General features: G+C 36.9%; 2 protein-coding genes across 4 annotated transcripts; one reads left to right on the top strand and one right to left on the bottom strand.

Moving 5' to 3' along the window:
• Window positions 1-117: 117 nt before the first annotated feature.
• Window positions 118-14029, bottom strand: LOC127806822 (phosphoglycolate phosphatase 1A, chloroplastic-like). Of its 2 annotated transcripts, XR_008024507.1 has the most exons (12): window positions 13602-14029; window positions 13240-13307; window positions 12937-13029; window positions 12790-12861; window positions 11952-12023; window positions 8371-8430; window positions 7419-7471; window positions 3715-3812; window positions 1583-1682; window positions 1241-1380; window positions 483-586; window positions 350-394 (listed from the first exon to the last, which is right to left on the bottom strand). XR_008024507.1 is itself a non-coding variant. In XM_052344350.1 (11 exons), the coding sequence occupies exons 1-11, from the start codon at window positions 13924-13926 to the stop codon at window positions 288-290; spliced, it is 1152 nt and encodes a 383-aa protein (XP_052200310.1). In that variant the 5' UTR covers window positions 13927-14026; the 3' UTR covers window positions 118-287. The 2 variants fall into 2 exon arrangements, 1 of the variants encoding a protein (XP_052200310.1); XM_052344350.1 differs by lacking the exon at window positions 1241-1380 and having other exon boundaries at window positions 118-394; window positions 13602-14026.
• Window positions 14030-25485: 11456 nt separating this feature from the next.
• On the top strand, window positions 25486-65342 carry LOC127806372 (CMP-sialic acid transporter 3-like). Of its 2 annotated transcripts, none has more exons than XM_052343607.1 (17): window positions 25486-25704; window positions 25912-25997; window positions 26109-26330; window positions 26583-26699; window positions 28793-28849; window positions 31845-31922; window positions 32180-32224; window positions 38476-38535; window positions 38695-38817; window positions 42953-43030; window positions 57396-57465; window positions 59023-59130; window positions 61089-61222; window positions 61336-61412; window positions 64381-64429; window positions 64515-64596; window positions 65096-65342. In XM_052343607.1, exons 3-16 carry the CDS (start codon window positions 26133-26135, stop codon window positions 64563-64565), a joined length of 1245 nt encoding a protein of 414 aa, XP_052199567.1. In that variant the 5' UTR covers window positions 25486-25704; window positions 25912-25997; window positions 26109-26132; the 3' UTR covers window positions 64566-64596; window positions 65096-65342. The 2 variants fall into 2 exon arrangements, with proteins under 2 accessions (XP_052199567.1, XP_052199566.1); XM_052343606.1 differs by having other exon boundaries at window positions 25909-25997.
• The last annotated feature ends 6747 nt before the right edge of the window (window positions 65343-72089 follow it).

Genomic DNA, 72089 nt, shown 5'->3' with positions numbered 1-72089 from the left:
CTGCTGCTATTTAGCTGTTTGGTAGTTCAATAAATTAAATAAATTCAGTGTAACAATTTGGTAGTTTTAATATGGTTGGCTAATTTTTATTGAAGATCACTATTACAATGAGAAACATTTCCTTGCTGGAAAACATTTAAAGGCCATGATCAATTACAAGAAAAACTAACATCATAATTGCACAATGCAGCAACCTTTTACTTATCATTGCAGCTTGGACCATGTATTAGATCCCATTACAAAGAGGCACCAATCCTATCACCATAATTTCTTATAATCTTTTCCAATCAAACAGTAGCAGCTTTAAGGGAAAGAAAATCCGAAATCTTGTTGGTGTAGAAGTCTGGCTGTACGGGATTGCTAGGATTCTGAAGCATTGGCAAAGTAGTCACACCTAAATACAGGAAAAATAGTTTCAGTTAGAATGGACATTCACAAGAAATTCAAAGGAAGAGGAGATCTGGGGATGTTCAGGCACTGACCCGAGAGAACAAGAAGGGTTTTGCAACCACCATTTTGCCCAAAAAGAATATCTGTATCCAATCTATCACCAACCATGCATATCTGAGACTTGGGAATCCCGAACCTGTCGTTATAATATAAAGATTACTAAGATTAGAGCTCAAGGTAACAGCAACCCATCAATCGATCCTTTTGACATTTCCAGGTGATAAAAAATAAACATGCAAGTTCAATCAACATGGTAGAGAGCTAGCTATATATTTTTGGAATTATATATATAATTCCAATAGCTTATTGCCTAGAAACTATTTTAGGCAATTATGCTTTCTCGAGATGGAAGATTATGTAACACTAAGGAGGTTGTTCAGATATTTTTGAATCTTGGGCTCACTTTCAAAAGGTCAGCTGCTAAATAGTGTTCTAAGAAACATAGTCTCAATCATCTTAGGTTTTCAAGCTTCTTCAGCACAAGTTATTATAGTACCTAGAGATGGCTAATTACCCAAACATATATGGCCAGTTAATTGGAAGTGTTGATGAATTTTTATCACTTCATACTTACTTTAAGATTAAATCCTAAAACTCAAGATACACACTCCCCCCCCCCCCCCCCCCCCCCTTCCTCCCTTCCTTCCACAATGATAACCCATATATTTGGCTTGATTTGAATAAGAATATTATCACTGAACAGAGCTCAGACCATCTTTTCACCAATCAAGTTGCTCTTCTCATTCCAAAATTCTAAAGGTATAACCATAAGATCAGTAAGAAGACATACAGTTCTTTTTTGATTAAACATTTAGCCATTGACATTAGAAACGTTAAATCCTTAGTTGATGGATTCAGGTGCAACTGTAGGAATTTTGGGCTCTCAAAATCAAGGTCAACTCCCCATACTCCTGCTGTAGGATTTGTAACCTTTAAGAAGCACAAAGTTCCACAATTATGTACCCTTTTCCACAATAAAAAAAAGTACTAAAGATCTACGGCAAATAGTAGACTCAAAAAAAACAAGTGCTTTTGCTTTTGACATAGTACTATGTGCTATTTCATAAAGTCATGTCATTGCTAATCATAAGCGTAAGGAGATATGAATGAGACAGATGCAAGGTCATCATACTTGGTTGCCAAGTAGTCCATCATAAAAGTTGAAGGCTTTCCTACAACCAGTGGTTCTCGCTGAGTAGATCCACTAATGGCACCGACCATAGAACCACCACCTGAAGCAAAAAAGCATCTCACTAATCACAACACAGTTTTTGTGGTAGCGAATCAGCAATATCAATCAACATAACTGTAAATGTGAACTGAGTTTCCAGAGCATGAACTTGACAAAAAATTATCAAAACCAATCTACTTCATGAATAAGGTTTCTGCCACAATATTGACAAATCAAGCTCAATTATACCTCATAATCTTCACATTCATATTCAACCATATTACTTATCACAGATTCAAAGAGAGTTGTAAAAGATAGTAGGGGGCATCCCTAGTGCACGATGTTCCTTGCTTTTTGAGGGTTTGAGTGAGGATCATAAATAAAACACCTACCATAATCATGTTAAAGAACAAGCTCAACAATTCTCACAACTTGAATATTGCTTATTGTCAATTCCAAGGAGCCTTTTTAGCATTATGGCTCTAAAGCACATCTTAACAAATGACTGTTTACTTCATAAAGATGTAGTTGGTCATAACTCCAATTATCATCCAACATGAAGAAGAAAAAAGAATGCATGAAAAGGCTATAAGTGAAACACAACACAAAAAAATGCTGTTATGTTCCTTGGTCCATAGTAAATAATTGAGAAGGAAATGTTTCAAACTCCAAAAGGCATACCAATTAAAGGAGTTGGCCTTCATTCTTTTGGTTTACCATTTAGAAGAAAGATAAAAATATGCAAACAATCTTGATTGGAAGGCAGGATGCTGATTTGCATGATAAATTACAAACATATTTATCCACCATGCTGATATGCTATAGAGCATATTGTGATTTTTTAGTCATGGGCCATAATGTAATGTATCAAAGTTCCAGGAATATATATTGATTAAGCTCTTTTGCTACGGTGAACTTCTTTTGCAAAGTAGTCACTCATAACAATGTACCATCTTGAAATATGGTTAGTGATTCTCTAGGTATACACAAGTGGTTATTATCTTTAATTTCTCAATTATCAGACCTTGAACTATCACACAGGCCTGGCAACATGTCCAGTTTTCATGTATCATGCGTTGAACTGTGGCACAGGCTCCATGCTACCACGTGTGAGCTGCATGAAGGTGACATATGGGATACTTAATGTCTCTACCTAGAACAAATGTAAGCTTGAGGCATGTCTTGAATATAGCTTCTCAGCACTCACCTTCCAAACCATATCTCCACTAAAAGGAACATGACCAAGTGTCCAAAACTCATTCTCCAAAGGTCCAGGAGGCCTTGATTGAGGACAGATAGGATTACAGATCTGAGGATAGAGTGAATGAGAACATTGAGGCATGGTGTCACCATTCCCTCAGCCCTCTAAGAGAGAAAAATTAACAAGGCTTCCAACACTGCATTTAGTGCTCACTGAGATGAGCTACCAAAACACAATTGCATGTCCGGACTCTACAAACATGTCCAAGTCCCTCAATAACCCAATAACAGGGTGTCACGTCCGTGAAAGGGGTAGGAATTTTTGGAGTCAAAATCCATTGAGCCTAGAAATAGGGGAAGCATCCTCCAGTAATGCATCATCATCTAGTTAATTCACAAATTGGGAATACCTGCAACGACTTTGTCTTTCTCTTTTGACTGTAACTATCCCCTTGATACACTTATGCACCTTTGGGATTCATGTGCCTAACTTGGGAGCAAAATCATGTGAAATTGCCTTTCATTAGGTCATTACCCAAGCCCGCCCACTGGGTAACCTCCACTCAAAATATGCTCCTACAACTAGTTCGTCCATTTTAAAAATGTTTTAAAATTGAATCTAAGCCACATCTTAGAGAACCTTCAACCACTGATCAATTGAACTTCCATTCAGTTTCTATGGCATAGTTCCTTAGTGGGATAACATGTCACATATACCTCACAAACATAAAATAATGTGTTTGATTTTTGATCAATTAGGTCAATGTGAAGAAAGGAGGTGAGATCGACATATCTGAACCATATGACATAATTAGAGAGATACCAATCACTTTTAGAACTTAAAATTTGAGAAATGATGAAAATCATAGCATGTTAGAGGATGAGAATTGAACCTGCCCATTCCTGAGCATCTGTAAGATGAGTGACAGCATCACGATTTGTAGCTATGAATAGACACCCTGGATTTTCCCGTACGCATAGTGTTCCATACCTTCCATTATGAGTCACAAAAGATAATTTCAGTGATCAATAGAAGCCAAAAATTACACACAAGGTACAAAATAGACTTCATGCTTTATAGATAAACATGAAACATGGTTATGCATTCAAGTGTCAAAGCATTCCCATGATAGCATTAATTTGCATTGCTAATAGTCATAACAATTCAAGGGAAAACATCTAAGGGAAAACAATTCCACAATCCTTACAACTACCATGATGACCAAACAATTCAAAAGGGTTGTTAGATTGAGAATCTGTCATTGTTCACGGGTCTGGAGTTGTATAAGATATCAAGACATGTCATCTTTGTCTATGATTATAGCTCTAATAAATTTCTAAATTAAGATACATTGACCCCTTTAAAATTTTTGGGACAAACTGGCTTTTGTAACGACCCGTTATCGGGGTCCGGATTTTTGTGGCATTTAAGTAGGTTTGGTGTATGTTTGTAGGGTGTAAGAGGGGGGAGGTGGTTACAGGCAATAGCTGTCAACAAATTGCCTCGGAACTATCGACTGATTGAGGAAGTTGTCGACAGATTGCATGGAATCTACGAACTGATTGAAGGAACTATCGACAGATTGCTTGAGACTGTCGATCGATTGTTACTGGGTTCAGCTTCCCAAACCACTTTCAGGTCAATTAGGCGGTGTTGGACCTCAGTGGGTGCCTTCTAGAAGTCTTTGGTTCATGCCAGGACCTTCCTACTTCATCCAAGGGGCTATATAAATAGAGAAGAGAGAAGAGAGGAGAAGCTATCGACCGAGAGAAACCGAGAGAAAGAAAGGAAGGAAAGAAGAAGAAAAGGAAGAGAGGAAGGAGGCAGCAACTTAAGGTAATTCCTCCTCTATTTAAGGCAAGTTCTTTACCTCTTTTGTAAGCTACTAACCTGAACTTGGCCTTGGTATATCTTCTTCTAGCTTTTAAATCCATAAGCTGTTCAAATGAGCCTTGTTTTGGGAAATTCTTGAGTCTCTTGATGTGTTTTGTTCTATTTGGCCAAGAAAGGCTTGTATCACCCCTCAATTCTTGCGGAATGATGCCTTACCTTGATGGGGTAGGTTCTAGATGGGTGGATAGTCGGTTGGATGGTGAATTTTAGTGTCTTCGTATGCTGTTCAGGTTGTTGGTTGCAGAGGCTGTCAACCGATTCGGCAAGGCTGTGGACCGTTTGGTGTTGTGGGAGAAAACTGTCGACCGGCTCAAGAAAGTTATTGACCGTTTTGCCCCTAAGACACAATCTGTCGACCGATGCTTAGGAATCTGTCGATCAATCTTGCCTTGCTTGTGTTTTACAGCCTTTAATTATGTTGATGTGATGTTGGAGCTCGAGTTTGCATTACTGGGGGACCATGTCCTATGGATGCTTGGGCACGGGCATGTTAGAATGACTAGGGTTGTGCACGAGCATTACATTGCATGTATATTACTATGTGGGGGAAGCATGGCCTGATGCTTGGTTTTATGGGGGCCTTGTATCACGTTTATGCTTACATTGTCATGCATTTCTTATGTGTTGCTTTGTACGGTTGTTGATGCGCGCGGCGGGTTTATCCACGGGATGTACATCCACAGGCTCGGGTGACAGGATGATCGTCCCTAGGGAGCTTCAACTCAGTTTGTTGGTGTGGGAGCTTTGGCTTGGTTTGTTGTTATGAGAGTTCGGCTCAGTTTATTGGTATGAGGGCTGGTGCACTTGGAGCGGATTTTGGAGCAGCGACTCATGTTGATTTGTTTGTCAGTTCGTGGTAGCAGGTAGGTTTGGTTTTAGGGACTTGGGCACCGACTTGTCTTATGTGGACCCCAAGGACCGATATGTGCATGTTTATTTATGCGTTTATTGCATGGCTTGTGGTTTATGGTATGGATGTGTATATGATTGTGCACATGATGTGCGGGTGGTTTGGGATATTTCCTCAGCTTTATTATCCTTTTGTTCCTTGTGCTTGCTGAGTCTTGTGACTCACCCTTGCTTTACATCATTCCAGGTAAGGACAAAGTGATCATTGAGGGTGGGTCCAGCTGAGTCTAATCCTTCGTGGGTAGATGGCGTATATAGAGATCCCCTAACCGGAAGATGCCTGAATGGTTTGTGTCTAGTGTCCTTAGAGGGCATTGTCATATCTTGTTAAATCATATTGTTTTTTTTGTATCTATGGGCGGATGGGCCTGAATGTTATGTAAAAGAATTGGGGATATATTACGTCATGTTTCTGTTGTATAAAAGATAAATTAAAGAGAATTTCCGGTCGTTATAGCTTTAGATCTCACTGACCAATGGAACTAAAGCTGAAAGGAAAATGCTTCTGGTAGAATGCCTAAAATAAATGCCTTTGACCTGGCAGTATTCAAGCTGTATTTTCCATTAAATACTTCACCATCCTAAGCATTTTCAGTCCCAATCCACATTCTTATGCGTTCTCCCTTTTCAAGAGCACTGATTGATACTCAAACTTAACAAACCCATCAGTTTCCTTGGATAAGGTCAAACCAGCCCAATGGCATTCCTCATCTCATGCCAACATTTCCATTATTAATGTCTTGAAATCTTTTTATCTTTCCTCTTTGCAGCTCATCAGGCCTTTAGGTTAAGAGCACTTGTGTTCCTAATGTCTCACAGATTGCTGCCCCAGTTGGCCTAATAACCATCTTGGATATCCTCCTCCTACTTTAACAGATATTCTATTACAATGCAATCCTTGGCAGGCACTTCTCCGCTTCATTTAACTATCTTTGGTATTTTGGAAAATGAATGCCATTGAGCATTATTAGATTTTTCAATTATGAAAATAACATTGAGATGGTCAATCTTGTATATAACAGCAGTACTAGCAAGGAACCAAATAGAGATTAGAAGAGAGCATGCTTCATTTGTGGAGCTATAAAAATCTTTAGAAGGTGGAATGAAGAAGAAATGTGACAATAAAAAAAATAATCCCCAGGGTAAATTAAAAAGCAAATCAAAGGTAGAACAAAGGAACTGTTCTCATAGGATATTTAAATTGTCTCCAACTAATAATATAATCTTATTTACTTTGTATTGTTTTTGGAACTCAACTATTTGGTCCACATTTCATCATCTAAAGAAAGTTCCAGGGCATGCAGGCACTATTTGCAGTTAAATTTAAAACATATGATCTACAACTCGAGAAGGAGACTAAGAGACGCTCCTGTGAGGAGAGTTGATGAAATGGAACAATTAGTCACAAAAAGAGGTAGAGGTAGACCCAAGAAGACTTTGGGAGAGACATTAAAATTTGATATGAAATATATGGATCTAAATGAGGATATGACAAAAGACAGAAATACATGGAAGTCTAGAATTCATGTAACCGACCCCACATGATGGGATAAAGGCTGGATATGTTGTTGTTGTTGTTGTTGATCTACAACTCAATCCAATTGCATATCTAAAACAATGCTGAGTAAAATGTAGAATAGTTTCTAAAGATCATAAGACATGGCTCCTTTGTTAAGATACATAGTCCAAATAAGTTTCAATCTGAGCATAGTTAAAGCAGTAACAAATAATTGACACATGCATTGAGAATCCCACGTTAATGATAAAGTCAGTGCAAGGAGAACAGAGACATACTGAATTTTATAGTAGTTGAAGTAACGATCAAATCCAACCACAACAGCTCCAACCTAGAGGCCAATGAAGAAATCTTTGTGAGTATGGTTCCAGAGTTGGACCTATAATGAATACAGTAATGATGCATGTGTATCATAACCCATGCATTGAACAAGTATGTAACTATTTCTATCAACTTCCTTTCTCAAGGAGTTGAAATTGCACCATTCAACAATCCTCCATTTCACACATTTTACGTTCCAATCTAATATATATAAAGTAGTATTTGTCCTCAATTTTTTTCTCTTTCATGTGGCATTACCTATGAAGCATTCTCTGACCTCTTACATATTAAAATGCCACATTTGAGTTACATGAATATTTCTATTTGTTTGATTTTATGTTTATAATAGTTGCATTTATTTCTAAAATATGAAGAGAGAGATCATAAGAAGATTTTCTAAAACTAAAATTGGATCTATGTGTCTATATATAGATCTTGTTTATGGATTAATGAAAATGTGCAAAAGCTCTATTTGTCTCTTCCATTCTACAAGTCTCTTCCTTTATGTGTATGGCCTCACCACTCCCTTTGGCAGCATCCACTAATTCAGAACTTAATTTGAAAGCCATATTTTGACCAAGACATTTTTGGAATGCCACTAATAACCAACGAATGGCAAGTGCTTTTCCTTGTGTGGATCCTATTTCAATGGGAACTTGATGAGTCGATCCACCTACATGTCTTGCTGTTACCACTATGTAAAGTAGAAAATTTTGTTAAGTATAAATTGTGATGAGATAGTTAATGGATTTGATTGGTCTGGCACCTTGTCCAGTGCTATCAATTTTTATTACGTAGAAAAGAATATAAGGTTTAGCAAAAAAGGAAAGAATATTGACAGAAGTATTGTTTTCTGTGATTTGCAGATATGATGTGAAGAATTTATCAAAAGCAAGAAATGGAATGTACATTTGGATCATGCTCCATCAAAAACCCAGGCTTTAGCTCTATCTTCTTCCCACCATCTTCCTGTAAAAAGAAAAAATACATAAATTTTCCCGTGGTGATGAAGTCACCATAAACAGAAAAAAAATAATACGAACTAGAAGAATTTCCCATTCAGGTATTAAATCAACAGAACAGAAGATTATAATGGAACTAATAAAGAACAATTATCATGTAGGACATTGCTCATCTCTTATGACATTTTCATCAGCTAAACTTTTTCTCTACAAATATTTATTTTATTTTTTGAAGGGAGCATTTTTCACTAAATATTGTGAAAAAGCAGATAAGGCATGTCATGACACCAACCAAAACTGACTCTCCTGGTGTTTCCACCTATTTATTCTCCATCATCAAGAAAGAGAACAAACATCAGACATATTCGTTGCTCCACTTAATCAACTTGGAGAAATCAAACTTCAGATCATGATATAAGGATCAACAAAATGCAAAAAACCACCTTTCCTGACCGAACAGAAATTCTGGAGAATAATCAATGAGCATCAAAAGGTACAGACTACTCCACAAAATCAAAATGACCCTATATGTTCCTTTGTTCTCTTCTAAGTTTAGGACTGCAGAACCTTCAAAGCCAGGCTCTTCATTGTATATGAGACTGCAACTTAAATATCACAACTTTTACTAAAGCTAGAGTCATGAGGACACCTTTTGTTTTCCTTCCTCAAGTTCACTGGTTAATACACAGAATTCTCTTGCCAAACATGTTCCTTCACTGCCACTTTTTCCTTCATTCCTGACCCAAAGCTCACTCTCAATAAATAAATATATGTTGCATATTTTTTTATGATAGAGGATAAAGTACCTTGGAGAGTCCAAACTGTGATGCTAGTAGCAAGGGAAGCAAGGCAAAAGTCCTTGCCTACCCTTAGTATTGGTCTTATTTGCACATGCATGGCAACCCAGAAAAGATTACAAAAGACAAACTCAACCTTAAACCTAGCCAAAAAAATAAAAATAAAAATAAAAAACATGAAAACATAACTGATAGTTCAACTCTCTCTCTCTCTCTCTCTCTCTCTCTCTCTCTCTCTCTCTCTCTCTCTCTCTCTCGTATAAAGGAAACGAGGCAAAAATATATGTACTTGATTTCTAATAGTATTAGCATCCAGTTTAAATTTCCATTGAAATGAAGTTTCAAGCTTTTAGGAAATTGTAATTTCAGATGACTATGCTAAGCAAATTCAAGAAGTTACAACGGTCAATAACATGTTCAGGGTCACCTAAGAAAAGGAAAGGAAAGAATTGAGGCAAACATGAGAGACAGCAAGCAGAATATCCAGTCACCAAGTCTCCGCAGAGAGATAACAAACAGGCGTGCTAGGCCAACACAAGGACAAGATCCGAAATCAAGTAAGAAAGGTCAGAGACTGATCTGGTCCACTTATATCTTCCCAAAAATGGTAAGGCCCCTCTTTTAGGCCTGTAAAAGCTTGTTCAGCACATCATGCAACGATCAGGTGTTATTACTAGGGGCAAGTGGCACCTTTCCCTTCTCTATCAAATAAGACAAACCGAAAGGGAAGAGGCTTGTGCAGCCTTTGGTAGATTTGTTTCCCATAAAGCCATAACTACCAGTAGGCAGCATAGATGTAGTTCCCAGAGATCACCTTTTGGGTTGGCCAGTGGATTATATTGACTTTTAGTGCCTCTCTCACAATAGTTGACCAAGGAATGGGTTCACCAAATGCCTCACTAAAACCCTGAGGCCAGACTCCAAAGCATAAGTTCCACAGATCTCAATTGGAGTATGACAACTACTTTGTGGCACCATATGGATCCTATTTTACTTCTCTGATTTGGTAGCAACATGATACAATGTTTGTCTTTATTATACCACCTTGATTAATTTTGGCCTCCTAGTCCCCCAGTAGTACTCCTAATATGGACGCTCACTATACTTAGTTGGGCCTTGTAGGTTTTCATTATACATGTCCAAACATTTTACTCAGCATTCTCTTGCATTACATGCATTTTACTACATCATGTCATAAGATTCTGCATTTTTAGCCTGTTTCCTCAGTTTTACGATACATTAACATCATCACCTCATCTCATCTTCAAAACAAGATTACATATTCTTTAAACCTAAAATATGTACTCAAATCTCATCTTCACGTAAATTTCTAGTGTTCCAAAACCACTATGGCATTGAGTTGCCACTATCCACTGAATAGAACCAATTTGAACCTCAGACTTTGGTTGCGCCAGCTGTCAATCCTTATGCTCAACACAAACATGAACTCAAGTATGACACTCCACTCAACAATCTTCAAAAATGACAAGTACAATATGAACAATGTAGCAATCAATTAACCATTAGTTAGCCCCAAAAAATGATGACAAGCTTAGTAAAAAGGGATTACCTTAGAATCAAGGTACTACGACATGAGTTCCATGATGACACAAATGTTGAATTGTTAGAAGCAAATTGAGGCCTAGGTGCGAGAAAAGTCAAGTGAACAGTTGACTTTAGGGATTGAATAGGCATGTGGGGAGTTAATAGCAGAGCAACAGTCAACTGTTGGATCAACTATAGATGGCAGAATGCTGGAATGATCCACTGTCAGGTAGTTAGTTGACTATAGGAATCAGCTGACCCAGGAGGAAGTGAACAGCATCAATTGTGAGATCAACTATTTAGACCTGTTTGACAGATTTTCAGAGATTGACCTCAGGATGATTTCAGAGTTAATTTGAAGGACCTATTGAATGAGTTTGTACCAATTTTTAGTATGTTATAAACAGATATATGAGTTTTTCTATCCATGTTGTAGATTGATGCAGTTTGATTTTCTAACTTTATATGATTTATAATGTTAGCAGCCTCCTCTGCAGCAGGATGAAAATGAATCGATATTCTATTCAATCAGAAGTTAGCTTTCTAACTTTGTATTATTAACATTGTTATATTTGTCTGGAGAAGGATCAATATATAACCAGAATTCTTTTGGAAGCCATAATCCTCTCAAGTCCTTGCTTTGATTATTGGTCCTTTGAAATTGACCAGAAATGTAGGAACCTTTGCACTGATTCACTGAGAAAATCATCACTGTCGTATCCAGCTATATTTTTATTCACATAGGTCAGACATAAGGCTCATCACCAAGTTTCCTACATTCATAAGCCAATGTGTCATTTCATTGAAACGAATTACATATATCAAGACTCCATAAATTCTTTCATAAGTAAAGGCAAACGATGTTGTAAGAAAGCATCCTGCCCATGTCAAGAAAATTGTTGGAGATGGGAACTCATTAGATATCTGTTCACATGTGCCCTAATATTTTTTTTAAGTATTTCTGGAACCTACAAAAAGCTTTACAAACAAAAAGGGTTTGTAATATATTTTAGTCAGCAGCTTGAGAACATAAGCAATTATAGCATGACACATTTTTGTTATGGAGACTACTACTAATGTGTTGTTTTTGCCACTGCTGTTCTGCATTAGCCAAAAGAGTGCATCATGTAGATTCCAGTGTACAGTTGGTCAGTGCTAGGGAACCTATATTAAAATAGATACATACCGGTCCACCAAGGTATTCAAATCCAGCAAGCTCGAGCTCCTTCAAGATGCCATCCTCACCAATCACGTAGACCTGAAAGACACCCAGCAAATGTTTTAGCACCTGCATTTGTGACTTAACTCTGAAGCAAATTGCATGGGCAATGCTTAACCCACTAATTGTATATTGTCAAAATGATTGACTATCTTAATTAATGAAGGATATAGAGTTGAAATGGATGTCAAGGCTAAGAAAACCAAGAATCAATAAGTAGCAGTGCTACGCACTGAGAAAACAGGTCTAAAGCCAAAAGACCATGGTCCACAGAACTTCAAAACAAAAACAATAAAAAAATAAGCAAAAGTTATCAAGCAGGAAGAATAGAAGATAATAATTTGGTGATTGTATTACAATGAAGGAACCATAGTTCTGGCAATGGTCCCCTACTTTCAGTGAAACTACAAAACTGAAACTCCTTTCAGTGACTTTAAAAGTACTAAACAGAAGGCACTGGAAAAACCTTTGAAATCCTGGAGCCTCACAACAAGGTGGACTCAAGCATTATTAAATTAAGGCATTGAATGCCTTTACATAATAGATAAACAAGTACAAGTACAAATACATAAGTGAACATACAATGATATAACTGCACTTTCCTTATATATTTTGAAAGTTCAGAGGGTTAAGTAGATCTAGAAATGACTTGGCATAATCTCATCAAAAGAAATTAGTGTGATCACAAAGGATAACTGTGCTAGAAATACACAATGATATTTAATGATAGCAGAATTTCTAGTCATTATAAGTTGCTTGTCTACTCATTTCTAAAGTAAGAAGGATAGGTTTCTATTCTCCATACCTTTTTATCTTTCGGGAAGTCAATAGACTTCAAATACGCTGCAGCAGCAAAGGATGATGCAAAAATTTCTTCCTGAACATTGATTCTTATCAGAATATATTGATGCAGGCTGGATCAGAATTTAGAAAGCATAAGCCATGAACTAACCTCACCGACGTTAAGACCAAGTGTTTCAAACTTTTTCCCATACTGTTTCCTGGATTTTGTAGAGTTGTTGGTAACAAAGACCAATCTCTTCCCCTAAAGAATGGCGAAATAACAAATTGGTTCATCAACATGAAGCAATGCATTTAAACTAAAATTTGATCAGCCAATAGAATACAAAATGAGAAAAATAAACCTCCACTACTCTTGTTATCATCAAAAACGGAATTTTTCAGAAAAACAAATGAAAAACACAGTTTATTGGGTTGGAAATGTAAAAGTGCATCAAAGACAAAGAGAAGATACCTTTGAACGAAGCATGTCAAGAGTTTCAGGAACCCCGTCTATCAGCTTATCCCCTTTCCATATAACACCTGCCAAACATCAACTAACAACTAGATAATCTCTCCAGACGAGACATGCATAAAGGGGTACACCTACCTTACCAAGCAATTCCACATGAACGAAGCAAGAAAAGGGGGAAAACGGTATAAATATAAAAGGAGAAAGAAATAAACAAGAGACAAAATCATTAACTACAACCACCCATGATCTAATCATCATGATTTTTAAGATATGTTCACATTAACTATTGCCTTTGCCATATAAAAGTTGAACAAGGAGAGCGCCAAAATTGCTAAGCAGATAAATAACAAACCACACATTACCATCGCAATCAAAGATGAATGTCTCGACAGAATCAATGAGTTGGTCCGGATCCTTAAGGGGCTGTGCCTTAGCCTGAGCCGAGGAAGCATTTACCGTGAAACCAGAAGAAGCCTCCATTCTACTATTCTTCTTCTTTTTGCTCTGGTTCAGGAAGGCATTGCCACAAAACTCTACTGGGCTCGAGTAAATAAATGGGGATTTAGTCCTAGTACTGTTGCAGTCGAGGAGACACAGAAATCGAGGGGAATTTGCTGGGTTAGAAAAGAGAGTTGCAGTAGCAGCAGCAGATGAAGAAAGGGCTAGTGTTCCTCCGCTGCAAAGCATCTCTCTGGTTGGCTGTGGCAGGGCCTTCCTTTACCGCTTTTCAACCGTTGATTCATTGAAGGCCGTTAGCTTTTTAGGTGGTGGCTGGAGCGGTTGTGAATTTGAGTGGAAGCTACTGCTTCGCTTCTCTATCCATTCCTTTGTTCTTATGGGGCCCTTCGCTCTCTGGACTGAAATTCTTAGGCCTCTTGCCTCGTATTTCCAATTTTTTATTTTTATTTTTGGCTTGATAGCTTGTTTGATTTGAAAATTTCTGAAACCAAAAATTGAATCCATTATTTGATTCAAAAATTTATTTTAGAATAAATTAAGAAACAAAAATATTGAGCGCCTATTTAGTTGTAGAAAATTAAATAATTGAATATTTCTTTAGAAAATATAATACCCTATTTTTTAATTTGTCAACTTTATACTATAAACTAGAAAACATTTTTTGGTATTTTTTAAAAATAAAATACTATGATTTTTTGAAATATAAAATGTTAAAACATCCTTATTTATAAAATTGGAGTTAAAAGTTATAAAATATTTTTTAAAAAATAAATAAGGTCTAAACTTTTATGATTGTTATAATTTTGGAATGAATTTTTAATTTTAGCCTATGTTTTAGAGTTTCAAAGAGGGAGAGAAGAAAAGATTTATAAAAGGAAAAGAAAATTAAAGAAATGGGAGAAACTGAGGGAAGGTACATTTCTTTTGAGGAAAAGGAAAAAAGTCCTTTTATTTGGGAGTTAAAAGAGAAATCATGTTGTGGGATACCCTAAAAAAATCAAATCAAAAAATCCAAGTATCAAAGAAGGCTGAACACTTAGAAGACCCCGAAGAGGCTTTCAAGAAAAAGTCTCTCGATGAGTTTTTGGGTAGCCATGTCCTTCCTTAAACCCCTAAGCCCAAGACTTATCTCAAAGAGTTATTCGAGTAGAAGTATCCCAATGACTCGGATAAGTCTTCGAGGAAAAACCCCATTAAATGCCTTAAACCCTTAAATCCCGATGACTCGTCCCAAAGAGTCTTTCGGGCCAGCCCTTTTACCCCAAAGACCCGAAGAGTGTTTGAGGTCTTCAGGGAAGTCTTATCTGAAGCCTCATATAGCATACACTTAATACTTTACTCTATATCATGGCATTACCTTACTTTAACATCGAAGGACCCGCATGGGAGAGTTCCCTGCATGTCTTTTAATTGTGTTTGTGCTACATGCTCATTCAGAGACATCAAGACCTAGCACCTTTCAGAGAATCTCCCAACTCTCTCAGATCCTAGTCACTTTCTCAGCAACCTAGTTATCTGAAGACCCCTCGGCCCAGTAGCCATCTGGAGACTTGGGGCATTTTCTTTCCTCTCCCGGACAACGGATCAAGCCTAGCCCTGGGAATTCTTCTCTCTCATATAGCATATCTAGCCATCTTCCAATTAGGCACTTGCTAACATCTTTTATCGTCACAGACCTTACCCCTTACTTCCTCATTGGGCCCTGTCGAGCTGTTTTCTAAGACATATAAATTTAATTGTTATATTCCAACAACAACAATTTGGTGTCGTCTGTGGAAAATGACAAAAAGTCAAACTTTATGGCGAGGAGAACAAGGTCTACTCATGCAAGGGTATCCCAGCCTGAGGCCACACATTCCAATCTCCCTGAATAACAAAAGGCTGCCAATGGGGAGCATCGTTTAGTTATTTCCCCAGGCTCATGGGCATGGCCTTGCAGCATCACAAAGAATATAGGGGAGCCAAGTGGTCAGTGAGCAGTATTCATCGGAGCAAGATTGGTTCATTAAACAATCATCCCCTGCACACCCAATCTTTGCATGCCATAGGCGACCCTCCGAATAATGAGGACGTCCTTTCAAACAAGTTCCTAAGCCTGACAAACCTAGTGATTAGGTCCAGGCCAAAGCACCAAGAACCTTTAGGGCTAGGAGGTCATCTACCATATCTCTTGAAGAATTTTATAAGTTAGAGCAGAGATACGAAGACTTGAGGAGAAGCAATGAAGAGAAATCCAAGGCCTTGAAGCATTTATCTGAATTGTTTCACGCACTCTTGCCAACTCCTAGAGAGGCTCACATCCTTATACCTCCTGCCTCGGTGGGAATTCAAATTGGCGCCTCACCTAGGCAAACTCTACTACTTCCACAATAACATTCATTGCAGCCACTAGTGGCCTTGCCAAGGTCACAACTACACGTTCCTACGCCTGAGGAGTTGTATGTAGAAAGGTGCAGGAACATGGGAAAAGAAATTGTGTAGGAAGAGATAGTTGGGATCGCCACCTCCACTAAAGACGTGCAAAGGCTGCCACAAGACTCTAATCTTGGAGCCTTTCTGGCTTTTTGAAGTTCAAAAATTAAGAAGTTGTTTGAGGAAGTTTTTGAATGGAAATGGCAAGGATAATGCCTAGTGATAAGCAGTGATGGAGAGTCCCATTTTCAAAGGACATATTGAGCCATTCTTTTCTTCCTAAATTCAAACTCTTGTAGTTTCTCGAGTTCGACAGAAGAGGGGGTCCTATTCTCCACACACAATAGTTTAAATCCTTGGCATATATGCATAAGTGGAGTGATGACACCATGTGCCTGCTCTTCCCTCAATCTTTGATCGAATATGCTTATGCCTGGTTTAATGAGCTTCAATTTGGCTACGTCACATCATATGAGCAATTGCGTACGGAGTTTATTGCATCATTCACAACTAATGCTCTTAGGAAGAAGGACCCCACTTTCCTTCTTAGCATCTGCTAAGAGCCCAAGGAAACGTTGAGACAGTACATCAACCGCTTTCGGAATGCCATCATGAAGGTTTAGGACTTGCTAGTTGGTGTGGCGATATTGAATTTTCTACATGGGACCATGTAATACCTGAAAACTTTTATGGGCTTAAGTGTAAATTTTATTGGGGCAAAAGTGTAATTTTTTAAAGTATTGGCGTGAAAGTATAATTTTTTTTAAAATCATGAGGACTAAGTATAATTTTTCAGAAACTAAGGACTTGAGGGCAAGGGGCCAAAGTGTTAGAAAGTGAAAGAGGAAGAACCAAAATGCAAAATTACAATGTGAACACTACAAAAACAATAACCATAGTGCAGGCGCCGGCCATAGGCATTAAATCGCCAGTCAGAGAAGGGGGGCAAGCCATCATAGCCTAAGGGATAAGTTTAGGGGCATGGGGGAACCTGATTGGCTGGAGAAACAGTTAAAAATGGCTATAAATAGCCGAGGTTGAGGCCGAGGGTTTTATCAAGTTTTAGTGGCAAAATCCAAGAGTTTTGGGAGAAATTGTGAGGCTTTGATAGAAGGCTTTTGTTCTTGAGGTGTTAGGGATCATTTTTGGAGAATTTTGGAAGCTTTCGTGTTGATTTGATGTGGTTACAAAGCTTGGCTAGAAAGTCAGGTATCGCTAGAATTGAGCATTAAATAGTCAAGTTGAGGGTGTTTTGGCTGGAATCTTTGTGCAATAGCTGTGCCATCGTGTTCGGAAGAGGGAATAGGCCAAGAAAGAAGAAAAAAATCAAAGAAATGAGCCAAAAACCAATCGCTGGTAGCAAGGAAGCAACCAGAGAAGATGACTAGCAAATCAAACATGTGAGGTGCATGCGCTAAGTATGTTGTGTATACTGATACCTCAAAAATAGGATTGGGTTGTGTGTTAAGGCAACATGGTTGAGTGATTTCTTATGGGTCATGTCAATTAAAAAGCCAAGAAATGAATTACTCGACACATGACTTGGAGCTGGCAACTGTGGTATATGCTCTAAAGATGTGGAGGTACTACCTGTACAGTGAAACGTTTGAGGTGCTCACAGACCATAAGAGCCTAAAGTATGTATTTTCGCACAAGGAGCAGAACCTTAGGCAGTGATGGTGGATGGAATTTCTTAAGGACTACAACTGCACCATTCTGTATCACTCAGGGCATGCTAATGTGGTGGCTGACGCTTTGAGTAGGAGTATGCCTATAATTATGGCTGGGTTGATGGCTCGTGAGTGGGATATGTTATAGACTTTTAGCCAACTGGTGGTGAGTGTAGTGCCAAGGAGATCGTCCATCCTTATTGCTAGCATAACAGTTCAGCTATATTTGGTGAACAAGATACGGGAGGCATATGTGGTTGACAAGTGCATATGTCTATGGGTAGATAAGCATAGCCAACCCAAGAATCCCGACTTTGAGATGCAGGATGGAATTCTCAGGTTTCGAGGGAGGATATATGTGCCTAATCTTGGAAAATTAAGACAAAGGATTCTAGATGAGGCCTACAAATCTCTGTGTACAGTACACCAAGGAGCCACAAAGATGTATAGAGGAGCCACAAAGATGTATAGAGATTTTCGAGAGATCTATTGGTGGCTAGGAATGAAGACTAGTGTGGTAAGAAAAGTAGCCCAATGTGATACATGTCAAAGAGTCAAGATCGAGCATAAAAAATCAAAGGGTTAATGAAACCCTAGATATCCTTGAATGGAAATGGGAACACATTACAATAGATTTTGTGACAGGATTCCCAAAAAGTTGGAAAGGCAACGATGCAATCTGGGTCATTATGGATAGATTAACAAAGTCAACGCATTTATGGCCTACACAAATGGATAGGCTTGTACGAAAATTTATAGAGCAGTACATTAGAGAAATAATTAGGCTTTATGGCGCACCAATAAGTATTGTCTCTAATCGAGATCCGAGATTCACTTCAAAATTTTGGGAGAGCTTACAAAAGTGCATGGGAACACGATTGAAGCTTAGTATGGCCTATCACCCGCTGATTGACAGGTAGTCTGAAAGGACCATTTAGACACTTGAGAATATGTTAAGATATTGTGCTTTAGATTTTAAGGGAAACTGGGAAGAAGACCTGTCGCTAGTAGAATTTGCATATAATAATAGTTACCACGACGGTATTGGGATGGCACCTTATGAGGCTCTATATGGAAGAAAATGCCAATCACCTATCTGTTGGATTGAGGTGGGAAAGAAATAGATATTGGGATCCGAGCTCGTACAACAAATCCCAAAAAAGATTCAGTTAATCCAATAAAGGATCCAAGCCACCCAAAGCCACAAAAGTCATATGTAGATAAGAGAATATGGGATTTGGAATTTAAAGTTGGGGATCATGTGTACCTTAAGGTATCACCTCAACACTTGGCAACACGTGGAGAGAAAAAAGGAATATTAAAGCTACGGTACATAGAACCTTATCTGATCATAGAACGAGTTGGGGCTTACCATTTAGAGCTTCCATCCAGTTTGTCCAAAATTTACAATGTCTTCCATGTGTCCCAATTGCAAAAATAAATACCCGATCCGACCCATGAAATTCGGGTGAAAGCGATTGAGCTGAAAGATAATTTGACCTATCCGAAGTTACTCGAACGAATCTTGGATCGTCTTAACCAAGTTTTAAGGAATAAAGTAATTCCTTTGGTAAAAATTCAGTGGAGAAATCACACAGATGAGAAAGCATGTGGGAGCTCAAGGATACAACTATGAAGAAATATCCCTAGTTGTTCGAAGAAATGGAGGTAGAATAGAGAATTTTTACAATTTTTTGAAAATGTATGCAAAATTGCAGAGTGAACACTGTAAAAACCAGCAGCCACAATGCGGTCACTGGCCATGGGTGTCAAATCACTGGTCAGAGAGGAGGGGGAGGCCATCATAGCCTAAGGGATAAGTTCAAGGCTGTGGGGTGACCTGATTGGCAGGAGAAATAACTGAAAATGGCTATAAATAATCGAGGATGAGACCGAGGGTTTTATCAAGTTTTAGTGGCAAAATTCAAGAGTTTTGGGAGAAATTGAGAGGCTTTGATAGAGGGCTTTTTTTCTTGAGGTGTTAGGGATCATTTCTGGAGAATTTTGGGAGTTTTCATGTTGATTTGAGGTGGTTATGAAGCTTGGCCAAAAAGTCAGGTATCGTTGGAGCCGAGCATTAAACAACCAAGTTGAGGGTGTTTTGGTTGGAATCTTCATGCAATAGGTGTGGGATCGTGTTCAAAAAAGGGAATAGGCCAAAAAAGAAGAAGAAAATCAAAGAAACATGCCAAAAACTAGTCACTGGTGGCAAGGAAGCAACTAGAGAAAATGACTAGCAAATTGGGCGTGTCAGGTGCACGCGCTGGGCAAAGCAAAACGTGGAGGTAAGAAAAAATAAGAAAAATAGAAAAAATAGAGGAAAAATGGGGAAAAAATATAGAAAATTAGGAAATTAAGTTTTATTAATTTTCTAAAAAATTTAGCCAAGAAATTATCTGAGCACATGTTTCAAGGGTAGAGCATGCATATCGAGGATGCTTGAGAAGCTAAATCAAGGTGAGTGGTTTATCCCAAAAATTTATATGTGATATGTTTGCCTAAATGAGTATGGAATTTATGAGAGATTTGCCAAATTTATGTGATTTATGTGCATCTTGTTATACTATACATATTCATTTTATATTGCCTCAGTAATGGTGATATTGCATTGAGCATGATAATATTGTCATATTGATAATTGTGTCATCTATGTTGACCATAGTGGGATGGGATGTTGTCTTAGTAGCGTAATTGCATTTTCCCAAGTGAGTTTTATCGGAAAGTCGCAGAAGTCTCCCGCGTTAGGGACGGATTTTCCCTAGAGTGAGAATTGTTGGGATGAATGCTTAGGCTTTTACGTCGGGGCTAGAATGCTTGTAAAAGCTATGCTAGGGTGTCAGTTTATTTTTGTCCTTGCACCATTCATTCATGAAATTTATTTTAACCCTTACCTAGAAGATTTATTTTCTAATTTGGATTTTGCCCTTGGAATATTCCATGTTCCAGGTGAATCAAGCAATAGGAAGGGAAAAGGAGTGGTTGAAGCGTAATTTAGTTTCAATTCATGTTATTCCCTATGTTTAAAGCACAGTGTTATATGTTATTTGCCTTATCGGATATTGTAACTTATTAGCTGTTAAGAATAGTAGTGTACATTTGTGTTTGTATGGAATTACGATATCCTTCAAGTTTCGATTCTAGCTTTTGCAAATGTTTAAGTTACAATTCATTAGTTTATCATACGGAATGATGTATGTGTTTATATATGGAGATTTTATATTGAGGAATTTGTGAAAAAAAAAAGAAAAGAAATCTCAAGAATAACGACGCGTTAGGGAAGGGTGGGTCGTTACAGACCATTCTTCTGCCATTAAAGGAGTACCTAACTCTTAGCTAGCCAACCACATTGGCTGATTTATTTGCCCGAGCCAACAAATACAAAAGGGGATCAACTAGTGAGGGGTCTAAGCGACATGATGTAAAGACCCCTAAGTCTGATGAACCTAGGCTCCAGACATGTACATCACCCTTAGTCGGGTTCAAGACTTACTACCCTCTATTTAATTCCCGTGTAGCCATCATCTCGTTTGTGGCACATACTAGCCTCATCAGCTTCCCTCCACTTTCTGACAAACCAATAGGTAGGGATCTATAGTCTTTTTTCCAGTTTTATCAGTGTTTGTGCCACATAATAGAAAATTGTCACTCTTTTCATGATTAGATTGAGTGGTTGGCTAGAGAAGGTAAACTAGATCGAGTGATTGCAAGGGGGCCATATTATGGAAATTTGCGGCAACTAGATATATAGGTCCCTTAGAGTAGACTGCAACCCATGGAAAGAAGGGCCCCAGGATGGTGGAAATCAGTAGTAAAGGGCTCAACAATAACAACAGAAAAGGCCCAAGGGGGGGGAACTTCTGCACCCCTTACAAACAATGAGCCAAAGCAGGAGCACATCCAAGTTATTTTTGGAAGGAAAACCTTGGATGGTAAAAATCATATGCACTCCAGGCCCTACATGTGGACTCAGTGGCTCAAGTGGAATTTGATGAAGAGCTTATCATTTTCACTCCTGTGGACTAGGGGAATGTGTTTATGCCCCATGATAGTCTTCTGGTTATCTTTGTTGTGATTGCAAAGCACCTGATTGATCGAATTCTCGTGGACAATGGAAATTCTATTAATTTGATTTATTGGAATTGTTTTGAGCAAATGTATATTGCTCATGACTACCTCAAACCCTTTTCTTTGCCTCTGTACAGCTTTACTAGTGAAGCAGCACTTGTGGTGGGTTCTGTATAGTGACCAATAACATTGGGCACACATCCCTAGAGTGTCACCCGTTAGGTAAATTTCATGGTAATAAAGACACTATCCACAACATATAACATTATTATGGGGAGACCACTCATTAATAACATGAGGACAACCATCCATCACAATTATCTTTTGATGAAGTTCCTAACTACCAATGGAGTGGGGTAGGTTCGAGGTGATCAGAAGAAAGCTCGGATATGTTATGTCTTGTCCACAAAGAGTGCAAAGGGCAAGGAGGTTCTTGATGCTCCAGTTGAGACCATGTCTATTTCTAACCAAGCAACATTAAATCCCCAGCCGATGGAAGCCTTGGAGCCTATATTATATAGAGATAATAAGGAGAAATTGGTTTATGTTGGGAGCCAACTACCATTGTAAGAGAAGTAAGAGGTTGTACGGTGCCTACCTACAGACATGCTGGGAATTGACCCTCATGTGATCTCTCATCAATTAAACATACGGTCAGGAGCTAGAATTGTTAAACAGAAGAAGCGAAATATTACACCTGATAGGCTGCTAGCCCTTGAAGAGGAAGTTGACAAGCTTTTGAATGCTAGATTTATCCATAAGGTTCGCTACCTTAACTGGCTTGCTAATGTAGTTATGGTGAAAAACTTAATGGAAAATAGCGAGTATGTGTGGACTTCACTGATTTGAATAAAGCTTACCTAAAGGATTCTTATCCCTGCCACGTATTGATTGCCTAGTAGATGACACTTTGAGTGATCACATGTTGAGCTTCTTGGATGCTTTTTTCAAGTACCATCAGATTAGTATGTTTTTGTTTAACGCTAAAAAGACTTCATTCATCACTGAAACAGGACATATTGCTACAATGTTATGCTTTTTGGGCTAAAAAATGCAGGGCAACTTATTAATGAATGATCAACGAAGTATTCAAAGACTTGCTAAGAACCATCATGGAGGCCAATGTCGATGATTCGGAGATCAAGAGGCACAACGAGGAGCCACATGTGGAGAAACTCGCACTTGTGTAGAGACTGGAATCTCCTCTGAGGTAGCAACGGTTACACACCAACAACTCTCGAACAACAACTCCAAACAGTCTAGCTGTTCCAATCAAAACTCCAGACAACCAATCCGGCCCTCAAAAATACGAGCGACCTAGTTAGTCTACACTTTGGGTAAGGAATGAATCCTACAACTTATCTTATGTGCTAGCCAAGCTAAATGCAGGAGATGAAAGCTTTTGGGTTCAAAACAAATGGATTCCAAAAAGTAATAGACTCTCTATTGGGTTGGATCTGCTACACTAGCAATAATGGAATCAAGAGCAAAATGGTACCAAGAGCTAAGGGAATTGCAACTAGAATGAGAAAGAAAAGAGCTTATGACCGAGAGAAAATGTTGCAACCAAATGCAATAGCCAAAGGCTTCTCTTCCCCCTTTCTTTCTCTACCTCTCTCATTTATATAGGAGGATATGGCTATTTTCTTTCAATATAATATATCATATATATATATATTATATATAATTAAAGTGCTATTTTATTTTCAATATAATATATCACACATATTATATATAATGGAAATGCTCTTTTCTTATCCTTTTCTTCCTCGCAGGCTTTTTCTATTCTCATATCATTTTGGTCCAATTTTTGGGTTTTATGAATGACCCAAAATGATGGAAAAATGGGATGCTAGCATTATAAATGATCATTATTTGCATATGAGGTGTGTGGCTCATGTACCTAGTATTATTAATAGCTACAAAGAACTTATCATATTGTCTCACCATTGAAGCTGTATAGAGAAGAAAAAACAGGCTGGAGGCAATCATGAGCAAGAGGCATTTGCTCAAAACAATTCTAATAAATTAAATTGACAAAACTACCATAGTCCACGAGAATCCGATCAATTAGATGCTTCGCAATCACAACATAAATAATAAGGGGATCATTATGGGGTATAATCACATTCCCCTTATTTGTGGGAGTGAATGTTATAGGCTCTTCATCAAATTTTGCCTAAGCCATTGAATCCACATGAAGGGCTTGGCGCACATATGCCTTCCTCGCTGATGAAGAATCGTTAGCCAAGGTTTCCTCACTAGAGATAACATGGATGTGCTCCCGCATTGGCTTATTGTCTGTAGGGGGTAAAGTTTCTCCCCCTTGAGGCCTCCTCTACTGTTACTGCTGAGCCCTCTGTTGCTGATTGGCACCATCTCGGAGTCCTCATTTCCATGGGTCGTGGTCCGCTCTAGGAGGCCTGTCTTGCTGTTGCAAATTGCTAAAGTGTGACCCCCTTGTTACTTTTAGGCCTGCATAAACTGATATAGGAGGAACTGATCCAATTCACCATCTCTAGCCAATCTCTCAATTTGATCACAAAGAGAGCGGTATTCTTTTGTTGCATAGCCTAAGTAGGATAATATTCATAAGTTTAAGAAGGTCTTGAAGGATGGGGTAGATCCATCCACCTAGTTGTGAATATGGCAATATCTCCGCCTGTTAATAACTAAATGGATGGCCATTGCACGTCTTAGCATGGCGTAAAGGTGATAATGTCAAGTGAGGTATTATCCCTCTAAGCACTCACCTTTCTTATTGCATATCTAAGCCTAGCCTGAGTTGGCCCATATACTCTTTGAACCCCTATTTTCTCTCACTTTAAGACTCACCCGAAAGCCCTTCTCCTTACACTACCTCTTTATAGCTCTTAAGGGCATCAAAAGACCATATAAGATATACATCATATATGCATCTTCATATTTTTACATGATCATCACAAACTATATAGTTTGACTAAGGCATCGAAGGGCCCACGTGGAGGAGTTCCTCGCGCATCTTTCGATTGTCTTTTTGGTTGCAAATCCATTGGGAGCCAAAATCACGAATAGTGACCCTTCGGGATTCCACCAACCTGGGCCCTCTAAAGACCTTGGAGACTCCTTCCAGGTCCCTCGAGATCTCATATCTCCTGGATTGCAATTTCAGCTCGACCCCCCATGGCACCTTGGACCTCATTATTCTTGCTTGAACTCTGTTTTGATTGTTTTTAAGACAAATAAATGTAATTGTTATAGCTTGACAACAATACACTTAATTTTTTATATAAAAATAATTTAAACATTAAAATTGGCATAATGATTTAAGTTGAGCGATTTAATGATTTAATTTGTTATATTTTGATTCAAATTTGGGTTAAGTGATTCCCAAGTTGTTTAATGCACGAATGAAATATGAATTCCCAAATCTGTTCATAGAACCTATTCTAGGAGAATTTGTAATGCAATAAGGTACTACTTTTAATTTGTGCAATGCAGCAAACTGTAGCTGGAAAGTGCCCAACCAGAACTGGCAAAATGTTTGTGTCCGTGGGGCTCAAATTTTCTGCTATAAAAAGAAAACAAAGTGGAATACAAGTAGATAAATAATAATAATAATTTTATTAACGAATTGATAGACCGATTTGGATACCGAGTGAGACAGGCTGCAGGTATTATTTCATTGTTTTGGTTCCGTCTCTCTCTCTCTCTCTAAGGAGAGAAATTCAGCACAAAACGCAACAGCGCAAGCGCAACGCAACGATCAAAGAAAAGTTTATGAGGCTCTCTCCACCTGACCGGTAAATGATATAGTTGCCGTGTTTGCTTCGGCTAAAGCAGGAGTCCAAGTTAAAGAAAGCGTCAGAGTCGCAGCCAAGTAACAACCGCAATTCTCTCTCTCTCTGTATGTGTGTGCATTTATTTCGCAGATATTGTGGGTTCCAATTAAAACCCAACCGGCACCCGAGTTCTCGGCATCCTGCCTGTGCTTTTGTTGTAGAATTCTACTTGGATGATTTCACCATTCTTTATCCGTTCCTGATTTCCTTATTTGGAGAGTTAATATAAATATATGTTGTAGAAGCCACATGAGGTATGGAGGATCTCCGATCCCCTGTTCTTCCAGTTTTGTTTTTCTGGGTTGTGGCAAAACCTAGTCAAATCCCTAAGGTACGTTTGGGGTTCTGCTTCCGCCAGAATTATGGTTAATTGTAGTATATTCTCTGCTCCTGCTGACCTAGTCAACTTTTTTTCTTTTCCTTTTTCTTTTGCGGTTTGAAGCTGCGTTGAGTTTACTGTTGGATTATGGAGCAAGAAGTGGTCGGTGAGGCGAAGGTGAAAGGCGGGGCATTAGAATGCAGTGTCTGTCACTCTACATTGGTGTCTCCGACCACAAGAGCGATTTCCAAGGCGTATGATCGGCATAGAACTAATGTATCATCAAAAACCCGTGCCCTCAATGTGCTTTTGGTTGTTGGTGACTGCATCTTGGTTGGTTTGCAGGTGATTTATTCTCAAACTTTGTTTTTTCCGCTTCTGACTCCAATTTAATGGGCATACACAAAATAGATGTGCACAAAACTGATTGAAGTTTTAGTTTGATTGAATATATTCTTCAATTTCAAATTATTAGAGTAGGTCATTGGACTTGACTTGGAGCTCAAGTTTGTGGGCTCATCTGCAATATGAAATAGCACATTATGTGAAACATTCAAGTTTACTATCCCGTATCATCTGTGTTCCTTATCTTTGCAGCCTATTTTGGTTTACAGCACTAAAGTGGACGGTGGTTTCAAGTTCAGTCCTCTTAGTGTTAACTTTTTGACTGAGATTGTGAAAGTCCTATTTGCTATTATTATGCTACTGTTGCAGGTATGTCTTATTTCTTCTTTAGCATCTATAATTGCATATATTTTTATCCCTGAATTGTATCATTGAAGTTAATCAGCCTCTTTTGCTAATCATTTTCTGTTGTATCGTGATTGTGAGTAAATAATTTGAAATCCACATATTTATTCCAGAAAAAACAATCAAGCAGAAGATGTAACATTTGTTAACAATAGGAAGTGAACTCAAAATATTATCCAACTGTAGAAGTCCTGTAGTTCTTTAAATGATTGGGATTGCAAAATGCATGGCTACTTCACTCATAACAATTTGTTGTACCAATCAATTAATAAGTAAAGTTCCTTAGATTGCAAAGAGACAACAGGAATACACAGGCAAAGGCGAGGCAAAAAAAAAAGATGAAGGAGCTTGGAGAAGAGGAATTCTAGGAGGGGAAGGGCAGCAACAATATGGTAAATTCTTAGGGATTAGAAAAGAGCAAGAGAATACAGGGTTGGGAGGAAGGCAAAAGAGCATTCTTCCACAAAGAGAGAGAGAGAGAATTCTATTTTTTGTTTGACCTATCTATATGTTGGATTATACGTCCATTCATGTCAAGCTGATTTACATCATTTAACCAAGTGTAACTAGCTAAACTATCCTAGTCCACTTAGTGATAAACAATGTCGTAAAAGTCATCCCTAAATAATGTTGTTAAGGGTGTGGCTTTACTTTATTTGTTTGAATATAGTGAAGCAAGTTATAAAAAATGTGAAAAATTGGTAAAGTAGTTGGGCCAGATAATTTCCTGTAGGAGTATGGTATCTATGGGATAAGAAGTCATTTCATTGTTAGCAAAATTATTTAACATGATCTTTAAATTAAAGAGGATGCCTAACATGTGGAGAAAGAGTACTCTAGTGCCCATTTGCAGGAATAAAGAAGATTTTCTAACTTGTGGATGTTATAGAAGTATCAAGCGAATGGGTCATCCATTAAACTTTGGGGGAAGGTATTTGAACAAAGGTTGAGAAGAGAAACTACATTCTCTAAATATGATTTTGTATTCTGTCTAGTAGGTAAATAATGGAAGCTATCTACTTATTGAGGTGTTTAATGGAAAGGTTTAGCAATAAGTAGAAGATATGCATATGTTGTTTATAGACTTGGAAACAACCTATGACAAAGTTCTAAGAGAAGTCTTTAAGATTTTAGAGATGAAAGGAATTCAAATTGCTTATATATAGGTAGTAAAGTCATGTATCATAAAGCAAAAGTAGACTTTGTGGACGAGTTACTGGTTACTAAGATTTTTGTAAGTATAATTTCATTATATTAAGGATCTATACTAAACCCTTACCATATTGCTGTTGTGATAGATGAAATTGGCAAAGCCATCCAAGAAGAGGTGTTTTTTGCATGTTATTTGTGAATGATATTGTCTTTTGCCTGAGTAGAAAAGACAAAAGAAGTTGTAAGTATTAAGCTTAAATTATGGAGAGACACCTTAAAATTCAAAGGCTTTAAGTTGAGCAGGAAAAAATTGAGTTTATACAATGCAAGTTTTGTAAAAAACTAAAAATAGAAGTGCAGATGATGTTGTGGCCAGACTTAAAGATTAAGTTATTCTTTAAAATGATCAGTTTAGATATCTCAAATTAATTGTTCAAAAAGAAGCAGATATTATTGAGAATGTTACTTATAGAATCAAAGCAAGATGGTTGAAGCAGATAAGTTTGTTTAGCATTTTATGCAATCTGAAAATCCCTTGGAAGCTAAAAGAGAAATTCTACTGAACAACTATAAGATTATTTTTGTTGTATGGCCTAGAATATTGGACAATTAAGTACTAACATGTACAAAATAATAAGCATATCTAAATGTGAATGTTATGGTGGATGTATGGCTATGTAAGAAAAGATAGAATTAGAAACAAGATTATCTATTATTTTACTTAATAAAAAAAAGAAAAACAAGATTGTCTATAATAATGTTGGATTGATGCCTATTGAAGGTAAGATGTGCGGGACATGAATAAAGATGGTTTGAATGTGTGATAAAAAGACCTATCAATGTTCTTGTTTGGCATATTTGCCTTCTAATATTTATTGTCTTCGTTTTTTTACGTTTTTTTGTAGGCTCAAAGACAGAAAGTAGGAGAGAAATCTTTCCTCTCTGTATCAACATTTGTCCAGGTAACATATATGCTAACTTCGCAGTTCTTTAAATTGTAGTGAAACCTTAATAAGACTTCCTTTTAGCCTCAGAAGAGATTTTCTATTTATGATGTAATTAAAACATTGGCTGATTTTTTTTTTTTTATTTCTAGAGCTATTTTCAATGTTTCATTGTGGAAAATTGGTTTGAAATTTCTTCTAGAGATTTTGTCTTTGCTGTCATATTTTTTAATTTATTTCTCATAAAACTTTGACTTTCTCAATTGTATGGTTCAAAATGTTGGACAATTAAGTACCATGTATAAAATGAGTACTATTGAGATAGTGATGTTACTGTGTGACCATACAAGAAAAGATAAAACTAGAAATGAGATTATCCATAACAGGTTTGAGATGGCTCCTATAGAAGATAAGATGAATGAGATACGATTAAGATAGTTTTGATATGTAAGAAGAAGACCAAGACATACCTATGGGGCAAGTAGATGGAATGTGATAAGTTTGTTATAAAAGAGGTAGAGGAAGACCAAAGGAAACTTGGTGGAATATCATGGGACATGACATTGGATATAATAGCCTTATAGAAGATATGGCGATGAATTGAGATGATTGAAGAGGTAGATTTCATGAAGTCCACCCAACTTTGGCTTAGCTTAATTTCTTTTGGTCAAAAGGAGCTTATAATCTCTTTAATGGCTTAAAATTTTATCTACTCAGTTGACTATTCATGAACTTATAAGCTACCCAACTTATAAGCTCTTCTAACATCTTATTTGAAAGCTAATAGGGGCAGATGGAACGGGAGATTGTAAAAAAGGTAGAGGAAGACCAATGGAAACTTGGTGGAATAACATTGGACATGACATCGGATATAATAGCCTTACAAAAGATATGGCAATAAATGGAGACAATTGGAGAAGTAGATTTCATGAAGTTAAACCACACTTTGAGGGTGTTTGGCTTAGCTTTTTTTTTTTTTTTTTTTCGAAAGGGCCTTATAAGTTCTTCAATAGCTTAACATTTTTTTCTACTTGTTTGCCTATTCATGAAGAGCTTGTAAGCTACCCAACTTATAAGCTCTCCCAACATCTTATTTTGAAAGCTAGTAGGGGTAGATGGAATGGAACATTGTAAAAAGTAGAGAAAGACTGGAGGGAACTTGGTGGAATAATGTTGTACATGACATTGGATATAATAGCCTTATAGATGATATGACAAGGAAAAGAGATAATTGGAGAGGTAGATTTCACGAAGTCAACACCACTTAGAGGGTGTTTGGCTTAGCTTACTTTTTGGTCAAAAGGAGCTTATAAGCTTTTCAATAGCTTAAACTTTTTGTACTCATTTGACTACTCATGAAGAGGTTATAAGCTACCCAACTTATAAGCTTTTCAACTTCTTATTTTGAAAACTAGTAGGAGTAGTTTATTCTTTGATAGCTTATAAGGTACCACAAAATAAGCCCTTGTTGACCAAGAAAATGACCAAATTACCCTCAATATAAAATTTTAATAAAATCATCATAAATTATTTTAAAATCAGCATATAAATTATTATAAAATCATGAAATATTATATACCATTTTGAAATCATTATAAAGATTATTATCGAATATTATGAATAATTATAAAAATTATTATAGAATAATTGAAATCATAAAATTCTTTAAATTGATATATTAAATATCAAAATTAATATGCTAAGCCTACCATACGCTTTAATTTGTCTCAAAGTTCTATACCTAAAATTTTGTACTTTTGTACTTTAGTGCAACACTTAGTGTCATTAAGGGTTGTAATGTTGCTTTTGTAACTTGATTTTCTCAAATTTTTTTTGAAGATAGTTGCTTGTACGTCATGTATGAAGGTTTTTATGTTATAGATTGGAAATGCTACAGTCATACATTTCTAATAGGCTATTGAGGTGCCAAGTGGTGCTTAGGATTCTTCGCTGTTCATGAATAGAAACCAGCTTTATCCTTTGGCTGGTTTGTAGCCTTGAGGTCCTGTTTTCTTTTAAGCAAGGTACTGAAACTAACTAAAATTTTGAAAATATTTAAGATTTAACCACCTTATACATCATGTTATATTTTTGTGGATATTCATGTTTTTTAATTCATGTATTCTATCCTGCTCAAACCTGTTAAGGAAAGGTCAAATTATCTGGTTATTTAGTGTGCAAATAGGAGTTTCATTCCTCTTCTTCGATTTTTGGTATGTGTGCATGCATATGTGTATTTCTAGATGATCTATCGAGAAACAAAAAATGATTATTCTTGGTTCAAGGGTGTTTTGTGGCAGAAGTCTGTGAGAGGCTTTGGTAGTGTGAAATTTTTATTATAAATTACTGCAATAGTGTGTGTCCTTGTTGTGTTAACTTGGATGCTGATGAAACTCATCCTCAGTTGTAGGGTGACTTTCCTTTTGCCTCTTTACATATTTTGAATTTTGATTTGCACCCTCAGGGATCAACCTGATCTTGAATTCTAGTGTTAACTGCTAGACTAGTTTTTTTTTGTCTTTTTATCATGTAAGCTCATAATTTGTGGTTGAGAATAGAATAATTGGTGCTGAAGAATATGCTACCATGCAAAATGTTAGTGAACTAGAATAGCTTATAATTTCTTTCAAAGGCCTTTTGTACTTATAAGCTGGCACATTTATAGTCTGTGCTGAATCCCCAATTTTACTAAGTGCTGTGGTGACCTCATTTGTCTCATATGAAGTGACTAAGTACTCTGTGCTAAATCCCCAAATTCAGGGATCAATTATTTGTCTTGCAGAACTTCTATAGTCATTTGATGTTATCACATTGTATGTTTCCATAATTTAAGATGACATGAATTTTCAGTTGCTTTTGTCTTTTCCTATTGCTGTTTGCACTTTCCTTTTTTCCCTTTGCTACTTAAATTATTTATTTTGACCTGCTAATTGCCACATTAGTTAAAAAAATGATTAATATTTCAAGTCATGTTTCTTTCTTTCTTTTTTTTTTTTTTAATTTCATTTTGCAGGCTGCTCGAAACAATGTGCTTCTAGCTGTGCCAGCGCTTCTTTATGCTATAAATAACTATTTGAAGTTTATAATGCAGGTAAAAATTTCAAAGATGTGAATAAAATTCAAATAGTTGAAGTTCTTCCTTTGTAATTATGATTTGGTTCTCCTGTAGATTCAGTAAGAACTTAAATTCAATTATATCATGTAAAAACAATTTGTTGAAAAACTTATCATGAAATTTTTTCTTTGACTGAGCTGAATGATTGAAGAAAATTGTCATTAATAATAGAGTTCAATACTTATATCTTGGAAAATTCATGAACTCTAATCACTCTGCTTTATTCGTTGCAGCTGTACTTTAACCCTGCAACAGTAAAGATGTTGAGCAACCTGAAGGTACCATGTGTTCTTCTATATAGATTATTTTATGCTCTATATTATTTTTCTTTTTTTTTTGCTTTAAGGGGATTATGGTTGGGTTTCCATAGGGGTAGTGTGATAATCTGATGTTTTTCTGATTTGTGACTGTAATGTACTGTTGATAGCCATATAACCAAAATTACTTTTGAAGGTGCTTGATAGGTTGAGATCCATCACGGTCAAATAGAAAGTCACTCCTTATTCTTTGATATTCGTTCTAGGATATGTCATGGACCTAGGGTTTAGCCTAGGGTTGGATTTGGAATCGAAAGGATCTGATAGAAGTAAGACCAAGAATAGAATGATTGGAGAGGGAAATTGGACAGAAATGGGGGAAGAAATTAGAGAAAAATGAGGGAGAGTTGCAGAGGGAAACGAGAGGGAGAATGGGAGAGAATTCTAGAGAGAAATCAGATCTTTGTTTATCAATTCAAAACATAACATCTCATCCTTAGTTGTGGGTTATATATAGCCTACAGCCTCCCATATGCACCCATATGCACTACAAAAACAGCCTAACTGCCTATTAGCTAAGAACAAAGCCTTATAACAGAAAACAAGAAAAGGAAATTACAATTATTGTATAATGCATGTAAACTCCTACTATTATATTTAGCCTTATAACAGAAAACAAGAAACGGAAATTACAATTATTGTATAATGTTTGTATACTTCTACTATTATATTTACTAATCTATCCTTGGGGTCATGACAGGATAATAAAGAAATTCATTGTATGTTGCATTTGACACTTTTAATCAGTGTTTTAAAAATTGGCCTAGGAGCCGCAGAGGCGTTAGGCAGCCCCTAGCCATCGCGAATATAGGCTAATTGGCCTTCCTAGGCACTGATCCGATTAATCGGTCATTGGAGGCGCCTAGCCGCTTGGGTTGAGGCGGCTCACCTAATTTTCAAAGGTTTTAAGTTAGGCTTCTTAAGTTCTGAGTTAGGGTTTCTCGTCGCCGCCACCGCCAGTCGTCTCTCTTAGCCCCTAATTTCCTGATTTCCCTTGGCCCTTTGGCTGTCGCCGCCAGTCGTCTCTCTTGGCCCCTGATTTCCCGATTTCCCTTGGTCGTCGTCGCCAATCATCTCTCTTGGCCCCGATTTCCAAATTTCCCTTGGCCCCTTAGTCGCCGCCGCCAATCGTCTCTCTCGCTGTTGGCTGTTTTTCCTCCGCCCTCCGGTACGTATAGCATCACCCATCATCAGTTTATATATATATAAGTTTCTGTTGCATCAAAAACTTAACCTAGGCGGCCCGCCTAGGCATCCAAGGCACTAGGCCCTAGTTTGGCGCCCGACTAGCGTCTAGCGCGGTTTAGAACACTGTCTTTAATGGAGCAAAATGACAAAATAGAATCCATTTAGTTGACCATAGGTGCTAGGAGAAATTGTTTTTAGACTTGAGTAGGACCCCTAGTGATGTTTTTCATTCAAGAGACATGAATTTTTGCAAATGGCTAGGAGCTGTTGACCAACGGACGCACATATCCATGCATGTCTTCTACATAAATGGGTGCATCATGCACAAAATTAACACATGCATGCATATACAGGATATCATCATGATGTGGTCCTTTAGAATAGGATCTCGTAATAGGACTATTCAATCCAAAATCCTTACTGTTAGCACTAGGAAGATGAGATTTCTTCCTGCTTTTCCCACATTTTGACAAATTGAATGGGCTCGTTTAAGGGTGGAAGAGGACCCAAAGATCTTCACAATACAGCCCAGGTTTTGAATAACTTCTCTGATGATCCTTTTCCATTCCTGAATGCAGTTTAAATACAAAGGTTGCAACCATATGACAATAACTGTCTCCAGAAAACTAGGATTAAAAGAATAACTGTCTTCCCTGGACATAACTACCAGAAGAAATACAAATACGCAGCAAATAAAAAATACATAGTCATAGTATTAACTAACTTAGTCATGCTTTATTTCTACAGGAATATTTTTTTCCAAGAAAGAATCTGCTGCTGGTCACTTATTCTGCTTCATGCTGTCTGTGTCTTCTGGACCCGTAACAGTACTCCCTGCCTTCAAATCACACGTGTCCTCAAGTGTGAAGTTCTGTCACCAGCGGCTCTTCCATGGTTTCAATCCAAAACAGGTGCTTAAAACGGTGTCCTTGTGTAAAGACCTCATCACAATGAAAACATAAATTCTTGGCCTTTCTTTCATCTAATTCAGCCTTGCTAAGATGTTGCACCAAGCGATTGGTATTGTTAGAATTGCTATTTACCAATGCCAGTAGAGGAGGGACAACAGGTTGCCGTCCCCAACTGGTGCGTCTCTTATAAAGACTAGCAAGGCACATGGCAGTAGTTAGATCTGCAAGATGGTGTAACTCCCCTTCAACAGTGATGTAATCCTGTGAACCGCTTAAGAAGATCTGCACTTCTTGCTTTGAAGTCAGCATGCCAGCCTGAGCAGATAATTGCTCAAACCATCGTTGATAATCCTCAATAGAGCCCACCTGTTCTAATTTAGCCAACTCCCCAAGCTTGTTGCTGCATATAGGAGGACCAAAACGCACATGGCATTGTTGCTTGAAGGTCTCCCAAGATAGGACAGGCCGATCTCTTTCCAACTTCAAAAACCATAACTGAGCATCCCCTTCCAAGTGGAATGAGGCCAATCCGACCTTCTCCTCTTCTGGTGTAAGCTGATGGCAGAAGAAATGCTCATGCCTACTAAGCCAGCCCAAGGGATCTTTGCCGCCATTGAAGCGAGGGAAATTGAGCTTGGAATAATGTGGAACGCAAGTGCAGCCATCAGTCTTATCAGAATCTGATCCTTGTCCATCAGCAGGTTGTTGATGGCTGCTGCTGGATTCTCCACCATGGGAAGAAGGGAGCTGTGCTGGTAAGGCTTCAAATCTGGCAACAAATTCTGCTCGATCTTCTTGATCATCTGCAGAAAAGCCTTAAATTTCTGTTGGAAGGAATTTTCGCCCATGTTGATTGGCTCTGATACCAAATGTTGTGGTCCCTTAGAATAGGATCTCATAATAGGGTGATTCAATCCAGAATCCTTATTGTCAGCAATAGGAAGATGAGATTTCTTCCTGTCCACTGTTACAGGTCCAGAAGATATGGACAGCATGAAGCAGAATAAGCAACCAGCAGCAGGGGGAAAAAAATATTTCCATAGAAATAAAGCATGACTAAGTTAGTTAAATATTAATACTATGTATTTTTTATTTGCTGTGTATTTCTAGTTCTTGTGTTAGTTATGTCCAGGGAAGACAGTTATTCTCTTGACCCTGGTTTTCTGGAGACAGTTAATTGTCATATGGTTGTAACTTCTGTATTTAAACTTCATTCAGGAATGGAAATGGATCATCAGAGAATTTATTCAAAACCTGGGTTGTATTGTGAAGATCTTTGGGTTCTCTTCCACCCTTAAAGAAGCCCATTCAATTTTTCAAAATAGGTGGGAAAGGCAGGAAGAAATATCATCTTCCTAGTGCTGACAGTAGGGATTTTGGATTGAATTGCCCTATTATATGAGATCCTATTCTAAGGGGCCACATCACATTGATCGATAACCTCATATATCCCAGGATTATGCATTATCTATGAAATAATTAGATTGCATGAGAAATGTCTGTTCGAATTGCACATTTCTCACTTGGGGAATTTTTTTACTCTTAATCCTTTTGTATTCCAAAATAGACACTGTTGAACATTCTGGTCACTTGAAACAAGGAATAAAATTCTTGGGCTGAATTAGAGAAGGAGATTACCAGGTGGAATTCTAGTAGCTGCTTTTATATCGTAGTCTCACTAAGTAGCAAACTTGTTTCTGACATCATTATGTGTAGACTGGCAACATATCAATGCCTCTTTTTCAGCTTTCTTTTGGGCTGGGATTCTTGATATAAGTGCGCTCACTTCTCTTGATTCATCCATGATATTAAATTAATAAAATCTTAGTTATGGTGAACACCTGTTAGTCAATGAAGCTGATGCAGAGCATAATGACATGAAAGTGGGAAAGGCAGTTTCTGAATCCAATCTTTTAAAGAATTATACAGTCATGTTAGGTGGGTTTCACTCCTAAATTTGCTTGGTTGGGTTAAGTTCTAGGTGCAGGGCTATAGTATGTGTTCATGCGCTTGCAAGTTAATAAATGGATTATATATTCTAATTTTTAGTGAGAAGTTATTTATATGTGGGAGGTTATATATGTTTTGTGGGAAGTTACTTATGTATGTATGAAGTTATGGAAAGTTATTTATGTTTTACTGGGAAGTTATTGGAAATTACTTGTGTTGGAAGTTATTTGGAGATTGCAGTCTCTCTCTCTCTGGGAGAACACATGAAGGGCATTTTTAGAATTAAAAATCATGTCAGAGCTTCAGTGGATGGTAACACCAGTTTTTCTTTTTATATTAGAATAGATATTATATGGCTCTATGTAGTAGAGTCTTAGATGAGAGTTCCCTTGCCACTTTTAATATTTATTCTGATGCTTTATGTTGCCCTTCCTTAGTGGTGCTTCCTAAAGGACTCTTGGTGGGATTTCTTCTTTTCCTTTTCATTATTACAGACCATCGACACACTGTTCTGAGCCTATGCTTAAGTTCTTATCAAGAGAAAAATCCCTATTTCATCTGCTTAAGCCTGTCTAATCAAGCTACCCACGTGTGATCCTTCTCCTGTTGTTTACCTTCTAATTCTTCGCTATAGCAATACCAGAAAGTAGCTGCTAGCTAGATTTCTAGCACACTGTTCTTGAAATCCAGTAAGTGTTTTCACTCAAAACTAAACCTTATTCATTTTTTTCTCCCCTTGTGCACAACCCTTGAATACCTTCCTTCCTGCTAATTGAATTCCAAAGCTGCCACTAGTCCAACCACAGTACCTTAATCTTACTGTTAGTGAGCTGCCATCCACCCCAAGCCATTCCATGCCCCAAATTAACATCAATAATCCATTGCATTGTGTTCACAGCTATTTTGGTTGTACTTATGAAGTTCCCCAAATATCATTTCTTTTTTAGCTAAGCAAAAACGGTAGCAGGGGGACCTAGCATGATGTGAATACAGTAGTTTGCCAGTCTTGACTAGTTGCGCGAAGTAGAAGTGAGAAACCAGTTTGATCTACAGCTTGATCCCAACCCCACCAATGTGCAAGGTGCAAGTGAATCTAAACCCCCCAAAGTATTGGTGCATGGGGCATGAATTGAACCCATGACCATAATGACTGGAAACCATGTTGTAGCTTAGGCCACTTGGCAAACTAGCTAATTCCCGAAGTCAAACTAACCAATATTTCTACTGACTTGGTAGCTTGGTAGTTAGCAAACTAAGTTACAACAAAAGCTATTTGTACAAAAAAAAAAAAATCAGAATAAAACTAACTAATCAATTGGAAACCTTTTTTGTTTACACTGTGTAAAGTAAGATTAATGACATTATGGTGGGGATATTAAACTGTCATGGGAAAAATGCTAGGCTATACTTATAAAAGAAAAAACAGAAGAAGATAAAATTGCTAGGGTTCTAGAAGTTCTATAAGAGACAATAAAAAAAAAAAACTATTCTTGAAGGCATAGTTTTGGTTACTTTGTAAAGGAGGTAGAAACTGAAAGGACTGAAAAATAATTATTCCTAAGTCTGAATGGTAAATGGAGATTTTGTTGTTGATGCAGAGTTGGCTTCTGTGAATGCTTAAACTAGAGAAAGGTTAAGAGGCAGGCACTCTGTCTTCCATACTCTGTGCATGTCTTTGTCAATGAGTGCGTGCATATAATTGTTGTGTCCTAGTGTTTATTTCCTTGTTCCTTTCATATTTCTGCCTCTAACTGTGGTGCCGCTTTGATTGGATTCAAGGGTTGGCTATTACTTTACATTTTAACTGAATGTAGTTGTTTCTTTAAGCTTCCAATATCATGTCTTTTGTTGGTGCCAGTTTTAGTTTTTGGTATATTCATTGGTAATGCAGTTCTTACTGGCTTCATTTAGTCAGCTTCATTGATCCTATTTTGGATATGATTTTAAACTACCTTAGTTGCTTTAATCTCGGAATTTAAATGATTCATCTTTGACTTTAATTTTATAAACCCATATCTCTTGGCATATTCTGTTTCTTTCCAAAGATGAAATTAGCTTTCCTAGATAATGGAATTACCTTCTGCCTGCTGCCCCTGTCCACCCAAAGATATATATATATATATTCACTTGTTAATCTTTTTTGTAAATTGCAAAATTATTCAGGTTTTGGTTATTGCCGTTTTGCTAAAGATAATAATGAGGCGTCGCTTTTCAATAATTCAGGTTAGTTTGATTTGTACTGATTTCTTTTTATCTACATAACATCATAACATCTTAAATTTAGATGCTAGTTTATATGAAGTTTTGGCAACAAGTGTCTGCCTACATTTTAAAGCAAATTGGGTGCTGCCAACTATGATCCCAGTAACTATTTTCTTGTAGTGGGAGGCTCTTGCTCTGTTGCTCATTGGAATCACTGTGAATCAATTACGCTTTCTCCCTGAGGGTACTACTGCATTGGGGCTTCCAGTTGCAACAGGGGCATACTTGTGCACATTGATCTTCGTGAGTTTTTTTTTTTTTTTTAACTGAACCAATTTTATTTCTTAATTGATTGGACTGCATGCTGAACTTCTGTTCTTTTTTGTATTTTCTTCAAACATTGGAGCTTTGCTTAGTTGAGTTTTAATCAGGTTATGAGTTGGTTAATCTATTTTAATTAATGCTTGAGCCAGATAATGTCACGAGAAGAACCTTCCAAGCCTAAAATTTAAATTTTCTGCTTTGTTATTGTTGTTGCTAGTTACTGTTTTGTTGCTGTAATTCCTTATGTAGAATAGCCTTTATTTTCTATTGTAAGTTCTAGAAGGAGGCGGTTCTGCCATGTGCAGAAAGGGACAGAGAATCTCAAGTTTGTTATGAGAGTAGGCCCCACCTGGCAGGGGAATCTTTCCTCCCAGGTGCTGGGAATATATTTACCTACCCTCAACGAGAGAAAGGCATGAATGGAAAATCAGAATTCTTATTGTTCTCTCTCTTTCTCTATACTCTCCCTTCCGTTCTTCTTTCTGGATTGCTCCCACTCTTCTCTTTTCTCTATTACCGCTTCTTGTTCGCGTGTTAAGCTTTCCTAATTCATATTGGAATTGGGAGAAAGCATATTGTCAAGCCAAGCCGTGATAGATAATAACTGAGGTCAGATACAGGTATAGGACATGGTGATCTATTGTTTTCTTGTCCTAGCGGATTTTAGAGAAATGAGGTTATGAATGGTTAGGACATGTCAACAGATGAATATATGCTTTGTAGTTATATATAGCAAAAATGATCATTTTCTTTTTTTTTGTCTTACAAGTACAATTATAATTTTGATATTAGAATAGTACAAAATTGAGGATGAGGCTTGGTAGCATGATAAGGCTGTTCTTTTGTGACTGCAAGGTCATGAGTTGTGGAAATAGCTACTTTGTAACACAAGGGTAAGGCTAGTTATAAAAATGACCTGCCCTCAACCCTCGCAAAACAGAGAGCTTTATGCACGGCCCTTAGAATATTCAGAAATTATTTTTCATATTCTCTATATTACGAAACATGAAAGGAACTTGTAGTATCTATGTTAGAAAGTTTTATGCATAATTAAGTTAAAAATATTGGACTTAATATTACTTAATTAAAAAGTTTAGAGGACGAAGCACTAATATATATAGAATTATAGTATTTTTTTTTTGTATAATTACTTTCTGACTTATTTAAACTTGTAATTTGGCTTAATTTGTTTAACTGATTACCATGTATGTTCTTACCTTGGACAAGTTTTTACAAAGTTTTTGGTTCTTTAAAAGTTAAAATATAGAGTTGAAAAATAAGTATAAGTAGGAAGAGTATAGAGGAGAGAATGATGAAAAAAGGGTTGTAGATTGTTGTTTTCTCCAACTCCCCCCCCCAATATTTATAATATTATTTGGAATACGAAAGATTACATCAGGATGAATTACATCACACAATTGTAGCAGTCAATCAATCAAAGATTGCAGCTATCAGTCATCCCAGATTTATGGCTATCAACACATAGTTTTTTGTTAGAGTCCCTTGTGTTGAGAGTAAAAATAATAATATAGAGATAAAATTACCTCTTACTCTAATAGTTAAGTATTTGGAAAAGTTGGTGGTTAACAAATTACCTCTTGTGTTCAAATTTTACCATGAACCTTGATATTTGAACAGTTGCATGTGTTTGGATCAGTTTTATGGTGAATTTAACCATTTAACCACATGTAAAGGGGTGTGTTGAGAACAAAAGTAATAATATAAAAGATAAAGTTACCCATCCTTTTAAGATTTTATATGAGTTGGTTAAAAATTTAACATCTTATTCCTCAAGAAGTAAAGGTGAAACATCTCTATAGGGTAGCTACCTCGTCTTTCAATGAGAAGGCTGAAGGCTTTAGCAGTAAGGAAATGCCATGACTAAATATTCTCTAATTCGCCAAGCAAAAAAAGAAAAAAATGTCTCCACTGGGTGAGGATGACATGGTAAGTGCTCAAGGAGATTGCCATGGGCCCGAGATCATACCACAGGGACAGTATAATGATGGTCTGTGGTCAGTGGTCACCAAGGGAACAAACCCTTTGTGAAGATCAAGCCCCATGATACAAGTGGAAGTGATGCGTGGATCCCACTCAACCGTTTCTAACTTGGGTTATCTGCATGTGCAAGAAATGCATGGCACATGGCTAACTTTGAGCCTGTCCCTACTAGGATTATTGTGTGTTACAGCCATTCAAGCATTGGAGGGGTGAAGTTTTCCTTCTTACAAATGCCTAGTTTTTGCTTGAAATATGAACATGTTCATGACTGTTTTCATGTGCTATTATGAATCTCTCTCTATAGCTCTTCATGGATCAGTTTTTTCCCTGGTAACTATTATGGACAGTAATAATCAAGCAACAAACAACAAAATGGTTCATCATAATTCAAACTTTTTCCAGTTATAAGTTTCCTATAAAGATGAAGGGTGCTACTTTTCATGTGATTTTTAGAGGCAAGAAATTCTGAAATAATGACACAATAGTGGATACAACTTTTAATCTGCAGTGAAGGTTATATGATGATAAGGACAAGATAATTGATGATGATTTTTAATCATTTAGGTCTTAGGATGATTCGTATGCATTCCTCCTCCACAGAGCAGAAAAAAGGAAAGAAGTTTTTTTCTGTTTAATATGTATTATCATTTTCTATTTTTCTTGCAGCAAATGTTGGTAGTTGTACTCATGGACATGGAAGGAAAAAAGAAATTCTAAACCTGTGTTCACATTATAATTGCTAGAATTTGCAAAGAAAACCCTGTACTTATTGCTTTCTTGTATAAGCAGAACCTTCTTTTATGAAATAGCTGAAATGCAGAAAAATAAATGTGCTCAATTTGGATTGGAATAAAATAGGAGCTTACTATACCCTAGAAAAATGGTATTCTTTTTTTTCTTTTCAGTCTAAGAATTATAATATACATCACCAAGCAGATATGTTCTGGTCTTACAAATTGGGTTCTAAACATGGTATTGGTGCTCTGCTGTGATATTATAAATTTCTGATGCAAGTAACTTTTGTAAGGGGTTATTTACCAGAAGTATGTCTTTCTCCCAATGAGCATGTTTAAATATCATGGGCATTTACAAAAAATTCAGAAAGAAGTTAAATCCAAATGGGTGAATTGGAAAGACAGAAGAATATGAACTGTTGCATATGCATGTGGAGTTTAGTTGTCTTGAAAATCTGGTTTCCAGGCCGGTACCTGCTGTAAAAGCAATAAACTGCTCACAAGCTGTCTTAGAGTTACCATATTAATGGACACAAGTCACACCACAGTATTCTGCAACAAGGAGGAGAAACTCTGATGTGGTTATATGGAGTATGATAGTCATGACACAACAATAACAACATGCACAAGCCTTAAGTCCACTAGATGGGGATTATGATAGTCATGATACCACACTAATGACAGCAATCACAACCCTTAAGGCCACTAGGTGGGGATGATGATAGTCATGCTATGTTAGCAATTAGTGTGGTATCATGACTATCATACACAAATCCAACCAATTAATTGTTTGGGCTGGTATGGTGTAATTTAAATTCTATTTGATTGTCCGTTTGAGGGTTTTATTTTTTTGTCATGGGCAGCATCAATGGAAAAGATTTTTTCCATTTATAATTTGTTTCAAGAATGGGCATTATGCTTTATTGGTACTAAATGTATCATCCCCTTGGTGTGCTGGTGTTACCAACTGGTGTTACTGTTGGTACTAAATGTATCAAGTGGTATAGTCGGCACCTACATACAACCCTCAAGTGTGCTTAGAAAGATTGGTGTTTGCTTTTCTGATTTTTAGCATTAATGCATTATTGGTGTTGGCAATAATGCATGTGACTTGACTCTACTTCCTGTTGTGCTTTAGTCGCTGAAACTATTTAATTGTTTACATGTACTATAAACTACTGTTATTTTCTTTTGTCTTATCTTTTGAAAAATTTTCAAAAGCTGAAATAGAACACAAAAGGAAAAGAATGCAGAAAACGAATTTGGTAGAGTTGAGAAACTAATGGAGCTTTTTTTTCTTTTTGGTTAGAATTTTTGTTCTTTCATCTCACTAATATGATATATGTGGCAATCAGCACTAACTTGTGGGGCTTGTCCAGGTCACTATCCCATCACTGGCATCTGTATTTAATGAGTATGCTTTGAAGAGCCAATTTGACACAAGCATTTACCTTCAGGTGAGATTTCTTTGTTGGTCATTCTTTTTATCATACCTTATAAGTACCTTCTCACAAATGGGTGGATGAGCGTCATTTCTAAGACCAACTTGCATCATCCCATTGACCTTAAGCCCATCACTAAATTACTAGGAGAAGACAATTGTTTTCCAGAAACAGGCAAGTCTACTGCTATTGATAAGTTTATTACATTTAAAAACTCTTCTAAAAAAACTATCAATCTAAAACTCCAACCGAAATATTTACCACTCTAAAACTTTATGATTGGTGTTGAATTGTTAACCACTATCTCATCTAAAAACTTAAGCTAGTAGATAGAGGTCTAATTTTATCTTTTATATTATCATTTGTATTCTCAATGTGCCCCCTCATATATGGCTAGACTTTACTGCATGATTGGCCTAAACATATGCAACAATTTAAATATTAGGTTAGCGATAAGGTTTAAACTTAGGACAAAAGCAATCTTAGCCACCAGAGAGAAGGTACCACCATAATCTATAACAAAAATTTGAGCATATCCCTTCGTAAGCAACTGGGCCTATAGACAATGAATTGTGCCATTCAAACCAACCTTAATAGTAAACAACCACCAACAACCAATAGTAAACATCACCTCATTAACTAACAAGGCAGACATCTTCTCATCCATAGCATGCCACCACCCAAGACTAGAAAGAGCTTGTGCATCTATCTTAGGAATAGAATCAGAAGAAAGAGCAGATAGAAAAGCAGAATCGATAGGTGAAAAATGATGGTAGGTCATAAAAGTATAAATGGATGAGGATTCTAAGTGAAACGTGTACCTCGAAGAATAGGAGCATGGGCAGAACTGGAGGAGGATGGACAAATGGCACCATCTGTAGGAAAACATGGATATGAAGAAACATCATCATCAATAATAGAAGACATTGGAGCTACTATAGAAGGCACTAGAGTAAATGGTTGTCTAGATCGGGGATGGTAAGTCTAAAAAGGAGCAGGAATAATGGAACAAAGATTGGGACTGGAGTATGAAAAGATGGGAGAAGAAGAACATCATCAAGATGGGAAGAAGAAGTATTAGATGGAGAGACGAGAGTGATCTAGAAACACACATTTAACATAGCAAGGAGACAATTTATCACAATGAGGTGAGAGAAGACAAAACAAGTAGATCCAAAGATACAAGGGGCAACAGGATAGATAGGATCACAAGGAAGAAGTAAAGTGTGTGGAATGGATGCATTCAAAACAAAGGATGGCATACAGTTGATCACATAATGAAAAGTGAGGATAGTTGCATCCTAGAAAGAAACGGGACAATACATACAAAGTAGAAAAGTCCGAGCAGTCCCAATGAGATGGTTTTTATGTTCTACCACCCCATTTTGTTGTGGAGTATAACAAGAGGACTAATGAACAATACCTTAGAGAAAAGCTTCAAAAGCTATAGAACAATACTCCTTAGCATTATAACTTTGAAGATATGAATAGAACAACCAAATTAAGTAGTAATCTCATTACAAAAAATGGTGAACAAAGAAAGTAACTTAGTACCATCTTTCATCAAGTAGAGCCAAGTACAATGAGATTGATCATCAATGAATGCGACAAAATAAGAGAAACCCATTCTAGACTTGACTCTACTAGGACCTCAAATATCGAAGTGTTCAAGATTGTAAGGAGCATCAACTCTTGTTAATTAAGACAGTTAGAATCAAAAGAACGAACATGCTTGTCGAAGAGTGGATAGGTGATGATGAACAAGTGGAGAATGAATTTGAAGAGGTGAGGATGACCAAGTCAAGAATGAATCTGAAGAGGAGAGGCTACTGTAGTAGCACAAGCAGTTGCCATAGATGATGACAAAGCAAGATGATAAACCTCTTCAAACTTACACCTGATGCCAATCATCCATCTTGTACCCTAGTCCTACACAAGAATTGAACCAGAATAAAAAATCACACAAGAATGAGGGGACTGAGTGAGGCAACTAATATAAATGAGATTATATGGACAACTAGGAATATGTAATACGTAATTGTTAGGTCCTCAGATTTGACAAGACCAATTCTCTACTAATTGAGAGAATTAGGGCAGAATTTAGGTAGAAATGTGAGGAAGATTCGGAGAAAGAGAGGAAAACATAAGTAGGAGAGAGAAAGCAAGATCTAGAGAGAGAAACAAAGAATTTCTGGAAAAAATGCTACGATAATTTGTCATGCAGTTGGATTGGGTTTTTATACTAATCTAGGCGGTTTAGTTTGGTGCATTACCATGCCAAAAATACTAAGAAACCCTCATACAAGTATTAGGTTCCTGGCAATTCTCCCCCCCCTCCCCCCTAAAAAAAAACATTTCTTGTTCTCAAGAAATGGAGAGAAGGCAGGTAGCTTGAGGAAACTGAGTAATGTTAGAAATACGAGAAGATGCCCTACTTTCCTAATCTGATCTAATTGTATCGTGCATATGCACACTGATTTGATTGATTTGTATTTGCTCTGTAATTTCACAGTTATACATACTTTCCTTTTGTATATATTTCCTAAGGTAGTTTAGGAATCATCTAATTAGGAAAGTTCCTAATTAGACTTAGGAAACTGCTTATTGTGATAGGCGTGTATATAATGGCTGTTTGAGCCTTTGAATCAATAAGATTGGATTATTTTTTCTGCCTCTTTGACATGGTATCAAAGCTCGATTCAATTCTCGAGCGATTGAGGCCAAAACTCTTTCATTGATCCACCTTTCATTGATCCAATCTTCTTCATTCAACTTGAGATATGTCCGAAACCATAGAATCCTCCGGGGGTACTAATGAGGTCTTTGTCATGGGCAGTATTAGTGGGGGAGCGATTTCCAGTGGTGAATTGCAAAACGTCCAAGCAACTTACCGGTTGAATAGGAAAAACTACCTCAAGTGATCTCAATTAATCATGACTTTTCTGAAAGGCAAGGGGAAGTTAAGCCACTTGTTGGGGACGGGGCCAAAGAAAGGAGATCCTTCATATGCCTCTTGGGATGATGAAGACTTTCTCGTGATGTCTTGGCTCTGGAACTCAATGATTCCAGAGATTAGTGACACGGTTATGTTTTTGTTGGATTTTGCATTGAGTAAACTATCTAGAAGGTTAGAAGAAATCAGGAAATCCCTTAGGTGATTGAAGTAGCAAAGTAAACTAAGTTAGGGAAAGGCTAGCTTATGTGTTTATTATGAGGGGTATTTTAGTCTTTGTGTAGCCTAATATTAAACCTTGTAATTTCCGCCCCAACTCTCTATAAATAGAAGGCATAGGTGGGTTGTCGCACAGGATGATCATTCATTTACTTTTTGAATACGAGAGAATTGTTGTGAGAGGAAAAGCTTGTGTTCAAGAAAGTTCTTTGTAATCTCAGTAAAGGCAGTGTACTTGTGTGATAGAGAGTGAAGAGGGATTTCTTGTACTGATTCATACATTGGTTTCTAGTGGAATTGCTCTCGGATCGAGGTTGGATGTAGGGCTATTTCTACAGCATGAGCCAGGATAAACTTTCGCGTCTCGTGTTGTGGTTTGATTGTTTCTTTCCCTTATTCTTTTACTGATTTAAAATCTGTTTTCTTATTTTTGTTGTTTGAATTCATTTCAAGTGAGTGTGTGTGAGATTGGCGTTGAATTGAGAGGATCCTAGCGCTCCTAATCCTAACAGATTGGTATTAGAGCTTGGAACTCATTCAAGAATTGCCAAGAACCCTAGAAATCAATAGGTTTTATTCCTTGCCATGAATTTCGCGGCCTCTGCTGCAAGATATGACATTGAGAAGTTCAATGGATCTAATGATTTTGGACTCTGGAGAATGAAAATGAGAGCTTTGTTGGGTAATCTAGGATTAGAAGAAGCTCTCGATGGAGAGTCAAAAATGCCGAAAACCTATTCTAAAGAAAAGAAGAAAGAAATTATCAAGAAGGCATATAATACCCTAATCTTAAGTTTAGGGGACAAAGTCCTTAGAGAGGTTTCAAAGATGGAAACGGTGGCTGAATTATGGCTTAGGTTAGAGAGTTTGTATATGACAAAATCCCTATCTAAGGCTATGATGCAGTTTGGGTATAAGCAAAGTCATGGTGACCACACTTTATTTGTGAAACACTCAAGTAAGGACAAGATTGCAATCCTATTGGTATTTGTAGATGATATTATAGTTACTAGGAGTGATGAAGAAGAAAAACTAAGGCTGAAAACACAATTGGCTCGAGAATTTGAAATGAAAGAGCTGGGGAAACTAAAATAATTCCTTGGAATTGAAGTAGCATATTCAAGATAAGGGATATTTATATGCCAACGAAAGTATATTCTTGACTTGCTCAAGGAAATAGGTACCCTTGGATGCAAACCAATGGGTACACCTATTGATCCAAAGCATAGAATGAACCAAGACAGCAAGAAGGGAATGATCATTGGTAAAGTGCACTACTAGAGGTTAGTAGGAAGATTGATTTCTCTCTCACACACTGGACCTAACATTGCTTATGTTGTGAGAGTAGTTAGTCAGTTCATGCATGATCCTAAGGAGGAGCATCTACAAGAAGTTAAGAGAATTCTCAAGTACTTAAAAGCTACTCCAGGAAAAGGACTTTTGTTCAAAAAAGGAAGTAATCTGATAGTAAAGGGATACATCGATGCTAACTATGTAGGATCTCTCACAGACACGGGGTCAACTACAGGCTACAACACTTTCATAGGAGGAAATTTGGTTACTTGGAGGAGCAAGAAGAAAAATGGGATAGCTAGGTCAAGTGCAAAAGCAAAGTTTCGTGCTATGGCTCTAGGTGTTTGTGAGCTTTTGTGGATCAAACTAATTCTAAAGGATTTGATGATTGAAAGTGGATCGATAAATCTATATTGTGATAACAAATTAGCTAATGGTATAGCACACAATTCAGTAAAACATGATCAAATGAAGCATATAGAAGTGGACAAACATTTCATCAAAGAGAAAATTGATGGTAGACTCATTACTATCCCTCATGTGATATTAGAAAACCAATTAGCTGATGTTTTAACCAATGGATTTTCCACTTCTAGGTTTCAAGAGATTTTTGGCAAGTTGGGAATGGAGGATATCCACTCACCAGCTTGAGGGGAAATGTTGGAATAAAGGAAATAGAAGATTTACTCGACTAATTGGCTTACCAAGGAATGCATAAGATTATGTTTCCTAATATAGATATAGAATGTACAATCAGGTGTTTTTCTATATAAATTAGTTACCTAATTAGTTAGTTTCCTAATTGTGTATGTTTCTATAATAGTTAGTTTCCTTAGAGGATAGATTGATAGTTTCCTTAGAAGATAGATTGATAGTTTACTTATGAAGGTGACAATACTCACCTTAAATATGACTGTAAATATGTGTTGAATATATAAGAATTTTGTGAATTTCTTCAACAATTATCTCAAAACCGGATCCATCCTTGAAACCATGCATCCGCCACTTCGTTCAAATAAGCACAAGCTACAGTTATTCTTTGTTGATCCGGTATATTATACTAGGTAAAAACCTTTTGACACCGTTTAACCCACCACCTAGGGTTTTGACAATCAAACATCGGAATCTCCAACTTCAGCAATGGAAAGTAAGGCTGATTAGATGCAGCCTGTACCTCCTGCCTCCTCTCTACTGTTCTTGTAACCACATTTTCTTCCACAGGTTCAATTTCTAGTTCAGAAGAACCAACTGTTCTAAGATTTGTTCCATTTCCTTGCAAGATTGGATCAGATCGCTCCTTAGGAGGAAAATCTGTAGGAAGACTAACCTGAGGCATTTTGGAGAACATCAACATGAATCCATCCCGTCTTCTTGCCAAACCATCCATAGAAGCTTCGAATTTCCAGTCCAATGGAAGGATTGCATTGTGATTTCTGGTGGATCCTGCTTCCAAAATCAACACAAGTGATCAGAGACAGTTTCATTCACTTGCTGCAACTGAGCTTCGAACTGCTTCATCCCAGTTCCATCAGCCATGGTGAATTTCCGAAAGAAGCTGAATCGGTGACCTAAGACTTGCTTTGATACCAAAATGTCAGGTCCTCTAGATCTGACAAGACCAATTCTCTGCTAATTGAGAGAATTAGGGCAGAATTTAGGGAGAAATGTGAGAAAGATTTGGAGAAAGAGAGGAAAACAGAAGTAGATGAGAGAGAAACCAAGATTAAGAGAGAGAAATTTAGAGAGAAACAAAGAATTTATGGAAAAAATGCTTCGATAATTTGTTATTCAGCTGGATTGGGTTTTTATACTAATCCAGGCAATTTAATTTGGCTCCAATGAGGCTGCCAATACAAAGGTACAAACTTGAAGAGCTTGTTACAGTACAACTGCCTATAAGTACCTTACCAAAAATACCCTTATAGAAGTATTAGGTTCCTGACAATAATTAAGAGAAATAGACAGAAGTGGATCAACTTATCAATACTTGTGGGAATGGTTTTAGAACCATCGACCACAATAATAGGAGGAAGGGAAACAGATGAATGAAAGTGAGAAAGTAGAGATTTATTGTCAAAAATTTGTTCTGAAGTGGTAGAATCAAGAATTCAAGGACTAAGAAAGGCATGTGAAAGACATATACAAGAATTACCAGTAGATGACACAGTGGAGGTAGAAGAAGACTGGACAAAAGAAACTACAAGAGAGGATGCCTGCCAAGGCACCTGCAACTGGTGATGCTCTGCCAATTTCTCAACAGAGATGGTATAAGTAGGGGTTGGTCTTCTGTACTCTCAGTGGCTGCAACATTGGCTTTAGGAGCCCGACCATGGAGCGTATATCAAGTCTCCTTATAATGACCAGGGCAATGATAGTAATTACATAAAGGTCATTTACCATCCTGGCCACGCCCAACACCTCTATCATGACCACTGCCAGAACTAGACTCAGATGAAGATCCATCAGTCTAAGAAGCAAGAACCGACTGCTCTCCAATTGAAGCCTCAGAAAAGGTCTGTGTGCTATGAAGAATCCTAACAAATACCTTTTCCATGGTAGGTACAGCTGGACTGCTAAAAATCTGAGCATGGATACCCTCCATATCAGCCCCAAGACGAGCCAGGGAAAGCACCATAAACAATTTATCGTTCTGTTTCTTCTGCTTAACAAGATCAGCTGTAATCGGGAGCACAACATTAAAATCTGTCACAGCAGACTGGATTCGACCCAAGTAAGTAGCCACATCTCATCTCCCCTCTGAATATAGAACAGATCACTAATGATAGTGTATTTATGCACTATATCACTAGTGTACAGCTGCTGTGCATGAGACCAAATATCAAAACAGGTCTCATAAATGTGAAATTGGGGGACTAAATCAACATCTATTGACTTCCACAGCAATGAGTACAATTACAAGAGAAGATGAACTTACCACTCCAGAATTTGAGGAAGTCATAGCTCAAACTTGAGACAATTAAATTAACTGAATATAGTGGGAATCACCTGAGACAGAATCCTGGTGTGAAATCTTAGATTAGAGAAGAATCAACAGATCAGAGGGAAGAAGTGACCAGACCACTTCAGACCAGATCAAGATCAGATTGCTCCTGACCAAATCTCATGAATTCCAAATCTACAGACCAGATTGCGCCAGTTCTAGGTCAGATCAGATGGCAACTTCTTATTACAGAAGTTCATATTGATTACTGAACCAAGACTGATCTCTCACAACAGAACAGATCATGTAACACTGAAACCTTAGGTTATGATTTTTCTCTCTCATGCTATGGCTTTGATACCATGTGAAGAAGAGAGAGAGAGAGAGAGAGAGAGAGAATGATATGGAGGGAAAAATCTATGAGAAAATAATTATGAGAAAAAAACCTAAGAGACTAGCCTCTCTTAGCTTGTTATTTATAATAAGTATAATGGGCCTTAAACCTATGGGCTTAATCTAATTACAAAAATAAAACACAAATATAATAACTATAATATATACTAATAATTTTAACACTCTCCCTCAAGCTAAAGCATAGATATCATATGCACCAAGTTTGTTACAAATATATTCCACTCGAGCACCCTTTAAAGATTTGGTGAAGACATCTGCAAGTTGATCATTGGAGTTAACAAACTCTGTAACAATAATATCTTCAACTAGCTTTTCTCTAATAAAATGACAGTCGATTTCAATAATGCTTAGTCCGCTCATGGAACACTGGATTAGAAGCAATGTGTAAGGCAGCCTGATTATCACAAATAAGCTTCATAGGAGACTTCACAAAACTTGAGTTCCTACAGAAGTTGTTTAAGCTAGATGAGTTCACAAGTTGCATTAGCCATAGCCCGATACTCTGCCTCTACACTAGATCTTGCTACTACATTCTATTTCTTACTTTTCCAAGAAACTAGATTTCCTCCCACAAGAACACAATACCCAGAAGTTGACTGGCGATCAGAAGGGGATCCTTCCCAATCTGCATAACAACAAATATTTGTGTGTCCCTTATCCTCATAAAGTAAACCTTTACCTGGTGCTCTTTTGATATATCTCAAAATCCGGATAACAGCATCCCAATGAGAATCACATGGAGAACTAAGGAATTGGCTAACTACACTCACAGCAAAAGCAATGTCAGGACGAGTGACTGTAAGATAGTTCAACTTACCTACCAGTCTCCTATACCTTCCAGGTCTGAATAAAGCTCCCCCTGTCCTGGTAAGAGTCGGATGTTCGGATCCATTGGGGTGTCAATTGGTTTGCAATTCATCATACCAGTTTCTTCTAAGATGTCAAGTGCACACTTCCTTTGAGAAATTGAGATACCATCTCCTGATTGAGCAACTTCAATACCCAAGAAATACCGAAGTCAGCCCAAGTCTTTGGTCTGAAAATGCTGATGTAGATGTTCCTTCAGCTTCTGTATTCTAACCTGATCACTCTCTGTGATAACAATGTCATCGACATAAACAACAAGGTAGATACATAAGGAAGAAGAATGGTGATAGAAAACCGAATGATCAGCCTCACTTCGAGTGAGACCAAAGGCTTGAGTCACAGTGTTGAACCTGCCAAACCACGCCCGTGGAGATTGTTTCAAATCATAGAGAGATTTCTTGAGTTTGCAGACTACATTGGACTCCCCCTGAGCAACAAAACCAGGTGATTGCTCCATATATACCTCTTCTTGCAAATCACCATGAAGAAATGCATTTTTAATATCAAGCTGATAGAGTGGCCAATGATGCGTAGCGGCCAGAGAGAGAAAGAGGCGAACATAGACCATTTTCGCAACAGGAGAGAAAGTATCGTTGTAATCCAGCCCATAGATTTGTGTAAAGCCTTTGGCAACCAAGCGGGCCTTAAGACGTTCCACCTGTCCATCAGGACCCACTTTGGGAGTGAATACCCAACGGCAACTAACAAGAGTCTTTCCTGGTGATAAAGACACTAAATCCGAAGTACCATTTGAATGTAAGGCGTCAATCTCATCTAATAACATAGCCTGACGCCAACCAGGATGGGACAAAGCTTCACCTATGGTTTTAGGAATGGAAATAGAGGAAAGGCTCGAAACAAATTCACTATAAGAAGGAGACAAGCGATCATAGCATAAAAAGTTATAAATAGGATGGGGATTACAAGTAGACCATGTACCTTTGCGTAGAGCAACAGGGAGATTGTCGGGCTTAGGATCCGGGGCAGGAGGGACCATAGACGGAGAGAGCGAGTCAGGAGAGTCCTGGGTTGGAGGAATGCTGGCGCCGGTAGCAGGATGAGGACGAATGTGATATGTAAGAAGTGGAGGAGCCGTGGTAGGTGGACCAAAAAACGGTAGGGTAGGCGCCACTGAAGAGACAAACAAACCCGAGGGGGACAGCGGAAGAAAAGAAAAAGGAATAGGCAAAACCTGGTGAAGACTTTGTGAATCAGGTTGAGCAACCGAAAAAAAAGACTGATGTTCAAAGAATGTGACATCAGCACACAAAAAATAGCGATGCAGCTCAAGAGAGTAACACTTATAGCCTTTTTGCAACTGGGAATAGTCGAGGAAGATACCCTTGAAAGATTTGCAGCAAGTTATCCTGTCTAGGTGAAAAAGAATGCACAAAACAGATACATCAAAAAACACGAAGAGGAACAAAATAAAGTGACTGTGTAGGGAACAAAGTAAAGTGACTGTGTAGGGAACAAAAGGGAATGAGGAATTTTCTCCTGTAACGCTGAAGATGGCATGCGATTGATTAGATAACATGCAGTTAGAACAGCATCGCCCCAAAATATGGTGGGAAGATTGGCATGTAAAAGGAGCGTCCGTGCAGTTTCAATAAGATGGCGATTCTTATGCTCAACAACCCCATTTTGTTGAGGTGTGTAAGGACAAGAAGATTGATGCAGGATGCCATTAACAGTCATAAAGGTAGTAAATGGAGAAGAAAAATACTCAGGGGCATTATCACTACGGAAGGCACATATAAAAACTCCAAATTATGTTTTTATTTCAGCAGTAAATGTCTGAAAAGTAGAAAATAACTTGGACCGACTCTTCAAAAGAAACAACCAAGTGCAACAGAAAAAGTCATCAATTAAAGTAATGAAATATGAAAAACCAAAAGTAGAATTGATGCGACTGGGCTCCCATATATTAGAGTGCACAAGGGAAAAGGGAGCCTCAGCCCTATTATTGACCCGACGAGAAAAAGAATGACGAGCGTGTTTACCGCGCTAACATGACTCACAATTAAACATGGACAATGACGACAAACTAGGAACTAATTTCTTTAGTTTGGAGAGGCTGGGATGACTGAGACGATAATGAAGAAGATCTGAGGAAGTGGCACTGGTGCAAGCTATTGGCGAACTAGGCACAGCAAGATGATAGTGACCCTGTGACTCACGCTCGATGCCAATCGTCCGCCCCGTACCCTGGTCTTGAACACAAACAGAGGTAGGAGTAAAGATAACAGAACAATTAAGGGTTTTGGTAAGTTGGCTAGCTGAAATCAAATTAAAAGGACTGTCAGGAACATAAAAAACAGAATTTAATGAGAAAGACGAGGTGGATGCGATTTGAGCGATTTTTTTAACTTCAGTTTTGGTGCCATCAACCAGGGTAACAGTAGGTAAGGTATCAGAATAGGCAAGTGGGGAGAAAAGAAGTTCATTACCACACATATGGTCAGTGGCGCCAGAATCTATAATCCAAGGACTAATAGATGAGCCTTGAACAATACAAGTAACGGGATTACCAGGATGAGATGACTGGGTAGCTTGAAACTTCAAGAATGCATCATACTCAGCTGTAGACATAGGTATCAATTGCGAACCTAGTGGAGATTGAGCAGGAGTAGGATCGCTCTGAAATACATGAGCTGCATTGGTAGATGATATCGGTGGAGCAGCTCGCCGACCATGTTTCTTCCAGCATTTGTGCTCAAGATGACCTAGTTTCTTACAAAAGGTACACTATGGACGTGAGCGATTATTATTGCGTTCTCTATTTCCTCTTATGGTTGAAGCCTGAGATACAAGAGCTGAAGATTCGGTTGGAGGAACAACATGAGAAGAAGAGGACATACCATGTGCACCTGTCATATTCAACAACCTTTTGAAAGAGTCCTTCATGGTAGGGCTAGCGGAGCTGGTCAAGATTTGGTGCCTGATGGCATCAAACTCTGGTTTCAGACTAGATAGAGCAATAACCATAAAAAACTTCTCTTGTTGAGCAATCTGTTTGGTGCAGGTCGTAGTGAGAGGAAGAAGAGCATCAAATTCTTGCATAAGAGCCCGAACCTGCCCCAAATAAGATTCCATGGACGACTCCTGCTTGAGATTTTTGATATTAGAAACCACAGTGTACAAACGTTGGATGTCGTTTGTATAACACTCTTCAGCTTCCTTCCACACATCAACACAAGTTTCAAAGGGGCGAAAGAGCTGCATGATGGAAGGATCAATAGACTGCCATAAGAGGCTACATAACTGGGCATCAGCTTGTTCCCATCTAGCCCAATTCACTTCTGACACACTTTCAGCCTTTGTGGTAAGATGATCCGTTTGGCCTTGCCCTTTGAACCACATTTTGACAGAGGCTACCCATGAGAGATAATTAGTCAACCCTATCAACTTGACAGTGGTAATATTGATTGTCCCAAGATTGGAGACAGTAAAGGATTGAGAGGCAACAGGGGCAATAGGTGCCAAAGCGGGAATAACACTGGCAAAAACGACGTCACTGAAATCAAACATGGTGAGGGTTTCGATACTGGAAGTGGCTTGAGGAGTCACTGGCGATCAGATCTGGAGAAGTCGGAAAAAAGTGGTCGGCGGACGCGTTGTCACGCGTCGGCGCGTGGAGACGGAGGCAGCAATCGGCAGCTTGGTGTGGCGGCGCGTGGGTGGTTCAGCGGCGGCGAGTCTACGGTGGTCGACCGATCTAGGGACGGCGAACCTGATGGTGGTGGCGGTGTTATCCAATGGTGGTCGGACAATGGGTTTTTGGTATTGGGCAGTGATGGTTAGGGTTTGATGGCTAGGGTTTTGGTTGCTGGAAAAAAAATATACAGCGAGGCTAGGGTTTTTTTTTTTTTTCACCGGTGGCTCTGATACCATATGAGAAAATAATTATGAGAGAAAAACCTAAGAGACTAGTCTCTCTTAGCTTGTTATTTATAATAAGCATAATGGGTCTTAAACTTATGAGCTTAATCTAATTATAAAAATAAAACGCACACATATAATATATACTAATAATTCTAATTAAATCTAATTCTCTATTCACCGTTTGGTTTATATACAACTCAAAACAAACTGTGTACAACTGAGAGAAACAGCACTGTGTACAACACTACTAAGCTACATCCTTCTAACATTTTTGAAAACCATTTACCACTTTCTTACTTTGTAGCAAAAAAACAACCTTAAACATAAAAAACCATGAACCAGGTTTCTTTAATAATCGATAAATCACTATATGGTTTTTAAAAATAGAGAAGAACTGGTGCAATTTCTCACACATGTTTCAACTTTTATTTTGTTTTTCCTGATTTTTTGAAGAAGTTAGGGACCATTAATACATAGATAATAAACCAGTTTTTACCATTTATTCAACAATGAATAAATAGGAAAAACAGTTTATGAAGAAAATCTAAAAATTTGAAAAAACACCTTGGGGGTTTTCAGAGTTGTCTTTAATGGTCTTTGAATTTGTGTGATCTATTTTTTGAATTTGTTGGAGGAAAACCTTAAATACTAATTGAATAAACTAATTTACGAAAAAAAAAAAACTAATTTAATTTACTCATCATTAGATAAATCAACTATCAGTTTTTGAAGAGATGATAAAACCACTAAATTGGTTCCTTAAAGAACATTTTGGTGCTAACAACAAATATTGAGTAAACTGCAAACACTGAAAGTCTTGAAATCATGTTACCAGTTTACTGAACTATTAAAGAAACCGGGTTCATGGTTTATTTAATGTTTAAGATTGTTTTTTGTTGCAAAGTAAGAAACCAGTAATACAGTTTTAAAAAATAAAGAAGAAACCGCTCTACGCTTTCCAAAGATAAAGAAGAAACTGCTATACAGTTTTCAAAAATAAAGGATAAACCAATAATACTGTTTTCAAAAATAAGGAAGAAACTGGTGTGGTTTCTTCCTTATTTTTGATTTCTTCCTTATTTTGAAAACTGTATAGCAGTTTTTAGTTGTACTTTTATGCTTTTTGCATGTGGGATGTAAAGCGATAAATTGGTATACGGTTTTTAAAATAAGGCTGAATACGGTTTTCAAAATTTTAGAAAAAACCCCACCTGGTTTCTTTATTTTTAAAAATCCATATTGGTTTCTTCTTTATTTTTGAAAACCATACAGCAGTTATTAATTCTGATAGTTTTACGTTTTGAACAAGGGAGGGGAGAGAACAATCTAATCATAGAGTTCGAGTGGTAAACATTTTGGTTGGAGTTTTAGATTGATAATTTTTTTTAAAAGAGTTTTAAATGTTAAATAAACTTGCTATTGATTCCCTTAACAATTTCCACTTTACTGTGGCATGCATCCTTTCTGTATGTTCTTTGGTGGACCTCAGCCTATTCTTTTAGCTGGACAGTCACCATCTCAATGCTGTGTTGATATATTTTACCTTGAGATAGTTTCTGAAACCTTTGCACATCATGAGCCTGTCATTTAGAGGCCTCATTTGTTGTTATTATTGCTTAACCCTTAAAAACTGTGGAAGACTATTTGACTTACACTAATATTCTTGCTTCTCAGAGAGCTCTGTCTTTGACATTATTTAGCTGTCAAAAAATCACCCTTTGGTGGTGGGATGAATAAAAACCCAAGCAGTATTTTGAAATGCTATGCTGGTTTTCATTTGCCTTATAATTTCATTCTATGTTCTGCAGAACTTGTTTCTGTATGGTTATGGCGCAATATTCAACTTCCTAGCCATTCTTGGAACTGCCATCTTTAAAGGTATGGATATTTTGTATGAGGTCTAGCAAGCTTTTGTAATTTCCTAGAAGTTGTCAGATCCTCAGATCTGACAGTGGTAATTTCGGTATTATTCAAGGGAAATTGGAAATAGAGAGAGAGTTGAGAAGAGAATTGAGAGAAAAAAAGAGAGAATAGGAAAAGAGGAAAAGATTCAATCTTCAATTGCCTGAATGAATGCCCATCCCCTTACAAGTAGCCTTTTATAGGCATACCTGGTTGTTCTTCAGTTATTGTAACTGAAGGTCAACAAACAAAGCAACAGCCAGGGCATCTAACCAAATCACAACAATATGATCTAACCGAATTACAACAATGTGCAGCCCAATTACAGTATTGCCCTTCTAATATCCTAGGGTCATGACAGAAGTTTCCTTGGAAGAAGGTTGTGGAGGTTCAAAATATTTCAGCACATGGACTCGATTATGAAGTTTAATATTTAGATGAAAAAGAATCTGCATACACTTTACAGTTTTATTAAAAATAAATAAATAGTCTTCTGCTCAAAAACATAAAATAAGATGGCACCTAGATATTTCTTCTGCTGTTACATATGCACCTAGGGATAGTTGTCTGATTTCTTCATTTACAAGCTGTGCAAACATTAGGATTTTCTGTACAAACTTCATAGGATGAATAAACCGTAAATTAGGATTACCTCAAATCAAAGTATTCAAGGAATACATTTTTCTTTTCTTTATCTTTTTTTTTTTTTTTTCAAATGACTCATTATCCAAATTTTTAAATTAAGGAGGTCAAAAACTAAGTGTGTGGAATGCAAGTTAAGTGAAAATAGAAATATGGGTGATGCTATTGGGAGAGATTTGGAGATCAGTTTGTCCTTAAAAAATATCAATTATGATATCTTGGACAAGATATCAATTGTTCAAAAAGGAGAGATTATGGAGGATGTTTCTCTTAGAATCAAGGCATAATGATTGAAATGAAGAAATGTGTAGCATTTTATGTGATTGTAAAATCCCCTTAAGCTAAATTGAAGTTTTACCAAATGGCTATAAGACTATCCTTATTATTGTATGGCTTAGAATGTTGGGCAGTTAAGCACAATATATATAAAATATGAGCATAGCTAAGATTTGAATACAATGATAGATGTGCGCCCATACAAGAAAAGGCAAAGTAAGAAACAAGTCCATACATTATAAGTTTGCAGTGGTGCTTATGGAAGATAAGATGTAGGAGTCACAATGAAGATGGTTTGGACATGTGGGAAAAAGACAGATAGATGCACCTGTGAAGCAAGTGAATGAAATGGAGGAAGTTTGTAGCAAAAGAGGGAGAGGAAGACCAAATAAAACTTGGAGGGAAAGTCTTAATCATGACATAGGATATAATGACCTTATAGAGGATATAACTTCACCTGGAAATGGTTGGAAGTCTAGAAGACATGTAGTCAACGTACCTAGTGGCATTAAGACTTGTGACTGTTATTTATGTTATCGTATTTGTTATCCTAATTTTGTTATACTATTCGCTTCAAATTATTCCCTCTATCTCATTCCTCTCAACTGTTTCTAGGTCCTGGTAGCTTGGATATTTTGCAAGGGCATTCAAAGGCAACTATGCTGTTGATATGCAACAATGCAGCCCAAGGGATCCTATCCTCATTTTTCTTCAAATATGCAGGTCCATATGGCTGAGACATTCTGCGCTTTTTAGCTTAGTTATAGTGCTACCATTTTTGTCAAAAGAAATAATCACATTTGTGGTTGATACTATTTTCATGTGTCATTACCACTGTTTATTCCCTGATCATTTTTGGTTTTTTATTTATTTTTGCTTTTTAATAATTGTTTCTCTTAAACAGATGGCGTTATTAATTTTTGTTTAAGTTATTGTAGACACACCTGTCAATTTTCCCTAAATCATAATTCATGGAGTCTCTACAAGCTTCTGCTACTGTTCTGCCTTTTCTTCTTCCATCTGGCACATTAGAATTTTGAGATATGCAAGTAGATAATTTGAAATGAGAATGTAGTTGATTCTTTTATCTTTTTCATGTTGCTATCCATAAAGTAGTACAGTACATGGAGAATCTCTTGAACTGGAAAGGCATGAACTGCCGCTTCTGGTATTTTCTATTTGACTCAATCTTTCCAGAATTTTAGCCAGTATTTCTGCCTGAGTTTTGCTCAATTCTACTTGGCATCTAATTCAAATATGGAAACTCTTTTCTTTTCATGAATATTCAGCAAATTAAGGGCCAAGTTGAGGGCTATACTTTTGGTGGGTTGTGACCATTGTTTCTCCAAAGGGAGGGGAAACCCCCTGAAATTTAAGAATCGTAAGATATTATGTGAATCTCTAGCCTTTAACCATGAGTCTGGTCAAACACGCTGTAATTCTCAGTCCATAACCTGCCCTATCAAATGGAAAATTAAATTTTGTTCCCAAACTGTTCTGAAACCTGGTTAATGGTTTCCTCAGGAGTAAGATTACTTGACTTTTTGCTTCTGTATGTACATTTGAGTGTTTCTCTATCCATTTGGATTCCCCTTCTATAATGTGCCTTTTTGCTTTCCTATTACATCTGAATGGCTAGGGCAATAGAATTACATCTGCACAAACACTGTCTTAGTCAACCACCCCCAAGTTGAATAATGTTGATATCTCAGACTTTTGTGTATAACTGGGTTTGGAATTAAATAAAGTTCATATCTTGTATTCAGTCAACTTTTATGTAACTGGACAGGACTGTACAATTTATAAATATAGTTTGTGCCATTGGTGCCATATTCTACTTCAAAGCAACTTTTCTGTCAACAGAGCATGATTGATTTTTCCTGTGGAACAGTAAGGCTTCTCCCTTGTGATTGGAAGGTCACAGGTAGAGTTATGGAGATAGCCTCTTTGCAAAGCAAGGGTAAGACTGCATTCAAAAACAGCCCCCTACCCTTCCCTTGCAAAGTAGGGAGCCTTGTGCAATTGGGAAACCCTTTAACCCCCTAATTTTCCCCTTGACCCCACCAGTAGTTCACAAAATAATGAAGCTCCAAATTGGATGCTGAAGAAGAGTGTATTGCTCTTATCTGATGATTATAAGAGAAGTACCTGACTCAGGTAGAAACTGTTGCCTCTATCTTCTCTTCTTGAAAAGATAAATAGAAAAATGACCATTAATATGACACACTAGTTAATGATTTTCTCAATTCAAGGTAGGACCATATGATAGCATTGTCCAGGTGATGCATATGAACTCCAATATTACTGTTTTATAACCGTGTGAAGTGAAAGCCTGAGAACTAAAAAAAGATAGAGAGTCAGTAACTGCAGGGATACTACCATAGTATTAGAATGTATCCTTTATGCAATTTGAGCTGTCTAAGCATAACTGGCTCCCTGAAGCAATGTTAGGTTTTTTGGGGGCTGAGAGAGCTGGTTTTAACAATCTGCTGGTAGATTGATCAGTAATTATATGCCATGTGTTGCAACTACTACCAAAATCAAATAGCTCAACGCCCTAGGCAGATGTCTGAAGCATACATTCAAATGTTGATGCATTATAATTTGCTGTCTCAAATGACAATACGCTATTGAGATATTTTTTAAGCATTAATCTTGATAAGTCCCTTTGATGCTTGCAGATACGATTTTGAAGAAATACTCCTCAACTGTTGCCACAATTTTTACCGGCATAGCATCTGCCACATTATTTGGCCATACTCTGACTATCAACTTTCTCCTAGGAATCTCTATTGTGTTTATCTCAATGCACCAGGTACTTTGATAGAGTTCTCATTTCAACCATTTTCTGTACCTCGCTTAGATCCTGTTCAATTCTTTTTGCCTCTTCCAATTTGTTTTGGATACTTGTCATTTTCTTTTGTTCAGTTCTTTTCACCTCTATCAAAAGTTAAGGATGAAACACAAAGTGATAGTTTGGAGACGGATGTTCAGAATAATCTAAGGTATACTCTCTTCCTTTTGTACCTCAAATAACAATTGGCTTTATTGAATTTCTGTTTCTGCTTCTGCTCTCAGACTAAGAGGAATTAGACTTTTGTGTATATTACAGAAACTTAGGAAATTTGATCATAAGGGATGGTGGCTTAGTCCTTGAAGAGGGGCATGAATAAACCTGGTCTTGTAGTTAAAGGCACATATCTCCTGCATTATGTACCGGTAACGTTAACCAATTTTCTTCTTGGACCAAACCCCTCACAGCATGGGGTGAAGTTCATTGAAAAAATTGAATATCAAGATTCTTTATCTTAATTTTTAAGTTACACTTCATGTTAAAAATAATCTTATATTGTTTGAGACATAGTAGCCAAACAGTCTAAACTCAAACTTTTATTGAACAGTATTAATTGGTTGGTCCTAGTGACCTCCATATATGGTAATAATAATAATACACCAAACCTTAGTCTCACTAGGTGGGATTGGCTAAATGAATGCCAGACATCTCTATTCATGTCTCTAGGTCTTTAATAAGGTCATTATATCTCATATCATAGTTACAAGTTTTACACTTTTTTTTTCCTGTCTTTCTTGCCACTTTCTTTAGCTCTTTTACTAAAAATTTCTTTTATTCCATCCACCCTCCCCATGCACCATTCATATGTTCGAACCATCTTAAATATGGATATTTATTTTTAATGGGCACTATAACTTTATTACGAATAATCTTTTTCTAATTCTATCTTTTCTTTTATGGTCATTCATTTACTACAGTATCCTTATGTTACATAAGCTTAAGTTTTGCATATGTTGATGCTTAACTGTCCAAAGTTCTAAAATAATTTTACTATCACATAAAATATTGAAAGCACTTCTTTAACTATCCTGTCTTGATTATATGAGTAATGCCCTCAATAATCTTTTTTCCTTTTTGAATAATTGATATGAGATATTTAAACTAATCTTTTCTGGGATTAAGTCTTTGGCCTACTGAACTTGAAGCCTCTAGGTGAGGTTGATTCAATACATTCAAGCTCATCAATCATTTCTATCTACGATGGTATCTACTGTACAACTTGTGTCATGTCTAAGAATTTCTCACCAAGTTCTTTATTTTTTGTCTTCTTTTACCTCTATCACTACAAACTTCTTCCATTCTATTCACTTTTCTCACAGGAGCATCGATTGGGTTTCTTCACACAATACCAAACCATTTTAATCATATCTCATGCATTCCTTAATAGCAGCCACTTTAGTGTTGTTATGATAACCGCATCTCTAATGTTGTGGTTTCTTGTATGGTTGCATGCCTACCATAACATTGTTATCTTAGTTATGCTCATATTTTTCCCTATTTGGTGGTGCTTTACTTCCTGGCATCTTGTCTCATAGACTTAAAGAAATTTTACAATTGTATAAAATGCCAGAAGATCTTTTCCATTTTACCATTCTGCGTATATTCTTTGATAATAACATCCTCAATAATATTTATCATTTTGGACAATTGATCCATGATATTTAAATTGATTTTTTCTTGAAATGAGTTGATCTTGAACTCTCATCATAACATTATCCTCCACTAATCACATACAAATATATATTGGCTGGTAAGATAGTTTGAAAGAGGGGTTTAGCTTGCCATGTGCCAAAAACTTGGAGAAAGAGTGGATATATTTTTTCATGATTGAGAGATGAGAATAGGTAGAAAGGAAGAGCTTTGGATCATGAAGGCAAATCCACCTTGGGCTCCTAGTAATCTGTTTATTAGAATATTTTGGATAATTGGGAACTTAGTAAATTATCTACGCTAGCACTTTGAACTCGAAAATTCAGGAAGGATATAGAAAAGATAATTTAGGTTGAAATACTATGATACCTCCTTTTTTATTTCTTTAATAAAATAGTCTTTCACTAAGTTCTAAGGGAGAAGGGAAAGATTAAAAAGACAAAAAGATCTAAAAAGTTTTCTTGAAATGCATCCTTATAGATTAGGGAACACATATGTTTTGCTGTATTATAAAATTCATAACTTGAAATAAGACACAAGATAAATGGAAATGTCAAAGCTTATTATACTTTCTCATTTGAGATGCAAGTCATGTTTCCATGTTATATAGGTTAGTTCCACAATATCGACCATGTGATGAAATATGGCCATATCAATTATCTTCATTCACTGTCATCTCATGAAAATTTTCTGTATTAAGATTGTTTTGAAATTTTATCTCATCATTCCTCTGCCAGAGGAGTCCATTTAGAAGGGCATCTGGTGTAAATTTTTTCATGTTCTTTTGCATGGATTTATATTGTTCGTGTGGCTTTTAGAAGTCAATTGATGTTATGAGTGACTACCATGCCATCAATCGTAATTTGGTTAGAATAAGGTACAATTGATGATGATGATGATGATATGAAATGAGATGCCTTGTGGAAATTCTTTTGGTACCTTTTCTTTTTTGTTTTATTTTTCAGCAATAAACATTGTTAATGACATCTGTCATACAGTTGGATCATATTCTTTTTCTTTTTTATTTGAAAATTAAGCTTTGCATGTTGAATCTCTGTGCAGTAACTATAGGTTATTTTCCTTGGGTCTGTTGCATTCAAACCTAGTTATGATGATTTAGTTGCCCAAAGATGTGGGGAGAAAATAACTGCAAAAACATTTGTTAAGATACCAAGTTTGTTGACAGTTAGTAGAAATTGAGAAAATGTGTCAAATGGATCATTTAAATTTGTGTTTAATACTATTGCATTTTACATATTCTTTCTTAAGTACATGTGTATTGCTGGTGGTTGACCTCAGAAAGTCCTAGTATTGTCTCCTATTACCACCTCAGATAATTGATCTAACTGCAGAAACAAGGGGAGAGAATAGGAAGTAAAAGAAAAAGAAAATTCAGGAAAGGTAGCATGTTTATTGGTTGATGTAGTGATGCCAATGCTAAGTTATCTGTCATACTATTTATTTTTCAGGTCAAAGGACAGATCCTTCGTAAATATGGCAGCTGGTGCAAATGAGGATGTAAAGATTTTCCGTTACATCTTGTATATTTTTTTATCACATTTGATTCATGCATGTCTTGCTTATTCCTTTGATTCTTTAACAGGCTAGCCATCAAGTCAGTCATGACGAGAAAGCACCCCTTCTGCCCATTTGAAGAGTTTATGAATTGCAGCATTGGCATGCTTGTATAACTCTCTCTCTCTCTCTCTCTCTCACACACACACACACACACACACACACACACAAATGCAGATTAAAATTGCTTTCACAGTATAACCAACCGTTCAACTTGTGAAACTTATCACGTCACAGTCAACTCTACAACCCCGTTGACTACTAAGATTGCCCAACCAGTTTTATGACAAAAAATAAGTGCACCAACCTACTATGAACGAGAAACAGCACCCCTTAGGATCTCTGATATTTAACGAGTGTTAAATATACTCTTTTACTTCCAATCCCCCACCCTCATTCAGGAAGAGGAGAAGAATAAGGCAGGAGTTATGGTTCTTCTTGTGTGTTCAAAAGATGCAATTATGTATTTGGTACTCAGTGGTGTTATTGTGGATGAGGCTAGTAGGTGCATAGTATTTGTCTGAAGGGATAGACTTAAACTGATTAAGATCTGCTCCTGATCATCTCAATCAAATAACATATGACTACTGTTATGAATTCTGATTTCAGGAATATCTCTCGGGAATGCATTGCTGTTTTGGATGACATTATAGTCAGTTAGAAGACACAGCCAGTTTATTATAGTAAAGCCGATATAATAAACTCTTGGGAGATTTTGTTTTTGTTGTGATCCATCACATTCGTTTTGTCGCGTCTGGGTACGCAAAGGTGGGTCCTGGTATAGAACAATGAAGAAGGGGGCAAAATTTTTGTATTTGTCTTTTAGCTAAAAGGAGAATAAGTGTTTTCCTTATAATTTATCTACCCCTCTCTCTCTCTCTCTCTCTCTCTCTCTCTCTCTCTCTCTCTCTCTCTCTCTTTCACACACACACACACACACATGTAAATTTGACATGCATGTGGACTCTTACAGAAGAATATTATTAATGATTTTGCTCGAACATTGGCTAGTTTGTGCTTTCCTTTTCAGAATGTGGGGGGCAATGGTTGCTGGTCATATGCAGTTTTTGGCAAATTGATATATTTGTCTGTCTTGGATTTTATTGTTAGTCCTGGGGGTAGTGTGTACTGAAACTGTAACTCTTGCTGTCAATGGGCCAACCCGGACAGACCTGCAAAGATCCGACCCGACCCATCTTAAAACGGGCTAGGTCTCACAGGACCATACCCACTGTACATCATATGGGTTGGGTTTGCTGCACATTAACCAAAATAAATGTTATTATCTACTTTTAAATCCAACAAAACGAAGCAACAGTCTATAATAATTAGTTTAAAAATGAACAGCAGCAATCAAGCATATGACAAATACGTGAAAGCTCTATGGCAAAGATATAAATTAATTGACCCAAAACAAATGCCTATTCTTTGCATATTTCTCATGTCTAATTTTTTTTTGGAATGTTCGTATATTATTCTTTTTTCCTCCCAATTGCCCACTCACAGTTTTCCATACATAGATATAATAATAAGTGAATAGATTATTCTCAGGATACAGATTAAGTGATTAGATTATGATAAATTAAGATTTACATCAATAGGTTATGGGTTCGATTTCTTACTTTGCATAATAAAATAAAATTTTCATATTTGATTTATTTTTTTTGTCAAAATTGAAAATACAAGCAGTGATAGACCGCGTAACGATGATAATCCCAATAATAAGCAAACAGGCAATATAGCGGCAGATCGGTGATAAAGCGTCTTCTTCTAACTTCCAAGGAAAGTTCACTATGAAAAGGTGTATTATATGCCCAGCTATCAAATGTATCAGCCGGTCATAACTAACACAAGAAACAACTAAACATCTGAATAGTTGGCAAGAATAAATATGGTTTTGGTCATAGCTTCACAACCAACTCAACAAACTGTCAACTAGATCAAAACACTCACCGTCCTTATTTGCTTTATGCTGCAGATTTAAATAGAAACAAAATAAAATGATAACACTAAGTCCTAGCTAATGGATAATACAAGTGCACAAGTGTAGTGGAAAACATTCATTGACCATTCTCTATTACATAATTTATATACTCCAGAAACAATATGTAATATTTCAGATTTTTAAACTCAAATATGATGTGATATTTGAGATTATTAAGTTCTAATACTTGAGGAAATAGGTCATTTCAAGGGATTATAGAAGTTTTGAAACAAAAGTTCAGTTTCTAAATCAGTGGCAAATCCGTAAATATTGAAGTTTCAGGTAAAAGTGTAATTTACCTAAAATATTGGGGTATTAGCATAATTTATCATTTCTTTGGGGGCTAAAATGCAATTAAAAAATGGCCTGGGGACTAAGTTGCAAGGGGTTTAAGTGCAATTATCTGAAAAATTTGGGCCAAGGTGTAATTCTTGGAACTTTATGACTAGATCATTAAAGTAATGAACTAAGCCAACTAAATCATTTGGGGGTCATGATTGCGGATTCCAAACTTATTCCAATATAGTTAAGTCATGATTAAGGATCTCAAATAACATTTAATCCACCTTTGGATCATTTTGAAATCCAAGACTTAGCCTCCAAAGTCTCCAAACTTTATCCTTAAGGACACATGGCAAGCAACCATTGGACACTTAGAAGATAAGATAAGGTCACATAATGGTTAATAATGACCCCCTTGAGGTGGCATCACATGATTGGCCAAAAAACCTTACTTAGCCTCCAAGTTTGCTGAAGTCTCCAAACCTTATCCTTAAGAATATGTGGCAAGCATTCATTGGCCACTTAGAGATAGGATTTGAAGTCTCATGATGATCTTACAAGGTGGCAACGTGTGATTGGCTCATGAAGTCTATAAATAAAGCCATGGGTATGTTCACAAATCATTCCAAGCATTTCTAAAGAGAACATCTGCCAAATTGAGGGAAACAAATGGAAGGGTCTTGTTCTTGAGAAAGAATGGAGAGTTTTACCAAAAAGAAGAAGAAAATAAGTGGAGAACTGAGGAAGAACGGGCCTCTCTAGAGTTTACGAGTCTTTCTCGAAGTTCGTGTCAATTAGTCAAAAAATTGTGATAAAACTCATTCCCCCTCGTTGTAAATCGTGCTTCCTGAGGTAATCAGTCAAGGTGAGTGGTTCTTGCATGCTTCTTGCTTCCCCTTGAGCATTTGTTGCTTCACTTGTGAGTGGTTCCTGCATGTTTTGGTGACACCTTGAGCATTTGTTGCTTCACTTGTGCATGGTTGTTAACTTGCATATCATACTTTTGTGGCTTATATGTCATATTTCCCTTGGTTTATGCATATTCCTTCTGCTTTGTCATACATCATGTTCGTTGTGGTGACTGTGGCTAGTTGTTGGGATATCATGGGTGATCTTATGCTCTTACGATGAGCCAAGGAGTGACTGTGATGACCGCGAGGGTGATTTCAACACCTTGGCATTGCTACCACATGGGTGGATTTTATAATAGCATTATTGCATTTGCACGCATGTACTCTTCTTTTTTAAGTCACTCATTTAGATGTCATTATCTAACTCGGGTGTTTCATACTCCTAAGACATTCAACGTCTCAGGTATATCAGACGTGCCAGGTGATCCAGGTTTTAGTTCAAGCAAGGGCAAAAAGATGGTACTTGGCTAGCTTTGGGTTTTGCAGCTAGCTTTAGTTTTTATTCCATTATGTACCCTTGTAAACCAAGTGATGTATTGTAAATAGTAGCTAGGATACTCAAGGTTGTAAGAAGTGTGTGTGGGTGTCCTACAATTGTTCCTATAGTGATGTGTTATGTTTTTGGCATATTGAAAGCCATGTGCATTTATTGTGCTTGTAAAGGAAATCTGGTGGAAACCCTCTTTGTTTAGCTTTGATTAAGCTTTCAGGTTCTATACTATGCTTCTGTTGATTAAGGGTTTCCATAACGCCCTAGATGATGTCAGTTTATATTTCGTGTTGTTATGTATTTTGGAAAGCGGGGTGTTACACAATAGAATGTGTGAAATAATTTTGCTTCTACTTTTTTCTAATTCTAGCTACATAAACTTAAATTGATTAATGTTTTTATAGTTTATATTTATTTTTTTAAAAGAGTTATCACTGTTCTTATTAGGTTTTCCTTGTCTGCTCCTCTTAGGAGGCTACCTTCTATGAGGCACTAAAATATATTTAACAAGATATGGGCATAGTAAGTGGGTGGGTCCTTAGTTTAGGTGGTTGTAAGTAAGAAAGGTCATGAGTTTGAGGTAGAGACTTTAGAATCTTGCTTGTTAGATTATTCCTCTAGGCACCAAAAAGAATAGAGTGAAGCTTGCTTTTTTTAGTTACTAATCAAAGAAGGAATTTCCCTTCAAATGTTGTTGCTATTGTTATAATATTTCAAAAGATGTTCAAGTCTTCCTTCTTTCACCTTTCTCTAGTACCTTCTAACTTTGAATTCTTTCTTCTTCCACCTTTCTCCAAAAGCCTTCTTTTCCTTCTTGCAAAGATATTTATATTATTATATATATATATATGTCACTACTGAAATTGCAACTGAAAGTTAGCAAGTTGAAATTGCTCACTTTTTCTCTATAAATACAGCGTCTCGTCCAGCCTCTATGATATCTTCAATTCACTACATTTTTCTCTCTAATACTTTGTATTACTTCCTCTTTTGTATAATCATTTGTTGGATTTTATTTCTTTGTTTTCTTGCCACCTCGTACTATTTCTATGTAGCTAGTAATATAAGAAGAGCTTGTACTACTATTGTTTTTATTCTACCTTCAATTTTTTCTACTAAAGGTAGATGGCCTCTTCCGATATCAACAATTCTATTGACAATACCACCAATCTAAATGGTGAGGAAAATCCCATCTATGCTTCATCTACTATTCCACCCACACCATTGTCATATGCCAAGGCATTTCCTGACATATCCAAGATTGAGGTTATTAACGGCAATAATTTCAAGCAGTGGTAAGAAAGATTAAATTCAATACTTGACGTACATAGAGTCGTCTTCGCGTTAAGTGGATCCAAACCTAAAGATGGTGACAAGAAGTTGGAAAACTGGGTGCATGCCAACAAGGTATGCAAGTACACCATTATTAGTACCTTATCTAATGATTTGTTTGATATCTACTGTCCTTATAAAGAAGCAAATGAGACATGGAGTTCCATGATCTCCATGTATACGGTTGAAGATGTCAGCAAACAAAAGTTCGTAATTAGAAAATACTACCTATGGGAAATGATAGACATCAAAGACATCAAAGTCCAAATCAACGAGTACCAATGGTTGCTGGAAGATCTAAAAGTCGAAAAGATCAACTGGCAAGAATTTATAATTAGGTTGCTGATTGAAAAGTTACCCGAGTCTTAGAATGACTACAAGCAACAACTCAAGCACAAGCACAAGCAACTCTTGCTATTAGATCTCAGTCCACATCATCATCGAAGACACAAATCGAAAGGAGCAGATGGCTGCCAAAGCAAATGAGATTGTTTCTAAGGCAACCTGGTGTAAGGGAAATGTAACAATTACAACAACAACAGCAACAACAAGAAGTATTCCAATAAAAACTCTAAGTTTAATTTCAAGCCCAAAGTTTCTAACCCCAACTTTAAGAAGAAAAAAAAAAAAGCCAATTGTTTTGTTTGTGGGAAACCAAGTCACCACGCACCTCAATACTGAAAGAGAATAAGAAATGAAAATCCTACTAAGGCCAATTTGGTTGAAGTAGATGATAATGAAATAATAGCTATGGTCATTTCTCAAGTGAACTTCATGGTCAACACAAATGAATGGGTGGTAAACTCTAGTGCTACTATGCATATCTGTGCAAACAGAAAAGCTTTTTCCTCTTACATACCTGTAGGGGATAAAAAAGAAAATGTGTGCTTGGGCAACTCAAGAATTGCATAAGTTCTTGGAAAAGGCAAGGTTCTTCTCAAGTTGGCCTTAGGGAAAACTCTAGCTTTGCAAGAGGTACTACATGTTTCAAATATGAGGGCAAACCTGGTTTTTGTTGCTCTTTTGGGTAAAGTGGGGGTTAAAGTGTCATTTGAATTTGATAAGATTGTAATGACAAAGAATAATGTTTTTGTGGGAAATGGCTATTGTCATAAGGGACTCTTTGTTCTGAACGTTGCTCAAATTATGAATAAGAATGATGCTTCTTCTTCTACTTACTTGATTGACTCATATGATATTTGCCATGCTAGACTAGGACATGTGTTAGTATTTCTTACATCAAGAAAATGCAATCACTTGGCTTGATTAGTGGTATAAATAATTCATGCATGGATAAATGTGAAATTTGTGCTGAGACTAAATTAACTAAGAAAACATGTTCATTTATTCATAGAGAAACTGAATTATTGAATTTGATACATACTGACTTGTGAAACTTGAAACAAACTATGACTAGAGGTGGTAAAAGGTATTACATAACCTTTATTGATGATTTTTCTAGATATACTAAAGTGTATTTACTTAGAAATAAAGATAAGGCTTTTGATGTGTTTCTTACGTATAAAGTTGAAGTAGAAAATCAATTAAATAGGAAAACTAAAAGAATAAGATTAGATAGAAATGGTGAATATGTGCTTTTGAATGAATTTTGTGAAAAATAAGGAATTATTCATAAAGTTACACCACCTTATTCATTTGAATCTAATGGTGTAGCAGAAAGAAAAACTATGACACTTAAAGAAATGATGAATGTTATGCTTGTTAGTTCTTCTGCACCTGATAATTTGTGGGGGAATCTATCTTATCTGCATGTCACTTACAAAATAGAATATTCTCTATAAGAAAACTAGTAAGACACCTTATGAACTTTGGAAGGGTTACCCACCTAACTTGAAATATTTAAAAGTTTGGGATTATCTTGCTAAAGTTATGTTGCTTGATCCCAAGAAAAGGAAAATAGGGTTAAAAACTTCTGATTGCATGTTTGTTGGTTATGCTGATCATAATACTGCATGTAGATTTCTTGTGTTAAAAGTGATGTGCTTGATTGCAATACTATTATTGAGACAAAAAATGTTGAGTTTTTTGAAAATATTTTTCCTTTGAAAATTAAGAGAATTTCTTCTTCACCTGTTGGAAATTCTACTTCACCTATTGTCCAAAATAATTTTAAAAATTCAAATGAGGATTTGAGAAGAAGTAGAAGGTAAAGGAAAGAAACTTCTTTTAGAAATGAATTTTATACTTATCTTGTAGAAAATGACCTTTTTATAGAATCTATTTCTTTTCCTAATGCTAGATTTTGGAATGAAGCTATTAAAAATGAGATTGATTCTATTTTGCAAAATCATACTTGGGATTTGGTTGATTTTCCTCTTGGGGTTAAACTAATTGGTTGCAAATGGATTTTCAAAAGAAAATATAATCCTGATGTTTGGTTGAAAAATTTAAAGCTAGACTTGTTACAAAAGGTTTTACTTAAAAACAAAATATTGACTATTTTGATACTTATGCTCTTGTGATTAGGATTTCTTCCATTCGTATTTTTCTTGCTTTAGCTTTGATTTACAATCTTTATATACATCAAATGGATGTTAAAATTGCTTTTTCAAAATGGTGATTTAAAAGAAGAAATTTATATGT

Source organism: Diospyros lotus, chromosome 7 (assembly GCF_014633365.1).
Source record: "Diospyros lotus cultivar Yz01 chromosome 7, ASM1463336v1, whole genome shotgun sequence".
Classification (NCBI taxonomy): Eukaryota; Viridiplantae; Streptophyta; class Magnoliopsida; order Ericales; family Ebenaceae; genus Diospyros; species Diospyros lotus.
The sequence above is the reverse complement of the archived record's forward strand: the minus strand, read 5'-3'. Positions and strand labels throughout refer to the sequence as shown.

What these genes read in the sequence shown, in the direction of transcription:
- LOC127806822 (XM_052344350.1), bottom strand. Translation starts at nt 13,926, where the DNA reads ATGCTTTGCAGCGGAGGAACACTAGCCCTTTCTTCATCTGCTGCTGCT. An exon ending in TTGACATGCTTCGTTCAAAG is followed by an intron (nt 13,030 to 13,239) that starts GTATCTTCTCTT and finishes GCCATTCTTTAG; the next exon opens with GGGAAGAGATTGGTCTTTGT. An exon ending in TTCAACTACTATAAAATTCA is followed by an intron (nt 3,813 to 7,418) that starts GTATGTCTCTGT and finishes TCATAATGGAAG; the next exon opens with GTATGGAACACTATGCGTAC.
- LOC127806372 (XM_052343607.1), top strand. Translation starts at nt 26,133, where the DNA reads ATGGAGCAAGAAGTGGTCGGTGAGGCGAAGGTGAAAGGCGGGGCATTA. An exon ending in TTATTATGCTACTGTTGCAG is followed by an intron (nt 26,700 to 28,792) that starts GTATGTCTTATT and finishes GTTTTTTTGTAG; the next exon opens with GCTCAAAGACAGAAAGTAGG. An exon ending in TGGAACTGCCATCTTTAAAG is followed by an intron (nt 57,466 to 59,022) that starts GTATGGATATTT and finishes AACTGTTTCTAG; the next exon opens with GTCCTGGTAGCTTGGATATT.